The following is a 70429-nucleotide window of genomic DNA, read 5'->3' on the forward strand; positions in this document are numbered from 1 at the left end:
AAGGCCAACTATAATCTGCTGCTGGGGAGAGAATGGATCCATGGCGTGGGGGCAGTGCCTTCAACTTTGCATCAACGTATATCCATTTGGAAATCAGATGGGGTTGTCGAAAATGTACAAGCAGATCAAAGCTACTATTTGGCAGAAACAGGTTACGTTGGCAAAAAGAATTTCGAGAAGAGTTTAGCCACAATCGCTCATTTGGACACAGTGGCCAACCAATATTTCAATCCATACTCAGAGTATTCAGTGACATTGGATCTCATCCGGGGGCTAAACCTCAATGAAGCTTGCAAACCTGATGCCATGAGCGGATGGCACATCGATGAAGAGAAAGATGCCACTACTGAGTGGCAAAACAATGGTAAAGATGATTAATTCGAGCATAGCTCGAATTTCGGCTTACGCAGCCGAAAATAGAGTAAGAACGACCTTAGAGGCCGCAAGAGTGGCCAAAGAAATGGCTATTGATGAAGTTACTAATGTCTCAATTCTGCCCGTCGAGATGCCACTTCAGGATGAGGCAACAACAAAAAAGGATAACACACGCTTGGAAGAGGACGAGCAGGGCGTCGAAGAATTTGAAGATCTTCGCAACTTGAGGTTAGATTGCATCTATGATGATAGCCCATTGGGTTTCGAGAAACCGGTGATCGACGTTTCCAAGAAAATGGAAGCATAGGATCCTTTGGAAGAAATAGACTTGGGTGATGGCTCTGAGAAGAAGCCAACGTACATCAGCGCCCTTATTGATCCGGAGTTAAAGGATAGGATGGTGAAATTATTCAAAGAGTTTAAAGATTGTTTCGCTTGGGATTATGATGAAATGCCAGGACTTAGTCGCGAACTGGTGGAATTGCAGTTATCCATCAAGAAAGATAAAAAACCATTCAAGCAATTACCCAGGAGGTTTCATCCAGATGTGTTGGTAAAAATCAAGGGAGAAATCGAAAGGCTTCTTAAGTGCAAATTCATCAGAACAGCTCGATACGTGGATTGGTTAGCCAACGTGGTCCCAGTGATCAAGAAGAATGGAAAGATGAGAGTTTGCATTGACTTTCGAGATCTAAATGCTGCCACCCCAAAAGATGAATATCACATGCCCATTGCCGAGATGATGGTGGATGCAGCTGCTGGTCACGAATACTTAAGCTTGTTGGATGGTTATTCAGGCTACAACCAAATCTTCATAGCAGAAGAAGATGTATCGAAGACAGCTTTTCGATGTCCTGGTGCCTTAGGGACATATGAGTGGGTGGTCATGCCATTTGGGTTGAAAAACGCTGGCGCGACCTACCAAAGGGTAATGAATACCATTTTTCATGATTTTATTGAAACTTTCATGCAGGTTTACATCGATGATATCGTGGTGAAATCCCCATCAAGGGATGACCATTTGTTGCATCTGAGAAAATCCTTTGAGAGGATGAGAAAATATGGCCTGAAAATGAACCCCCTTAAATGTGCCTTTGGTGTTATTGCAGGTGATTTTTTGGGTTTTGTGGTGCATAAAAAGGGCATTGAGATCAACAAAAACAAAGCTAAAGCCATTCTCGATACAAGTCCACCAACCAGCAAGAAGCAACTGCAATCGTTACTGGGGAAGATTAACTTCTTGAGAAAATTCATTACCAACCTCAGCGAGAAGACCAAGTCATTTTCCTCACTTCTTCGACTTAAGAAAGAAGACGTGTTCCAATGGGAAGCAGAGCACCAAAAGGCTTTCGATGAACTTAAAAAGTACCTGTCCAACCCGCCAGTAATGGCACCACCCATAAGAGGGAGGCCGATGAAGCTTTATGTCTCTGCCACAGATGAAACCATTGGAAGCATGCTGGCTCAAGAAGATGAAGATGGCAACGAAAGAGCCATATTTTACTTAAGTAGGGTGTTGAATGATGCAGAAACTCGATACACCATGATCGAGAAATTGTGCTTATGCTTGTACTTCTCTTGTTTAAAGTTGAAATATTATATAAAGCCAATTGATGTAATGGTTTTTTCTCATTATGATATAATAAAGCACATGTTATCCAAGCCGATCTTGCATAGTCGAATCGGTAAATGGGCTTTGGCCCTAATCGAATATTCATTAACTTATGCCCCGTTGAAAGCAATTAAGGGGAAAAAAGTTGCCGATTTCTTGGCGGATCATACCCTGCCTAAAGAGATCATAACTTACGTAGGCATCCAGCCTTGGAAGCTCTTTTTCGACGGTTCCAGCCATAAAAATGGAACCGGAATTGGAATGTTCAAAGTATCCCCAGGGGGCATCCCCACTAAATTCAAATTTAGGATCAAGGATAATTGCTCAAATAATGAGGCTGAATATGAGGCGTTGATATCAGGCCTCGAGATCTTGATAGCTCTTGGGGCAAAGAACGTTGTCTTAAAAGGGGATTCTGAGTTGGTGATAAAGCAACTTACCAAAGAATACAAATGTGTTAGTGAGAATTTAGCTAGATATTACGTAAAAGCGAATAGTTTGTTGGCTAAATTCGACGAGGCTGGAATAGGTCACGTTCCCAGAATAGATAACCAAGAAGCCAATGAATTGGCGAAGATCGCATCAGGGTACATGGTTGATAGATTTAGACTGAAGGAACTCATTGAAGTAAAAGAAAAACTAAATCCCTCCGATCTCGACATCTTGGTCATTAACAATATGACACCTAGTGACTGGAGAAAGCCAATTGTTGAGTATTTACAAAACCCTGTGGGCACCACTGATAGAAAGACAAAGTACAGGGCTATGAATTATGTCATCATGGGAAATGAGCTATTCAAGAAAAATGTCGACGGAACACTACTGAAGTGTTTAAGCGAAGACGAAGCGTTCATAGCAATCTCAGCTGTTCACGATGGATTATGCGGATCCCATCAGGCAGGAATCAAGATGAAGTGGATTCTATTTCGACAAGGGATGTATTGGCCTACTATCATGAAGGATTGCATGGAATTTGCGAAGGGATGTCAAGATTGCCAGAGACATGCAGGGATACAGCATGTGCCAGCAAGTGAATTACATTCAATCATCAATCCATGGCCATTCAGGGGGTGGGCTTTGGATCTAATTGGTGAGATTAACCCATCTTCGTCTAGGCAGCATAAGTATATAATAGTGGCCATAGATTACTTTACTAAGTGGGTAGAGGCAATTCCTTTACAAAGTGTTACCCAAGACACGATGATCGATTTCATTCAGAATCACATAGTATACCGTTTTGGGTTGCCTGAATCACTCACTACAGACCAAGGCACAGTATTTGTAGGTCAAAAAGTAGCATCATTCGCGGAATCTTGGGGTATAAAGTTTCTAACCTCAACTCCTTATTATGCTCAGGCAAATGGCCAGGTAGAAGCGGCCAACAAAACGCTAATCACCTTAATTAAGAAACATGTTGGTCGAAAACCTAAGAGTTGGCATCAAACTTTGGGCCAAGTGCTTTGGGCTTACAGGAATTCACCTAAAGAAGCTACCGGGGCAACACCATTTCGACTAGCGTATGGCCAAGAAGCAGTGCTGCCAGCAGAAGTGTATTTGCAGTCATGTAGAATCCAAACGCAAGAGGAAATTCCAAGTGAAGACTATTGGAACATGATGCTTGATGAATTGGTCAACCTCGACGAAGAAAGATTATTGGCTTTGGATACCCTAACCAGGAAAAAGGACCGCATTGCTAGAGCTTACAATAAAAAGGTTATAATTAAATCTTTTATGCCCGGTGATTACGTGTGGAAGGTTATCCTACCAGTTGATAAAAAAGACAAACGTTATGGAAAATGGGCTCCAAACTAGGAAGGCCCTTTCAAAGTCGAGACAGTGCTTTCCGGCAACGCTTATTCGATTAAAGAGTTAGGGGATCAAACTCGACAACTGACAATAAATGGCAAGTACTTAAAAGCGTATAAGCCAACGTTGCATGAAATAAAAATCGAGTAAGGAAAATGAGAAAGATATTGCCAAAATCGAGGGTTTTATTAATTAAAGCGAAACATTACAAATATGGCAAAAAAAAACTCTAAAAGGGAGGGTTGGCCCTATAACTATTATATCTAGCCCTTAGAGGCTCCATGCGCCTCAGTACATCTTCTTGCTGGGCTTCCAGTCGCGATTTCTCTTGTCGAAGATCCAGTTCCTCGCGGGCAGTAGTGGAAAGCTTGTCAACCAAGACTTTCAGAGCTCCCACACTCTCCTCAGGGCCCACTTGATTCAAAGCAGCCCTCAACTCGTCGAACTCCTCCATCTTCTCATTGATTTGGTATTCAGCAAAGAACACTTGAGCGGAGAAGTCCTGGTGCTCTTCATACAGAGGCATTGCCTCATTCAGGAGCCCCCTGAAGAGGAGTTCTCACGGAAGCAATGATGTTCCGCTGCAGAAGTCGGTTAATGAGCCCTGCAAGCTCTTCAGCCAGGGAAAGAAAGGAACATAGTTCCCAGAACAAATCTTGATCAAAAGCCAAGCTCCGGATTTGGTTGAGAAGACGACGACTGGCCATGGTTAAAGGAGTTAGGAAAGGAAAGACCCTGGAAGACTTACAGTGATAAGGAGTTTGAAGAAGTTACTGAAGAAAAGTAATAAGAAACGCTCTATTTATAGTGCTCGTAACAAAGGGTTGCATTAATTGATGGCAATCAGTTGCCAACTCTTCACCTTATGGTTATAGGCCACGTAGGTTACCACTACCATCGTAAATACCACTACCATCGTAAATAGCTTTGGCCTTTCAAGAAAATGTGGTAAAAGACTGCAATAAATTGGCCTATTTCCCAGAAATCAAACGAAGACAGCATAAATAATGCGTTGAAATCAGGACGGTGCAACAATAATAGGCAGCCGTTGGAAAGTGAAGCATAAATGCATTGTAGAAAAACGAAGATACTTGGCAAATTAAAGGTTAGATTATATAGCCCAAAGGTCAAGTGCCAAAGGCGTTGTCGAAATAAGTACATGAAATTTGGCATCAAAAGCCATGATCAAAACAATGTCATCATTACAAACCGATAAATAAAAAGAGAAATCCTAGAGCTGAGATTTGAAAGAATTCAAGCGGTCAGCAAAAGTGGCGATTTTGGCTTCGAGATCCTTCTTGACAGCCTGATCAACCTCCAAATCCTTGATAACCTCCTTCGTCGAGAAGATCAGAGCCTTGGATTCCTTAGTGAGCACATCTAGTTGAGTCTTCACAGCAGGGCCTTCCTCGACCAAATCAGTCCGTTTCTTCTCCAACTTGGTAATCTCTCGACGCAGCTCCTCAAGTTTAGTGTCGACATCAGATATGTCATCTGCAATCAAAACCTTCCTAGCAGTGAATTTCTTGAAGTCCTCTTTCATCGCCGCAATCTGAGCTTTACCAGAAGAGACTTTGGGTTCCTTGAGGCTAACAGCTTGGCCCACGTCCTTGGCTTGATGGAAAGTGGCTAAGGCATCCATCAAAAAGGATTGAAGGTTGGCCAAAGCAGCAGTCTGGCGAGAATCAAGCTTTTGACCAAGTAGGAAGATGAGCAATTCCTTAGCAGTATGACTCGCTTGAGAATCAGCTCGAATCTGGTCGAGGAATCCACTGTCGAAGACAATAGCCTTCAGCCGACCCAGGCTCTCCTCAATTTGCTGAAGGTTGGCAATTCCACTAGATTGAGTAGTCTCAGCAGTAACATCAGCTTGACGAGGCGGAGAATCCCATTCTAAAGTGCCATCGAGAAAGCCATCCAAAGCCGCCAGTGGGTCTGTCTCAAATAAGGTGTCAAGCTTCTCGCTAGACACACGAGATGAAGAACCGCCCTTGGCTTGAGGTGAAGGCTGCACAGTAGCAGTTGTCGACTTTGGAGGAGGCAGGGCTAGCATCCTTGTCAGGTTGCATTCTCGAATGCGAGTCATCGGCTGACAGCAGGATCTCGATTTGAGGAGCCTCTTCTTCATGAATAGGAGAAGTTGCACCTTGAGTTTCCTACAGGAGAAAATCAGAAAAGTAAGCCTTGGCCTCTTTAGTGGCCTCTTTAGTAAAATAGGATGCACATCCAAGGCCCCGCCAAAACGTGGAAAAGTTATGGGGACGGATGATTACCTGGCGAGTAGACCCTTTGGAAGGACTGGAGTTGGTGGAGCTCTTGGAATGGTGAGGAGATTTGTGACCAGATTTGCTCCTAGTCTTCTTTTTCCCCTCAGTTGTCGAAGTCTTTTTGACCGAAGACGCAACCTTAGGGGGCTTCTCGACGCCCCCAGCTTTGGACTTTGCAAGGTTGGGAGCTGGAGAATTTTCACGGGATGGAGGATTGGAAGTGGAGTGTTCGTGAACATCAGCCTGAGAAAAGGGGCAAAACTCGATTTGATTGGGAAGTCACAAACTAAAATACCGCAAAGTATTCTTGAAAATAAGAAGCATACCTGAATGGTGGTGTTGCCACCACCTTCCTTGCCATCGATTTCAGGCTGAGCATCAGACACCAATGGAGAAGCCTTGCTTGTTGTGGAAGCACCAGTCCCTTTGGCCTTCTTTTGGCTAACTGAAGCAGTAGGCTTAGCTTTCCTTTTTCGACCCTACAAAAGAAAATATTAGTCAATATTTCAAAGAAGTTAAAAGGAAGGGAAAAAGCCGAAAGGAAAATACCTTGAGTTTGTCAGCAAGGCTAACATTATCGTCCTCATCATCATCATCCTCAATCTCGACCGGCTTATCCTTAGAAGAGTGGACCACCGGGGAAATAACTTGAGGAGCCGGTTGGGTAATGACTTCAGCTGCAAATGGAGAGGGAAGTTAAGAAGTAAAACGGAAAAATCAAGGCCAAGTCGAAATATTACCTTGACCAATACGCATGTTCAGCGATATGTGGTTGAAGATTTCGACGGGCACATGATACGGGAAGTCCCATAAGTGATATTTAGTCCAAGTCACTCGCTTTCGAGGAGGAAGAGCTTGATTGGCTAACACATTTAAATTTATGTGGTCAACCCATTTGGGCAAGACCGGTGGAAAAGCCAATGCAAACCTACTCGTAGGCAAAGATGGGAACCTAAAGCCAGTTTTTCGAATGACAAAAGATAGACCTTCCTCACCAGGAGGAATGACTAACTTGGACTTTTTAGCTTTAGATTCTTATTTTTGCCTTAATACTTGAGCTGCTTTCGCAACTGTATCTCGAAGGCGAAGAGTTGGATAATATACCACACCAAAGAACTCTTGAAAGGATCGTATTTCTGCCAGGTGCATACCTTTGGTCTTCTTGAAGTCCTGCTTCTGCAAAAGAAAAGCATCTGTCATGCATTGAAGACAATCTACGAGGGGCTTCGAAATCTAGGCCCAATACTCAGACCACCAGGTTTTGAAGGCATTAGTGGCATAGTACGAAGGAGCATAGTTGAAAGGGCTCAGGTTGAGAAGTTTCTTGTTATAGAAGTGAACAGTCGTGTCAAAAGTAGAAGCCTTCTTGATGGTCCCAGGATATAGGACAAGGCTCTTGTCAAACAAGGTGTTGGGCAAAGCTTGGCTAAGTCCAAATTGTCGAGACACCAATTGAGGATTATAGCCACACAAAGTGTAGTTGTTGCTAGCAAAGCCTACAGTCAAAACCCTAGGCGAAAGGATGGTCCTCCAGAGAGTAATGTGGTGTTCCTTGGGTGACGAGGGGTCACACGTGTTAGGGTAAGAGTTCTTCAGCCAGAAAGGGCCACGGCTAGCTTTGCTATAAGGAGAAAAACTAGATCGATAATGCTTCAGCTCAAGAAACATGGTAAAATATTTCCTGAAGTCAGCCTCAAAGCTCGACGAGTCATAGGCCGGGGTCAAGGGTTCAAGCCTATGAGCATCAATCCTAGTGCTAAAAACAGGTGGAGGATTGTCTTGCACCGGCAAGAGGGATTCGAAAACTGCATTCAACCAAAGTTGAAATAACCACAGAGGTCCAGTCGCATTCAAAGAAATGGTCTTGGTGCTCCGAACGTCCTCGACAGCTTCATTCAGCATTTGATAGAGGTTGCTGAGAACAAGCCTAGCCATAGCGAGTTGTCGGCAAGAGCTTAGCGGGTATACGCAAGGACTTGGTACAAAAAACATAAGCTGAAAGCCAATACAACAAGAACGCGACATGTTCAGCATCGGACACCTCACCATTCTCGAGATAATGGTCCTTAATAAACCGACCAAATGAGATGTTATCAGTAGGAATCGAGATGGGTTTAGCAGCTGCAGGCACGAAGTGATAATCATCACCAATAGGCCATAATCCAGTAATGGCAGCAACATCCAGGAGGGTTGGGGTAATCATGCCAAAGGGGACATGAAGGCAATTAGTAGACCTCTCCCAAAAGTAAAGCGCACTCAACAGCATGGCAGGGTTATACGAGATTTGAGATCTCGACAGTTGAATCAAATCGAGACTCCCAACATCTTTCCAGTGTTGCCTCTTGTGCTCTTCAATCCTATCTAACCATTTGAGATAGGCTTTGTCGTTAGCAGAGGGGTTAGGAGGGGCTGAACGAAAGGCCCTTTTTGGGTCATTGAGAAATGGCATGCGATAAGAGGGTTGGAAAGCCAGAATAAGCTCCTCTCCTTTAACACTAGGGTGAAATGATTCATGTTTCTCAGGGAGACTATTAGGCCTATCATGCTTCACTACTTTCAAAGGACCCAAAATGGCGCGTAAAGTACCATTAACAGAGAAAGGAATGAGTACATGGTATTTCCAGATAGCTCTCTTCTCCGCTTCGTTGGGGGGTTCTGGGATTGCCACGCGTTTGGATTCATCCAGCTTAAGCTCGGTGGCCAACGGAATGGTCTGCTCAGGGTTAGAAGCCATTGAAGAAAAAGATAGGTGTGCTGAGGAAAACGGAGGAAGACGGAGTAAGAACTCTAGAGAAGAAAGTTGAAAGCTTTTTGAAGAAAGTAAAGCTTGAAGAAGAACGGTAATGGGGTATTTATAAGCAGAAATGCAGACGGAACCAAGGCAGCATTGTGCTCCAGTTTATAAAATTTGGAGTCCAAGTGAGTATTTTATTAATTAAATCACGTCGTTGCCCAGCTTTTTGGTATAAATGAAATCATGGCCCTAAAAAGGCTATAACTGTCAGCTAGTGGAAAGTCATCAGACGTTATGACTATTGATTGGACCTAAGGATCGAACAGCCAAGGGTGTAAGGCATTTGAATTATTGAGATTGAACAGTCGCGATAAAAAATGCTTGGTATCTTCAAGCTAAAGCAGTCGACAACCAACATTTTTGGGGGGCAACTGTTGAACTAAGATTATTAACGCTACGTTTCTCGACACCGGTGTCGGAAAGATGGTTTCTCGACAGACGGGATCATGGTAAGACTTGAGACTCATCAGGTAACATTTCCCGAAGTCAAGGGAGTAAGGGAAATTTCGACAAACTCAGCGAAGGAAGCAGTTACCGAGTGATGGGTAGTTATCAGCACGTGCGTGTACCCACGATGCCACGAATGGCGACGGTTACCCACGACTCAAGACCGCCCACGTTGCAAGTAAACAATTAAAATCACGTGCTCAAAACCTCCGGCTGAACGTGGGGCTATGCTTTATCCCTAGTCAATGTGAGACTTCTAACACGCCCCGTCACGTCCAGGACTAAACAAACTGGAACGTGGAATCAACAACATGTGACCCAAATTTGAGAGGTCTCCACAACAAACAACAAATGGATCTAGGATAGACTCTGATACCATATTAGAAATTGGGAGACCTATACTCAACCACAAAAACTAGCTCATGAGAGTTGATGTTTGCACTATCCTTATAAAAGACTATCTATGCTCTATCTCTAGCCAATGTAGGACTTCTAACAAAAAGCCTGGTTGGTGGTCAAAGGAAAGGTTCTCAATCATCATCTCATACAATTTTGTTTTAGAGAATTGTTATTCTGACCCCCCCACAGCTATTCAGACCCCTCATTAATGTATGAAAAGTCCTAAATGCCCTTAATGAAAAAAAAATATAAAAAAATCCTCACTCTTTTCACATTCTTTCTCTCTCCTCTCTCCTTACCTCTTTCCTCTTTCTTCCACCCCCACCACCCAACACCACCCACCGCCACCACCGCCGCAGCTGCCACCACACCACCGCCGCTGCCACCACCACCACCACCACAACCTCCATCTTCTGTCGTTTTTGAAAATATCCAACTTTAGGGAGTTGTTTCTGTCGTTTTTTATTTTTTTTTTCTCCAAATAATCGCACTTTAGAAGTGCGTTACGCACGCACTTTAGAAGTGCGTAGTTAACGCACTGTTAACGTGCGAAGTAAACGCACTTTTAAAGTGTGTCTTGCTGCAAATTAATTTGTACATAACTAATATTAGATGATTTTTAAAAATTGTGAGACTACTAGAAGGTGTAGGAATTTGGAGATTTTAACTACATATTTGAGCTAAGAATGATCCTATTACCTTAACTAATAAGTGACAGTCCAAAATTCCTTCCGGAAATTAAACAGGAAAAAAAAGAAATATTTGTGTTGCGCTCGCACTTTGAAAGTGTGTGACTATCACACTTTGAAAGTGTGTGACTATCGCACTTTCAAAGTATCACACTTTCAAAGTGCTATAGTGATAGACTTTCAAAGTGCGAGCGAAAAAAATTTATAAAGGGCTTTTTTGGATTTTACAAATTTATCAGGGTCTGAATAGCTGTGAGGGGGGACGTCTGAATAACAATTCCTTTTTTTTTTATTTGGCTTAAATATGATATAGGTCGCTGACTTTGTAAGAATAATTAAATTGTTTCACTGGCTTTCAATTTTTTTTAAAATCAAATTGATTATATGCTATTAATTTTGACCGATCAATAGTCTACATGGTGAACCTAGTCAACTGGGGTGACCACGTGGACTTTTACATACCAAACTTAGTTCCTATAAAAAAATTTAATCACTTTTACTCATTTTCTCTTCCACCTTCATCTTCTTCGTCATCATCCTTTCATCTTGTTCAGATTCCTTCTCCCACCACCATCCTTTTCTTTAATCTCCTCCCACCCAAATACACCAAACCCCAAATTGAAACCTAGATCCAAACTCACCACCTGCATCAAACTCTCTTTACTCTCGCCTTCAAAAGTCAATCCCACAACCACCTCCCCTTCAAAAATCGGAACTTGAGAGTGATCATGAGAGAAAGAGACACTCATTGGAACATGGATTAATTTGGTGGTTGTTATGGTGCACCTAGCAAGAGTGGGTTGAGATACCAACCCACCCCACACCACTTAAGACGGGTTAGTTCATCAAAAAATTAAATTTTTAATAATATGGTATAAGAGCACATTTAAAATATGACCCACCAAAACAACCCAAATCACTAACAAAATATTATTACTTTTTTTTAAAGATGGCCCGGCGGGGTGGCCTACCCTAACCCACTGTTGGTTTTTTTGATTGGTGAGTTGAGTGGGGAGGTTTTGACAGGTTGGTGGGTTGAATCACCCGACCCATATCCACTCTGCATAGCGGGTTATTTTCCGGGTTGAATGCACATTATTGTTTCTCTCGCCTCACACCCTTTCATCGACCAATCACTTGAAGTTTCCATACCCCTAAATCAGCGACAACCCCTAAACGAAGTGTTGAGGGGAAGAAGGGTGGAAAAAAGTGCCGGTAAAAGATGAAGAGGTAAAAAGAGATGAGGAGGTGTTCAGGATGAAGAAGGGATTGATGGTGTCAGCGGATGAAGAAACGAGATATAAAAGATGAAATAAAAGATATATCTACTTAAGGGATGAGAAAATCTCAATAGAAAAAAAAAAGAAAAAAAAATTAATCGACGGGAGAGCTTTATTAGAATGGGGGAGGGGGGTTATTAATTATTTGTGGTGCTAAACTTCTAACAAAAAATTAAGTGAATTAGCGTAGTGGTTCAACACTTCGTTCCTTAAGTAAGTGGTTAGATGATTGATTCACAATTCTTACAAATAGAAAAAAAATATCATTGACCAAGCTCATATGCTTAGTGCACTGACAATGAGACAAAAAATTAGGCTCACGATTATCGATTTTAGAATACCTTAGTTAGCATTGAAAAAACTATCTAGGAAAAAAAATGCACAGGTGAAAAAATGTGAACTCGAAATAAAAATGAAAAGGCTTAATTCCACTTTGGGCCCCTGATGTTTCAGAAATGAGCGATCGGGGCCCCCCGTGTTTAAACGTAGCGGTCAGGCACCCCAACGTTTCAAAAACGTGCGATCCAGCCCCTTCTGTTAAACTCCGTTAGTTGACCAAACGGTCACTCTCATCTCTCTCTCTCCCTCACGCGTTCACTCACTCACGCTCTCCCTCAACCTCTCGACTCTTTCTCTCTTCCTCTCCCAGACCCATTTTCTTCTTCTTCTGATTATTTTCCCTAAGGTTGCAGCACTACCAACACCTTCTTCTCCTCCTGATGACAACCACCACCGCTTGGTCACTCTCCTTCCAGAGGCTACACCATCACCACCGTTCCTGTCCTGATCTTTCTCTTCTTCTCCTTCCATGTGCAAACCACTCTGGCATCACCCAAGCTAGCCACCACCGCCAGCAGCCACGATGACGCTGCCACCTCCTTCAGTCCCGCGAGCATCATCATCACCAACATGATGAGAAACAACCCTAATTTCAGCCACCACCTCCACCTTGCTCGATCCATCTTCTCTCTTGGAAAATCCCCAAATCAACAACCCTTTCGACCTATCTTCAGTACTTCTCCGGATTCGGGGTTTTAAATTGGAGTTTCAGTTTTCTCTGGATTTGGGGTTTTGGGGTTCAACGGTTAATGGGTTGATTTTTTGGGTTTGGGTTTCTAGGTTTGGGGCAGATCGATTTATGGGTTGAATGGTTTTTCTGGATCGGAAGAAGAAGAAGAAGAAAAGCGGAAGAAATCTGGAGAAGCTTGCATAGAAGAATAGAGAGGAAGAAGAAGATGGGGATCTGTGGGCTTTGATTTCTGGGTTCCTCACTAGATTATAATTGTTGCACAGAATCATCGTGTTTTTGTTCTGGGCTTTGATTTGTGCTTAATTGTTGTTATTGAGTAGAAGAATGAGAAATGAAGCTCCGTCTGGTCAACTAACGGAAACAGACGGAAGGGCTTGGATCGCACGTTTTAGAGATATCAAGGGGCCTGACCGCTACGTTTAAACACGGGGGGCCCCGATCGCTCATTTTTAAAAGATCAGGGGCCCAAAATGGAATTAAGCCAAATGAAAATTAAACGGAATTCGATGTAGTTTTGGGCTTGGTGAATTCAAAATTCACTAAGGTTGGTTTATGTTCCTTATTTGTTTCATTGTCATGTCCAACAACTCTGATAAAAAAAATGAATTTGTGCCCGATGCTCATAAGCCATAAGACTGGGTTGGCAACTTGGCATACATTTTTGCTTACTAACAAAATGGAGGGATGCGATTGAATGATGGTGTAAAACTTATTTACATCGTCGGTGCATAGAAATTAATCTCTTATTTAAAATACTTCTACATTGTTGAAAAATAAATACTAGTACGTTGACAAAATGAGAATTTTTTTTCAAATTGACAAAATGAGAATTACTAGTACGAATTTAGAAAACAAATTCCTGGTACTTCTTTTTTTTCAAGGCCCAGTTATGTTTATTTACAAGGTTGCGTGGCAGCCCAATAAGCTCTTACTAAATGGATTAATGGATTTGAGCATTTTTTTCGCATGGGCCCCTTCCGTTTCCTTTCATTTTTTAGTACTCATTATATACCGTTGACCAAAAACAAAATACATATTCCCTTTTCATAAAACATGACACTTGACTAACAAAATATTGAACCCGTAAAAAAACAAGTTAGATCCAATAAAGATGAGAGAAGAAGGTTGAATTTCGGAAAAAAACTGTTGTTGGGAAAGACATGCATGTGCATCTATTTCCCGAAAGAGTTATGATCATTAAAGACAAGAATAAATCATGACACTTGACTTTTATTGTAAATTATTCATAACTCTTTTCTTTCAAAAAGTTAGAAAATGAGGATAACTGGATTAAGTCACAAGAATATATATATATAGTCACGATCGTTGATTTAGTGATGAGCGGTGACATGGCCACTTAAAAATATCATGTGTCTTTTTTAAAATGTCACATAACTTCATGTTTTAATTTTGTCAAGTAATGATTAGATCTGACAATCGTGATTTAATTTTATTTTCTCATATAAAAACATATTTCTAATAAAATACATCATCATTCATGATTAGATCTGACGATCATGATTTATTCTTACTTTCTCATATAAAAACATTTTTCATATAAGATACATTCCTCTATATATTCCTCTATATATGTATATTTCATTTTTAAGGTTCATTGTTTTGTTCAACCATTTACATGCTAAATTTAACTATCTCAGACCCTATTTATTAAAAAACAAATGAGAGGTTTGCTTTGGTTATTTTTATAAAAATCAACTTAGAGTTTGTGATGCATTAATTACTTTTTGACAAGTTATTTAATTTAATTTTGGCTTAAAAACATTTCATGCCCTTGATGTATCATGATTGTGCAAAAGTCGCCCTTACTCTTTTTTCGTCTACATTTATACCCTTCATGTTTCTAAAAAGTGCACTGAATGCCCCTCCGGCACTCTGGAGATGGAAAAATATGGGTTTTAATGTAGTTGGGGATGAAGATGATGAAGAAAATGATGAGACAATGAAGATGATGATGAATGAGTATGATATAAATAAAACTTTGGTCATGATATAACAAATTGGTTGTGTAGCTTAACTGGTAAAGTGTGTGTTTTGTTAGTTCAAGGTCTTGGGTTCGAATCCCCGACCCCATTTTTTCAAGTTCTGATTTTAATTTAATGACATGTCACACCACGTAGGACGCTGACGTGGCCCATTTTTTAACGTCAGAGGGGCATTCGGTGCACTTTTTAGAAACATGAAGGGTATAAATGTAGACGGAAAAAGAGTAGGGGCGACTTTTGCACGATCATGATACATCAGGGGCATGAAATACTTTTAAGCCTTTAATTTTCTATCTCGTTTCACTCTTTTAAGCATTAGTAATATGAAGGAATCCTTTTGGAATGGCAACTAGGCGGCAGAATGTTAGATACTTCACATCAATTAGTGTGATTTAAATGTTCTCTTTCTTTCATTTCAGCTATACTTCTACTCGGGCTTATTTGATTTGATCTTTTAGCAAGTGTCTGAACTCTGCTCTACTAATTCTAGAACAAGTCTACTTGTGTTTTATATATTGAGAATGAGTATGGAGCAGAGAGCGGGGTACTAGTAGCTTCTGGTCTTGCGTACATAAATTGGGCTGCAAGGATGGTTGTTTGATTTGGCACAGGATTCCCATGGGTTATGTGCAAGCATAATGATGCCCCAAATCCTGTGGTGAGTTCTTTCATTCTCTTGATGAACTCATTTTCTTCATTTTCCACATTTCATGAATAGGTCATGAACTATGTAGGGATTAAGTTCATGAATCAGTTTTATCTAGTATGCACTCTGAAGCCCTTCAGGGTAACACAAAAAAATAGGTCTTTCTTTATGCTCACCATCATGATGCTACATTCATTGTGGAAAATAAAAATAGGAAAATGTAAAACCCGATTTGGTTCATTTAGCAATAACAGGCATTATTGTGGAATGTGGAAGCTTTGAGAGAATAGATAAATTTATTTTTTATGCACTTTCTTAATGGTTCAATTTCTTTGAGTAGGTTTGTACTTCATACATAGAGTGGTGGTGTGAGTATTTAGATAACTGCTGCCCTTTGTGAAGTAGCGCAGCATTTATTGTTTAAGAAGTCATAAGATATATAGAAATTACATTTTAAATAGATTTGCATTGGTAATGACATATTTATCTTCAAGAATGCTTATGGTTCTGGAAATTTATTCAGAGGCTTTTAGCTTGAAATTTATTCAGAGCAAGAAATCAGTGTAGATTTATATTATAGATTGTCAGATATATTAAACTTGATCAAGAAAACTGAATCTGGAAGAAAGGATAGTGAGTTTGTTACCGTCTTGAGGAGAAAGGAAATTGACACATAGCCAGAACAGAGTGACCTGCCGGTGGAGGAGTCTCTGCAAACGCGGACGGAGGCGAGGTTCTTGAATTCAGCGAAGGCGCCGTGGAGCTGGGCGTCGGAGATGTCAGGGTGGAGGTCGCCGACGTAAAGAGACGCCGGAGTGGTGGCAACCGATGGAGGAACCGCCATTGATTGAATCGCGCAAGATTGGAGAATGAAAGAAGAGGGAAAACGAGAGAGGGGAATCTTGAAGAGAAGGAAAATTTGGGAGAGAAAAAGAGAGAGTCTGTGAAATGGTTAGAGCGAGAGAGAGAAATGGCGGTGTGAGTGTGAGCGAGTGAGAGTTAATTAAGAAAGTTTTGCGGGGGTTATTAAAACCCCCTTAACTATTAAAAATTAACGACATTTGCGGGGGTTATCAAACCCCACTAAATAACGTTTTTTTTTGTAGTGTGAGCAGGGAAGTTGGCTGGTTTCTCTTGGTGAATTAACTTCTGCTTGGCTGGGCAGCCCGGTTTGGGGTGAGTTTTTAGATTTCTTTGTAAACTTCCTTGAAAATTTACTCTTGATTTTTCAAAACTGGTACTCTTTTTCCTTGCTAGGTTTTTCTAAGGGGGTTTTATCATAGTAAGGTTTTAATGAGGCTTGTTTTGTTAAGTCTATTTTCATGGAGGTATTAGGTGGGTAGTTTCAACGTTATTAGGGTCTTTGTTTTTGTACATGTAAGTTTTTTAGCTTGTCTCTTTCTCTCTTCTTCTTTCTCTTTGTATTGAGTTGAAGTACCCTTTGTAATTCTATTCAACATATTTCTTATTGCCTATAAAAAAAATTAGTAGAGAGGAAACTACTCCAAATTATCATCAGAAATAACTGGATTTCAAACATCTGTTCAAGGGGTAAGTTTCTTTGGACAAAGCCATTGAGTTATCAAATTAAACTTGAGGTGGTGCCTATTTTCCCATCCAATACTTGAAGCTCCATATTTTATAAAGGATTAATGACTTGAACACTTATCATTACGAGTTACTCATTTTTTTTTTCTTGGCTAACAGAAGTGACTTAGTGCCTTCAAGCTTGCATGTTCTTCTACTTGCAAGCTACAAGTGGTTTTATGATAGCTAGCCAATAAGTCGAGGATGCTAGTATGATATAACTCCAATCTCTAAGCTCTACTCATACCCATTTGCTCAGGCAGTGTGAGTATCTTCTCTTTATCTATTGCAGAAGATTGTATCTGACTCTTTTAATTGACAGGTTTGCTTCATACCCTCTTGAACTCTTACCACTCACATCACACATCCCTCTTTCAACAGCACACCGCCAGTTATATCTACAAAGAGGCATAATTGTGGCTTTATGGTACTATATTTCATTCCTCAGGCATTGAGAAGAACAAATTGTCCTCATAAATAAGTTAGATAAAGCTTGTGAAGTGTACTTATGTGTTTTTGTTGTTTATCAACTCCTATGTTGATTTAACTTTGTGTTAGATGAGACTTACTTGATGGGAGAGTCTTTCGATATATTTTGCTTGTTTTTAGTGTTGGGCCAAAGAAAGGACCAAACAAAGGATATGGTTAAAACTCGAGGGATAAAACTCCACATTAGGCTTTAAAGAGAAAACCATAAGTAGACCAGACACCACATCTTTCACCCAAAACCTTAAGGCAATGGGTGTATGGGTCCTCACACTTATAAACCACTCAAACTTATCATTAACTTCCAATGTGAGACTTACTCACACTTGATACACAACAATCTCCCCCTCAAGTGTGAGTCAATCTCAAACGAAAGTTGGGCTTGTACTTAAACGGAACCTCAATGGCCGTCATTCTGGGCTTGTGCTCCTGAGTCTCAGGGGCCCATGACCCATGGTCAAACAACCATCGGCTCTGATACCACTGTTGGGCTAAAGAAAGAGCCTCAAACAAAGGAGATGGTTATAACTCGGGGGATAAAACTCCACATTGGACTTTAAAGAGCAAACCATAAGTGGACCAGACACCATATCTTTCACCCAAAACTTTAAGGCAATGAGTGTATGGGTCCTCACACTTATAAACCACTCAAACTTATTATTAACTTCTGTAAGATCAAGTTTTGATCTAGTAGTACAACTCTATGTTTTGATGATTACAAGTTAACCTTTTGATATGAACAATTGTGGTACTCTAACGTGTTTTTCTGAGTGTGCTATTTACAGGCTCTGACCTCAACTCAATCTCACACAAATCAGAAGCACTGTGTATAAAGAGTGACCCAAGCAACGCTTTCGCATTCACCATGTTCAGTATGAACAGTGGAAAAGCTTCAGAAGTTCTGAAGTTATACAAACTCTGATGTGGACTCAGTCACTAGAAGTTCTGAAGATCTAGAAAGTCTGATAACCAAGAAACACTGAAGGCTCAGATGTTCTGATGGTGTAGAAGACTCTGAAGATCCAGAAGCTGAATAGTTGAAACTCTGAAGTCCAGAAGCAAGAAACTCTGAAGGCCATGTTCTTCCCTCTGAGTTCAGAATCAGAAGATACAATGGTCAGAGGATCTGTGCTTTCCCTCTGACTCTGATCAACCGGCTTCACAAGTTCCAATATGAAGCATTCCCCTGATCAGAAGTCTCCTAGGTTTAAAGGTCGCGTCGCTATCCAAGTACAAAAGCTACTGTACCTTCCTGACGACCTACCTAACGTTCTCAGCCACAGCAGAAGCTGGATTTTCCAGAACTGCCCTCCAACGGTAGCATTTCCCATGCATCGCTCAACCCTAATCCTTGGAGTATATAAAGAGGCTGAAGACTGAAAGAAACGGCTAGAAGCATTCACATACGCAAGACAATCTTAAATTCTTCTAAGTTTTCTTTCATCTGAAATTCATTGAGTTTACTATTAGCTTTTTAGAAGCAAATCTCTTGTAAACAATTCTTTGATAAACAGTTTGTTTAGTTCCTTTAGGAGATCAAGGTTGATCGGATCCTAGAGAAGACTAAGAGAGTGAATCTTAGTGTGAGCTAAGTCAGTGTAATTGTTAGTCACTTGTAGGTTTCAAGTGCAGTTGTAACTCTTACCTGATTAGTGGATTGCCTTCATTCTAAGAAGGAAGAAATCACCTTAACGGGTGGACTGGAGTAGCTTGAGTGATTTATCAAGTGAACCAGGATAAAATCCTTGTGTGCTTTTCTATCTCTTATCTTTAGCACTTAAGTTCTCGAAAGATTTGTCAAAATCTTTAAGGTGGAAGTTTTATACTGAAAACGTTATTCAAACCCCCCCTTTCTACCGTTTTTCATACCTTCAATTGGTATCAGAGCGCAAGTTCTGATTACCACACCTAACAGTGTTCAGTGATCCGGGCCGGTGTGAAAAACAATGGCTGCCACCACCAGTGAAACTCAAAGAGATGGTTACAATGCAAAGCCTCCTATGTTCGACGGTCAAAGGTTCGAATATTGGAAAGATAGACTGGAAAGTTTCTTTCTGGGTTTCGATGCAGATCTCTGGGATATTATTGTGGATGGCTACGAGCGTCCAGTTGATGCAGATGGCAAGAAGATCCCAAGGTCAGAGATGACTGCAGATCAAAAGAAGCTGTACTCACAACATCACAAAGCAAGAGCAATTCTTCTAAGTGCTATTTCCTATGAAGAGTACCAGAAGATTACAGATCGTGAGTTTGCAAAAGGCATTTTCGAATCTCTGAAGATGTCTCATGAAGGAAACAAGAAAGTCAAAGAATCAAAGGCATTGTCTTTGATCCAAAAGTATGAATCCTTCATCATGGAGCCAAATGAGTCCATTGAAGAAATGTTCTCCAGATTTCAGTTGCTTGTAGCTGGCATACGACCTCTCAACAAGAGCTACACAACAAAAGATCATGTCATAAGGGTCATCAGGTGTCTTCCTGAAAGTTGGATGCCTTTGGTGACTTCAATAGAGCTCACGAGAGACGTTGAGAATATGAGTTTAGAAGAACTCATCAGCATTTTGAAATGCCATGAGCTGAAGCGCTCAGAGATGCAAGATCTGAGGAAAAAGTCCATAGCCTTGAAATCCAAATCTGAAAAGGCTAAGGTTGAGAAGTCAAAAGCTCTTCAAGCTGAAGAAGAGGAATCTGAAGAAGCATCAAAAGATTCTGATGAAGATGAGCTGACTCTGATCTCCAAGAGACTCAATCGCATCTGGAAGCACAGGCAGAGCAAATACAAAGGCTCTGGAAAGGCAAGAGGAAAGTCTGAATCCTCAGGTCAGAAGAAGTCCTCGCTTAAGGAAGTCACATGCTTTGAGTGCAAAGAATCAGGGCACTACAAAAGTGACTGTCCAAGATTGAAGAAGGACAAGAAGCCAAAGAAGCACTTCAAGACGAAGAAGAGTCTGATGGTGACATTTGATGAATCAGAGTCAGAGGATGTTGACTCTGATGGTGAAGTCCAAGGACTCATGGCCATTGTCAAAGACAAAGGAGCAGAGTCAAAGGAAGCTGTTGACTCTGACTCAGAATCAGAAGGAGATCCTAACTCAGACGATGAAAATGAGGTATTCGCTTCTTTCTCTACCTCTGAACTGAAACATGCATTGTCTGATATCATGGATAAGTATAACTCCTTATTGTCTAAGTATAAGAAGCTGAAAAAGAACTTATCTGCTGTTTCCAAAACTCCTTCTGAACATGAGAAAATTATTTCTGATTTGAAAAATGATAATCATGCTTTGATCAATTCTAACTCTGTGCTTAAGAACCAGATTGCTAAGTTAGAAGAAATTGTTGCCTGTGATGCCTCTGATTGTAGAAATGAATCTAAGTATGAAAAGTCTTTTCAAAGATTCCTAGCTAAAAGCGTGGATAGAAGCTTAATGGCTTCAATGATCTATGGCGTAAGCAGAAATGGAATGCATGGCATTGGCTATTCTAAACCAATTAGAAATGAGCCCTCTGTGTCTAAAGCTAAATCCTTGTATGAATGCTTTGTTCCCTCTGGTACCATATTGCCTGATCCTGTACCTGCTAAAGTCGCTAAAAACCCTCTTAAAAAGGGATCCTTCTCTATGACTAAATATCATGCAAATATTCCTTTAAAATATCATGTTGAGACACCCAAGGTGATCAGAACCTCTGGGGTAACTAACAAGAAAGGACCCAGAAAGTGGGTACCTAAGGACAAGATTATCTATGTTGCAGATATCCTTGATAGCTCCACTGAAACACCAATCATGGTATCTGGACAGTGGATGCTCGCGTCACATGACGGGAGAAAGGCGTATGTTCCGAGAGCTGAAACTTAAGCCTGGAGGCGAAGTTGGCTTTGGAGGAAATGAAAAGGGTAAAATTGTTGGTACTGGTACTATTTGTGTAGATAGTAGTCCATGCATTGATAATGTGTTATTGGTAGACGACTTAACACATAACTTATTGTCTATAAGTCAATTAGCTGACAAGGGTTATGATGTTATATTCAATCAAAAGTCTTGCCGGGCTGTAAGTCAGATCGATGGCTCTGTTCTGTTTAACAGCAAGAGGAAGAACAACATCTATAAGATCAGATTATCTGAGTTGGAGGCTCAGAATGTGAAGTGCCTTCTGTCTGTTAATGAAGAGCAGTGGGTATGGCATAGACGGTTAGGGCATGCCAGTATGAGAAAGATTTCTCAGCTGAGCAAGCTAAACCTTGTCAGGGGCTTACCCAATCTGAAGTTCGCTTCAGACGCTCTTTGTGAAGCATGTCAGAAAGGCAAATTCACAAGAGTCCCTTTCAAGGCAAAGAATGTTGTCTCAACCTCAAGGCCGTTGGAACTTCTGCATATCGACCTTTTTGGACCAGTGAAAACTGAGTCTATAGGTGGCAAGAGATATGGGATGGTTATCGTTGATGATTATAGCCGCTGGACATGGGTAAAGTTTCTAACCCGCAAGGATGAGTCTCATGCTGTGTTCTCTACCTTCATTGCTCAAGTGCAAAACGAGAAGGCTTGTAGGATTGTGCGTGTCAGAAGTGACCATGGTGGAGAGTTTGAGAATGACAAGTTTGAGAGTCTGTTTGATTCCTATGGAATTGCACATGATTTCTCCTGTCCCAGAACTCCTCAACAAAATGGTGTTGTTGAGAGGAAGAACAGAACTCTTCAGGAGATGGCTAGAACCATGCTCCAAGAAACTGGCATGGCTAAGCACTTTTGGGCAGAGGCAGTAAATACAGCATGTTACATTCAGAACAGAATCTCTGTGAGACCAATTCTGAATAAGACTCCTTATGAATTGTGGAAGAACATAAAACCCAACATTTCTTATTTTCATCCTTTTGGCTGTGTTTGTTATGTTCTCAATACTAATGATAGATTGCATAAATTTGATGCTAAGTCTTCTAAGTGTCTATTACTCAGTTACTCTGAGAGATCTAAAGGTTTTAGATTTTATAATACTGATGCTAAGACTATTGAAGAATCTATTCATGTTAGATTTGACGATAAGCTTGACTCTGACCAGTCAAAGCTAGTTGAAAAGTTTGCAGATTTAAGCATTAATGTTTCTGACAAAGGCAAAGCTCCAGAGGAAGATGAGCCAGAGGAAGATGAACCAGAGGAAGAAGCTGGTCCCTCTAACTCACAAACTCTGAAGAAGAGCAGAATCACTGCAGCTCACCCTAAGGAATTGATTCTGGGCAACAAAGACGAACCAGTCAGAACCAGATCTGCCTTCAGACCATCTGAAGAGACCTTGCTCAGTCTGAAAGGATTGGTGTCCTTAATTGAACCCAAGTCCATAGATGAAGCTCTTCAGGACAAGGATTGGATTCTGGCCATGGAAGAAGAACTGAATCAATTTTCCAAGAACGATGTTTGGAGCTTAGTGAAGAAGCCTGAGAGTGTCCATGTTATTGGAGCGAAGTGGGTATTCAGAAACAAGCTGAATGAGAAAGGAGATGTAGTCCGAAACAAGGCAAGGCTAGCTGCTCAAGGCTACAGCCAGCAGGAAGGAATAGACTACACTGAAACATTTGCTCCAGTAGCAAGACTGGAGGCAATCAGACTGTTGATCTCTTTCTCAGTAAATCACAACATAGTTCTACATCAGATGGACGTAAAGAGTGCCTTCCTAAATGGTTATATCTCAGAGGAAGTCTATGTTCATCAACCCCCAGGTTTTGAAGATGAGAAGAAACCAGACCATGTGTTCAAATTGAAGAAATCACTCTACGGTCTGAAGCAAGCTCCCAGAGCATGGTATGAGAGACTTAGCTCATTCCTTCTGGAGAATGAGTTTGTAAGGGGTAAAGTAGATACAACTCTTTTTTGCAAGACTTATAAAGATGATATCTTAATTGTGCAAATTTATGTTGATGATATTATATTTGGTTCTGCTAATCAATCTCTATGCAAAGAATTTTCTGAGATGATGCAGGCTGAATTTGAGATGTGTATGATGGGAGAATTAAAGTACTTTCTGGGAATACAAGTTGATCAAACACCAGAAGGAACATATATCCATCAGAGCAAGTACACTAAAGAACTTCTGAAGAAGTTCAATATGCTGGAATCTACAGTGGCCAAGACTCCAATGCATCCTACATGCATTCTGGAGAAAGAAGATAAAAGTGGTAAAGTATGTCAGAAGCTCTATCGTGGCATGATAGGTTCGCTTCTATACTTAACTGCATCTAGGCCAGACATATTATTTAGTGTTCACTTATGTGCTCGTTTCCAATCAGATCCAAGGGAAACCCACTTAACTGCTGTTAAGAGGATCCTAAGGTATCTGAAAGGCACCACTAACCTTGGCTTGATGTATAAGAAAACATCAGAGTATAAGCTTTCAGGTTACTGTGATGCTGATTATGTTGGAGATAGAACAGAGAGAAAAAGTACTTCTGGAAATTGTCAATTTCTGGGAAGCAATCTAGTCTCATGGGCAAGCAAGAGGCAATCAACCATTGCACTATCAACTGCAGAGGCAGAATATATCTCAGCAGCAATATGCAGCACTCAGATGCTCTGGATGAAACATCAGCTGGAGGATTATCAGATCCTTGAGAGCAATATCCCAATCTATTGTGATAACACTGTTGCAATCTCATTAAGTAAGAATCCTATCCTGCATTCAAGGGCAAAGCACATTGAGGTAAAGTATCACTTTATTAGAGATTATGTACAGAAGGGCGTACTTCTTCTGAAGTTTGTTGATACTGACCATCAATGGGCAGATATCTTTACAAAGCCCTTAGCAGAGGATAGATTTAATTTTATTCTGAAAAATCTGAACATGGACTTTTGTCCAGAGTGAAGATGGATCAGAACCTCTGACTATGATACTTCTTGATCAGAAGATGTCTAGTCCAGAAGGTAACTCAATCAGAGTGTGTGTACCCACTGGTATTGACTCTGAAGCTGAGACAACAACACGTGTGTCAGTATTTCTGATGCATAGTTCCTTGTGCCCGTGTGACAGTCTGTTATGATTGCGTGTAGATATGCTTCTCTCCTGTGTGTGATTTGTGTATTTTACTGTTACTATCTATCTTTAATTTTCAACCGTTGATCTTAAAGTGCTTTTTGAATCAACAACGGTTATTTGTTAAAACCCACTATACACACACGATCTCTTTCACTTCCGGTTTTTACTCTCGCTCTCTCTGCTTTTTCGAAACCGCTTTTCTCGATTTCTCTCTCGATCTCTCTTCATCTTCCAACCTTCATCTTCTACCTCAAACCTTCAACCACTTCAAAAATGGTGAGACAAACCAGAAGAGCTACTGCAGATGCAACCCAGTTCCCTCACATGGTAGTTGGTCTAGCAACGGGTCAAAGGGGTCCTGAGAATCCGACACAAGATCAAGGTCAAGCTCAAGAGCAGATTGTTCCAATTGCAGAACGGGGCTGTGCCGTTCACTGCGTATATCCTCCTGAGGAACTCCAAGTCCTGGCAGAATGAAGATTCGACCTCGACAACTTGGCTACAAATGGGTATGATCTTCGTCCTGAAGTCCAAGCTCAAGGTTGGGGAAATTACTTCAACAGACTTCGAGGACCGGTGTATGATAGATTGGTCAAGGAATTCTGAAAGCACGCCGACTGCGATGATACTCAGGTGGTATCTTACATTCTCGGAAGAAAGATCATCATCACCGAGAAGTCTTTCGTGAATTTGCTGGGTGCAGACACTGCTTATGGGTATCGTTTCCAACTCACGGAATCGAAGCTGAAACCCAGCACCAAGGATACAATCAACCAGGCCCTGTACACCAATTTCAAACCGGGCAAGACGAATTACAAGGTGATGGACCTTCATCCCAAGCTCAGGATCTGGCACAAAATTTTGCTCCACTGCATAAACCAGAGACCAAAGGGCAGTTCTCCTGACTACATCAACTTCAACCAGAAGGTGATGTTGTTCTTCATCCAAGACCAGAAGAAGATCTGCCTTCCCTACTTCCTGTTCTCCTACTTGAAGGAATGCATCCGGAAGTCTCGCACCACTGCCTCCATCAAGTCAGCAATCAAATATATCCCCTTTGGGAGACTGCTCTCAGACTTTCTCATTGAAAGCAACCTGGTGCAAGATCTGGTCAATGCTGGATGTGTAGAGGATCTGAGCACCATGGTCAGTGATGTCTTCACTGCAAATTCTCTGAAGAAGATGGGTTTGGTCCAGAAGAAGATTGCTCCTGCTCGTGAAGACACATCTTCTGAGATCAGAAGCAGAAGGATGCCTCTGAATGACTACCCTCTGTGGACACAGGCAGACAATCCTGACGCCATCAGGTGCTATGTTGATGACCTAAGGGCTCAAGGATTCGAAATTGATCTTGATGATTTCGTCAGCAGACTGCCGCCAGCTCCAGAGTTTCCTTCTCCTCCCAAGAAGAAAGCTCAGAGGAAGATGATACTGGACGAATCTTCTGAGGAATCCGATGTCCCTCTGGTCAAAAAGAAGAAGAGAAAGCCTGATGATGGTGATGATAGTGATAATGAGGATGGTCCTCCTAAGAAGAAGAAGAAGCAGGTCAGAATCGTGGTGAAACCTACTCGGGTGGAACCAGCTGCTGAAGTGGTCAGAAGGACTGAACCTCCTGCCAGAGTGACTAGATCATCAGCACATTCAAGTAAGCCTGCACTTGCTTCTGATGATGATTTGAATTTATTTGATGCACTCCCTATATCTGCCATGCTCAAACACTCCTCAAATCCCCTCACTCCTATTCCTGAATCCCAACCAGCCGCACAAACCACCTCTCCACCACATTCCCCAAGATCTTCATTCTTTCACCCTTCCCCTACTGAAGCACCTCTCTGGAATTTGCTTCAGAACCAACCCTCTAGGTCAGCAGAACCTACCTCTCCCATCACCATTCCATACAACCCACTCGAACAACCAGAGCCTACCCACACAGAACATGAACCCAGAACCTCTGATCACTCTGTCCCAAGAGCATCAGAACGTCTGGCTCTCAAACCCACGGATACAGACTCTTCCACAGCCTATACACCCGTATCCTTCCCAACCAATGTTGTTGATTCTTCTCCCTCCAATAACTCTGAATCCATTAGAAAATTCATGGAGGTCAGAAAAGAAAAGGTGTCTACCTTAGAGGAATATTACCTCACTTGTCCAAGCCCTAGGAGATATCCTGGCCCTAGACCTGAACGTCTAGTTGACCCAGATGAACCTATCTTGGCCAATCCTTTACAAGAGGCAGACCCTTTGGCTCAACAAGCTCACCCTGCCCCTGACCAACAAGAGCCTATTCAACCAGAACCTGAACCCGAACAATCAGTGTCTAACCAATCCTCGGTTAGATCACCCCATCCTCTGGTTGAAACTTCAGACCCTCACCTTGGAACCTCTGAACCCAATACTCAAATGATTGACATTGGTTCTCCACAAGGTGCCTCTGAAGCTCATAGCAGCAATCACCCAGCCTCTCCTGAAACCAACCTCTCCATAATTCCTTATACTCACCTCCAGCCCACATCTCTCTCTGAGTGCATCAATATTTTCTATCATGAAGCCTCTTTGAGGCTCCGCAATGTGCACGGTCAGACTGACCTCAGTGAGAATGCTGAACGTGTGGCTGATGAGTGGAACAATCTGGGCACTTGGCTAGTGGCTCAAGTTCCAATTATGATGCAGCTCCTGCATACAGAGGGAAGTCAGAGGATTGAGGCTGCCAAGCAAAGGTTTGCTCGAAGGGTGGCTCTTCATGAACAAGAACAGAGACACAAGCTTCTTGAAGCTATTGAAGAAGCCCAGAGAAAGAAAGCTCAAGCAGAAGAAGCTGCACGTCAAGCAGCAGCTCAAGCTGAACAAGCCAGACTAGAGGCAGAGCGACTTGAAGCTGAGGCTGAAGCTCTTCGATGCCAAGCACTTGCACCAGTTGTGTTTACTCCTGCTGCTTCTGCTTCCATTCCAGATTCTCAAGCTGCTCAGAATGTTCCTTCCGGTTCTGCTCAGTCAAGCTCATCCAGACTCGACATCATGGAACAACGTCTTGACATTCATGAATCCATGCTCATTGAGATGAAGCACATGATGATGGAACTTCTGCGACGAACTGACAAACCTTAGTTTTAGGATCTCTTCATTTTCTTTCCTTTTCTTTAACGTTGTTTTATTTAAACTCTGTTTCTTTTTATTTATTTATTCTACTTTATTCGTTTGTGATTCTATATGCATATCTATATATATTTGTGTCACATATGTTTGCAAAAATATTTTTATTCATCATATTTTTATGTTTACATCATACATTCTTTCCCTAAAATCTAGAATGGAGGATCCCTCCTCATTCTTCTACACTCCTGGCGCTGCTCTGACCTATCCTTCTCCAGACGCTCCAGTACATGCTGGATGATGTTGAGCCTGTCCTTTAGCTCATCCCTCTCCAGAATCTCTTCTGCAGTCTTGAGCTTCTCTTCCAAACTTTCTTTTTCTTCCAGCAGCTTGAGTTCAAGCCGGCTGAGTTCTTGCACCTCCTCCACGAAGGCAAGAAATTCCCTCAGGTCTCTCTTCACCTCCGGACGCAGGTCCTCTTCCAGCAGTGTCCGTGTCAGCTCCGCGATGGTCGTTGTACCCTCTGGATGCCTGATGTTCAGGAACAAGTCCTCCTCAAAGGCCTTCTTCCTCAGCTCTTCTAGTGCTACGATGTATGATGCCATTTTTTTTCCTTACTGAAAATTGTTCGAGGTGTGAAGCTTACCTTTCTCTCCAACGCTTTATATAGGCTTCACTTTCTCTCTGAAAGTTAATGCTCCTACGGTTTCTCGAGGTTAAGTTCTTGGTAACTGACCCTTCTCTTTACTCACTTGACCGGTGGTAAACGTTCTTCTCTTGCATTAACTCTTCTATTTATTTCGCCTAACTATGATTCTTGCATCGTTTTCATTTCCTTTAAACTTAGACCTTCTCTAAGGGGGAGTACCTTGTACTTCAAGCTAAGTTTTTCACACCCCAAGCTTTTTGCTTATGACAAAAAGGGGGAGTAAACCCAGTTTTTGATGTGTAAGATGTGTTAGTGTGATTTATTTTTCTTTTGGAGATTTTAAGAGTTCCACCTTCATGACCATAGATGTGTCACTGGGCAAATACAAGGAATACATTTCACTTCTTCTGAAGTGATTATAAGTTGACTCTGATACCCAAGACTCTGATACCTTGTCCATGACTCTGATTACTTATGCGCTCTGATTACTCGATTTTCATCTATGTCATAAGTTTTTCACTCTGAACTCTTATATTATTTAGCTCAGAATCTAGACTTTACTAACGTTTTCATCAAGTATTAGATTCAGGGGGAGCTAAGCTCAGAATCAAGCAGTGACTTGAATTCAGAATGAGCAAGATAAACTATTCACATCAGGATAAGTCTTATTCTATATCTCTAAACTCTGAGTGAATTCAGTTTAATGTTTAAGAATTGTTCATCAAAAATCTTAGTTTTGTCATCATCAAAAAGGGGGAGATTGTAAGATCAAGTTTTGATCTAGTAGTACAACTCTATGTTTTGATGATTACAAGTTAACCTTTTGATATGAACAATTGTGGTACTCTAACGTGTTTTTCTGAGTGTGCTATTTACAGGCTCTGACCTCAACTCAATCTCACACAAATCAGAAGCACTGTGTATAAAGAGTGACCCAAGCAACGCTTTCGCATTCACCATGTTCAGTATGAACAGTGGAAAAGCTTCAGAAGTTCTGAAGTTATACAAACTCTGATGTGGACTCAGTCACTAGAAGTTCTGAAGATCCAGAAAGTCTGATAACCAAGAAACACTGAAGGCTCAGATGTTCTGATGGTGTAGAAGACTCTGAAGATCCAGAAGCTGAATAGTGGAAACTCTGAAGGCCATGTTCTTCCCTCTGAGTTCAGAATCAGAAGATACAATGGTCAGAGGATCTGTGCTTTCCCTCTGACTCTGATCAACCGGCTTCACAAGTTCCAATATGAAGCATTCCCCTGATCAGAAGTCTCCTAGGTTTAAAGGTCGCGTCGCTATCCAAGTACAAAAGCTACTGTACCTTCCTGACGACCTACCTAACGTTCTCAGCCACAGCAGAAGCTGGATTTTCCAGAACTGCCCTCCAACGGTAGCATTTCCCATGCATCGCTCAACCCTAATCCTTGGAGTATATAAAGAGGCTGAAGACTGAAAGAAACGGCTAGAAGCATTCACATACGCAAGACAATCTTAAATTCTTCTAAGTTTTCTTTCATCTGAAATTCATTGAGTTTACTATTAGCTTTTTAGAAGCAAATCTCTTGTAAACAATTCTTTGATAAACAGTTTGTTTAGTTCCTTTAGGAGATCAAGGTTGATCGGATCCTAGAGAAGACTAAGAGAGTGAATCTTAGTGTGAGCTAATTCAGTGTAATTGTTAGTCACTTGTAGGTTTCAAGTGCAGTTGTAACTCTTACCTGATTAGTGGATTGCCTTCATTCTAAGAAGGAAGAAATCACCTTAACGGGTGGACTGGAGTAGCTTGAGTGATTTATCAAGTGAACCAGGATAAAATCCTTGTGTGCTTTTCTATCTCTTATCTTTAGCACTTAAGTTCTCGAAAGATTCGTCAAAATCTTTAAGGTGGAAGTTTTATACTGAAAACGTTATTCAAACCCCCCCTTTCTACCGTTTTTCATACCTTCAACTTCCAATGTGGGACTTACTCACACTTGATACACAACATTTAGTTGATTATGAACTTTCATAGAATTATCTTTGTGTTGGGTACTTGGATTGAGTTAATTGTATTACAAGTAGTGTGTTGAACTTAGTTTTGGATGAAAATGATTTGTTAAACTGGCACATTAGATGACCATTTGATATTTATTTTTGTTAGTTTAAATAAATGCAAAAGTATTTCGATTTTAAATAAATATAAACAAAAAATTGCCCAGAAAAAGATGAAAATTTGTGACGGAACATTCCATCATAAAATTTATGACGAGATAGTTAATTTGTAATGGAAAGTCTGCCGTAACAAAATTAGTGACGAACACGACGTCACTTTTTATTGACGATATTTATTCGTTACTAATTAGTTACAGATAGTTCCAACTGCACTTCAAGATTTTTAGCAATGAAATTTTATAAGTAGTTACGGATAATTTTTGTCACCAATTTTGTTACGAATCATAAATTCCGTCACAAGTGATAAGCAACGAGACTTTCTGTTACGGTTGATTTTCTGTCACTAATTTGTGATGGAATATTTAGCACTCTGTGACAGAATTTGTCCGTCAATGATTCCATTTTTTTAGCAGCGACTTAACACAGTTAAAGGATTCTTTTTTTAGAAAAACTTAGCAATAACTAGTTAAAACTAAAAGGAAACGAAATAAAGTACGATTTGGTCGAAAGAAAAGCTGGAAAAAAAAAAGATGAAATTGTTGGAGAATCAACCTATAATTCTAGCACACATTCAATGTGTCTTGATCAAGCTCAGAGTTACTGCTAGGGTTAGCATTAATCACTCACAATCAAGAAGACAGAGGAAAGATACTAAATAGAATTAACAGAAAAACCGAATGAGAGAGAATGATTAGTTCGTTGTATTCAACACTCAAATTGAGTGCTTATTTAATGTTGATTACATGAGGGTTACAAATCATATTACTAACAAATTGAGGGGCCTAACTGTAAACATAAAATTCTCAATTATATCACATAGCTATCCCTGAATTAACTTCTATTTCTAATACTCTCTCCTAATTCAGAATGGTAGCTATCGAGATAATACTCAGCTTCTTGCATAACACACTAAACCTTTCAGCTCTCAATGGTTTAGTGAACAGATCTGCAAGCTGTTCTTCAGTAGGGCAGTGAACAAGCTCAAGTTTTCCTTTAGTCACCTCATCCCTCAAGAAATGAAAACGAGTCTCTATATGTTTACTTCTACCATGAGCCACAAAAAGCTTAGCCAAATCAATAGCTGACTTGTTGTCAATCATCAGCTGCATAACTCCTAAACCTTTCAATCCAATCTCTTCCATTAACATGTTCAACCATGCAACTTGACAAGCACTGAAAGAAGTAGCTACATATTCAGCTTCACAAGAGGAAAGAGCTACAATGGGCTGCTTCTTGGAACACCAACTAATTGGTGCATCTCCACACAAGAATACATAGCCAGTAGTACTCTTCCTATCATCCTTATCACCACTCCAATCTAAATCCACATAACCAGCTACTGCATTTCTCACATTGTAAGCTTTCTTAGGAAACAAAATACCATGATCCAGGGTTCCTTTTATATACCTCAGTATTCTTTTAGCTGCTAAAAAGTGTGACTCTTTAGTAGCCTCCATGAATTTACTGACCAGACCTACTCCATAGCTTATCTCAGGCCTGCTACAACAAAGATATCTCAAGGAACCCACCATCTGCTTAAACAATGTGGCATCCACTGATTTTCCAGGATTTGACTTAGTCAAGATCACTCCACGTTCAACTGGAGTTGTCACTGCATTACAATCAGTCAAGTGAAACCTCTTCAAAACATCACTAGCATACTTTCTTTGGCTCATGAACACTCCCTTCTCAGTCTTGAGAAATTCTATTCCCAGGAAATATGACAATTCCCCCATATCACTCATCTCAAACTCCAACTACATTCTCTCTTTAAATCTTCTAATCTCAGCTTCATCACTGCTAGTTACTAGAAGATCATCAACATACAAGCATACAATGAACATTCCTGTTCTCTTAGTCTTGTGTACATACACACCATGCTCAGAGGTACATTTCAGGAAACCAAGCTCATGTAGGAATGAATCAATCCTCTTATTCCATGCTCGAAGAGCCTGCTTAAGACCATACAAAGCCTTGTGAAGCCTATACACCTTATGCTCACTTCCCTCAACTTCAAAACCAGAAGGTTGACTAACATAGACCTCCTCATCAAGAGGCCCATTAAGAAAAGCTGACTTCACATCCAACTGGTGAAGCTTCCAGTCCTTCAAGCTTGCTGCTCCCACAATCAACCACACAGTCTCCATCCTAGCCACTGGAGCAAAAACCTCAGTATAATCCAACCCTTCTTTCTATTGAAATCCTCTAGCAACCACCTTGCTTTGTACATAGAAATTGTCCCATCAGGCTTCATCTTAGTCTTATAGTCCCATTTTACTGAGATTGGTTTCTTACCCTTAGGTAATTCAACTATGCTCCAGGTCTCATTTTTCTCAATGGACCTGAGCTCTTCCTTCATAGCACTAATCCGATTATCATTTTTCAGTGCTTCCTCTATTCTTACTGGCTCAACATCAGCATGAAATGCCAAGTGCACATGATCACCCTCCTGTGTTACTTCATTGTCAGGAAACAACACATAATCATTCAACCTAGAGGGCAGCTGCCTTTTTCTTTGACCTCTGGGAACATTATCTTCAGGAAAACCATCATTCACTTGCTCAACAGTGGGAGGTACCCTCCCATTAGCTTCACTTGTAAAATCATCATCCAATTCAGAGAACACAAACTTAGTTCTTAAACTAGAAGCCTCTGATTGATCACTTTCCCAGTCCCATAAAGCATTCTCATCTACTACTATATCTCTACTTATCACTATAACATTAGTCACAGGATCCACAACCTGTAAGCACTAGTCTAATGAAAGCCTACTAACAACAGCTTCTCACCCTTATCATCAAGTTTCTTCCTCCTTTGATCTGGAACATGTCTATAGCATACTGATCCAAACACTCTCAGATGCTTCACATCAGGCTTGACACCAGTCCAAGCTTCCTCAGGAGTTAATGACTTCAATCTCTTGGTAGGGTATCTGTTGAGTATGTATGTAGCAGTAGACACATCTTCTCCCCATAATTGAGTAAGGAGCTTCTTGCATTTGATCATGCTTCTCACCATGTTGTTGATTGCCCTATTTCTCCTCTCAGCCACACCATTGTGCTGAGGAGTTTAGGGAACTATCACCTCATGATAGATACCAACTTCTTCAAAAAATCTTTCATGATTCCAGTCCTCAAAGTTTTTATGCTTTGACCACTTTGCTTTTCAACTAGGGCTTTGAATTTTCTGAAAACTTCATACACTTCTGATTTCTTGGCAAGCAAGTAAGTCCACATCTTCCTAGTATGATCATCAATAAAGGACACAAAATACTTGTTTCCTCCTGAAGATGTAACCTCAAGGGACCACACACAACTGAGTAAATGACATCAAGCCTACCCTTAGAGACAACTTTCTTGCTCTCAGCAAAAGAGTTTCTAGGTTGCTTGCTCAGCACACATTCTTCACACAACTGACCAAAGACCTTGACCAGTGGAAGACCTCTAACCATACCCTCATGATGCAACTGATAGAGCCCCTTAAAGTGCAAATGTCCATATCTCAAATGCCATAACCATTCAGAACTCACACTTTTAGCTGACAAACACTGAGAACTAATAGTGTTTAAGTCCACACGAAATGTCTTGTTAGCTGACAATCTTGACTGAAGTATCAACCTTCTCTTTGGATCTAGAACTAACAGCTTCTTCCCTCTAGTCTTCAGAGAATAACCTTTCTCAATCAATTGTCCCAAGCTAATCAAATTGTGTCCACACTTGGCACATACTATACATCAGGAATCACTACTTGCATTCCATTTCTCTTTTTTCACAAGAATCTTTCCAACACCAGCAGATACTATAGTGCTATTATCAGCAAATCTAACACTATGAGTTCTCTTCTCATCAAGATCAACAAACCAATATTTATGGCCTATCATATGAGAGGAACATCCTGAATCTAGATACCAAGTGTGTTCATCAACACTGTGGGAACTACTAGGTGAATTCACTACTGAGTTACTCACCTCACCACTAAGAATTCTAGGATTACTAGGAGATTCAACATTACTATCTGAAACACAATCATCAGGCACAGAAAATAATACATGTTCAGGTTCAGAATCATCATCCTGAGCAAAATATGCTTGGTCCTCAGCACCTTGCTTGTTCCCTTTCTTCTTGTTCTTGCACTCATAGGAGTAATGGCCATATTTCTTGCAGAAGAAGCACTGCACATTTTGCTTCTTGAACTTCCCTTTCTTCACTTTCTCCTTATCCTGTCCCTTCTCCTCAGAATCCCACTTCTTCTTTGAGACACCCTCCTCTTCATGATTTGAAGATTTCGCTGACTCTTTACCCTTCCAAGCCTTTGATTTGGAAGATTTCCCTTTGTCATTCCAGCTCCTCTTACTGGAATTACCACGAGCATACATGGCTTGCTCACCATCTCTCTTAGAATCTCTCAGATTCAACCTCATCTCATGCGCTTCAAGCGACCCTTGCAGCTCATCTATCATGATACTCTCAAGATCCTTTGACTCCTCTATGGTTGTGACAATGTGATCAAATTTTGAAAGTGATCGAAGTACCTTTTCCACCAAGATTTGATCAGTCATCACCTCACCATTCGTCCTCATCTGATATGCTAGAGTTTGAAGACGAGTGAAAAACTTGGAAATCGACTCTGATTTCTCCATGCGAAGATCTTCATACTGTCTTCGCAGAGTCTGCAACTTCACCTTCTTGAGCTTAGCCACGCCGTCATAGCTCTTGTTCAGTATATCCAACGCTTCCTTTGACGTCTTCGCTGTTGCAATCTTCATGAAATTCGCTGGGTTTACACACTGATGAATGATGAACAATGCTCGAAGATCCTTCTTCTTCACTTCACGATGAGCTGTGGTTTGCTCAGTCGTAGGGTTCTCTGGCAGCGCTTCATACCCAGAAGTGACGAGTTCAAGCACATCTTGAAATCCAAAAATCACCTCCATCTGGGTATGCCACCAATCCCAATCGCTCTTGCCATCAAGAACTGGCAAAGATGCGGGGAAATTTCCATTTGCTCCCGCCATGATCTTAAACGAAGCGTCCACCTTCACCAAATCTCCAACACCCCAAATCACCTCCGTCGTGAATGCCAGAACGCCGCCGCAGCTCACCGCCAGTGCACGGTGGTCATTGTCGCCGGAAAGAACGAGCTCTGATATCACTGTTGGAGAATCAACCTATGATTCTAGCACACATTCAATGTGTCTTGATCAAACTCTGAGTTAATGCTAGGGTTAGCATTAATCACTCACAATCAAGAAGAGAGAGGAAAGATACTAAACAGAATTAACAGAAAAACTGAATGAGAGAGAATGATTAGTTCGTTGTATTCAACACTCAAATTGAGTGCTTATTTAATGCTGATTACATGACGGTTACAAATCATATTACTTTCAAACTGAGGGACCTAACTGTAAACATAAAACTCTCAATTATATCACATAGCTATCCCTGAATTAACTTCTATTTCTAATAGAAATAAGATCTTTTTACACGAACTCTTTGCAGTTATGTGTCATATATGGTAGACGTAAGGTTTTAGAGTGTTAGTAGCTAGAATGTCCAACCCTTTTCAAGTGTACAAAGTTCTATTTATATATTATTCACTTAATAACTAGTAGTCTTATTGTACGTTTGAGAATAAAAAGTTAAAGGAAATTGCCTAATTTAAACTGTTAACTCGGCATAACTATATATGAAATTCTGATCTTATGTCTAACTCCTCAGTTCTGCCTCGGTTGGTCTCCCTTGTGTGTCTAAGGTAGTGTTTGGTGACAGATCGAACGGAACAGGACATAACAGAACGGAACAGGATAGAACAGGATGGAACAGGACAATAATGTTTTGTGTTGTGTTTGGTAACTCCAAATCAATAGAACAAAACCATGATTTTAATTACATATATAACCCTGCATGTTTAATATTTGTTTGAGGAAAACAAATTGAACTCAATTGAACATTTTGCATATATAGAAACCGTTTGTTATTGCTTACTTCATGAATAATCACTTATTTCTTTAAAATAATCACTTATATATTGTTGAAGTTGTTTTAGTATGTTATTGAAATCACTTTTTTATTTCATGATAAGCTAAAATAACTGTTTCAAATAATCTGTTTTCAGCTTCACCTGAAACAAACACAAAAAGTGAGATTTTGAATAAAAAAGTGATTTTTTTTTATTAAAACGTGATTTTTCCAAAATAAGTTGAATCAAACGCACTGTAATTGACTCGTTTATCATGGCTTACTAAAACAGATTTTACTTTTGAAGAAATAATTGATTATATTTTAATTAAGTTGATTCGTGTTTGACTACTCTATTTAAAATCACTTTTTTTTATCTCCTCTCATCTATCATCGTAGATTTTCATGATAAGGTAAAGTAACTGTTTCAAATAATCTGTTTTCAGCTTCACCGGAAACAAACACAAAAAGTGAGATTTTGATTAAAAAAGTGATTTTTTTTTATTTTAAAAATGATTTTTTGATTAAAAACTAATTTTTTTTAAAATAAGTTGAATCAAACGCACTCTAATTAGCTCGTTTATCATTGCTTACAACAAGTGATTTTACGTTTAAAAAAATAATTGATTTTATTTTAAGTATTTTTTTGAAAAAGTAGATTTTCATTTAACTTTGTCTACAAATATAATAAGTGCTTTCAATTTTAGAAGTGATTTTAAACTGTTTAGATACATAAAATTTCAAATATAAATTAAGGGTATTTTTGAACTTGCAAAAGTTTTAAGAGAGTGTTCCGTTCCGTTCCCTTCTGTTCCACCCATTTCCAGGGAACCAAAGTGTCCAGTTCCTAGAGTCTTTTGTCCGGTTCCGTTCCATCTTAAAAACATGACAAACACAGAACGGAACTCATGTGTCCGGTTCCGTTCTCTTCCCACCTGTCTACCAAACGCTACCTAAATTTTTAACTGATAGGAACGGGACCAAGTGCTCCTAGAACATAACATGTCTTAAATGCATCCCAAATCTTTAACCGCTAGGAATAGGAACAAGTTCTCCTAGAACATAACATGTCTTAGATGCATCTCATCTCAACACGGATGATTTTTTGAACACTTTGTAGTGCTCCACATCTTAATAATATATAAAGCCCATCCACCAAAGTGGGCCACATTGCTACATAATTTCAACATGTTTACATTCTATTGGTTGTTGTCATTGAATTTCCAAATGTCTAATTTTGATTGGTCTATATTGTTCACTCAATAAATTAGGAAATGAAAATATTAAGAGAAATGATTAATCATCCAAATCAATCCTCCAAAACGATGTTCCGAAATCTTTGTTTGACATGTGGCCGCTATTGATTTTTTAAGTTGTTAATTAATTGTGACGGCTTTTAGTTTTTAAAGTTTTTCAAATCTACCATTTTTAAGTTTTACAACCCAGTACCTTTATTTTCACGGTAATTTACATTTCTTTTTTAAGTTTTATGATTAAAATAAATTATTAACATAAATAGAATAAAAAACATTAATTTTTGTGAAATTATTTCTAACGTTATACTAGCATTACTTATTTATAGACATTATTTGAAATTATTTAATTGATTTTTCCACATGAATAACTATACTTTTATTTTAATTAAAATTAAAATGTAAGGTAATCATTGGTAGTATAATTGAGTGTTAGTGTTCAAACAAAATCTAGCACAACTGATAGATAGCTGAACTACTTAAGTATTTAGTTCAGAATTTGATCCTTAAACGATGCGTATGAAAAATAATTTAGTGAATGAGCTCCACTCATTTAACGTAATCACAGAACCTTAGAGATGCCTTAAGAAATAAATTGAGTGTTAGTGTGAAATATTCTTACACTATAAAAATTAAACTATTTAATCAATTATTCATTTAAAAAAATTAGTATTCAAATATTTTTAGTATTTTTACGTTATAATTACTTAAATTACTAAAAAGAAATAGCACTGAGAAATAAAGAAAGTGACATTTGATTTTTTTTTAACTTAAACATTCAAGGCGTATATTTGGTAAAAGAAAAAAAGTCAAAAGCAAATTAGTTGATATTAGTTTGTATCTTGAACCAAGAATTCTACAAGGCTCATTAATGCTTTTTCGGAGATAATTCGGCTCATTGTTTCGGAGGATATAACAATCCTCAAATATTAAATTATGGAGATGACGCCTAATAATGTGTTGGGCTTTAGCATTAGCATATAATATACTAAACAATATACTTTCGTATTATAGTTAATATACATTTTGAAAACATAGTTAGTTTTTTTCAAATATATTGGGGGAAATACCATATTAATTTTCTTTTAAGATTCAAATTTAAGTCAAATAAGTTATTGTTTCAAATCAGCATCAATATACTTTTCCCCTGTAGCAAAAAAAAAATCAGCATCAATATTTTTGAATTTTGAATTTTTCAACAATATTCAAAACAAATAAGAATTTCCTATTTTAGATATCCAAAATTAATTAATAGACTTAATTAAAATTTTCAAATTCAAAATCAGAATTCGATATTTACTTTGAATTTTAATATTTTCAAATCAAATCTTAATCTTAATAATATATAAAGCACATCCACCAAAGTGGGTCATATAGTCACTTAAATGACACATGTTTTTATTCTATTGGTTGTCACTCATGAATTTCCAAATGTCTTATTATGATTGGTCCAAATTGATGAATTCTCATTGGTCTAAAATGATGACTCAATAAATCAATAAAGTCAACATTTAATTCATTCAATTAATACATTTTGAAATTTAAAATGTGAATAATTATTAAATAGGAATTCGACAATCTTTAATGGCACTTGTGAAACAAAACGAAATCACATCTTTAACTTTATACCAAGTTTTTTTAAATGAAAAAATCATAAATTTTTTAATAGTGGATTTTTAGAAACAAAGTGAAATCAGAGATATATTCTTTTAAAAAAAATATAATTTAATAATTGAAAAAATTGAAAAAATATAAAAATCCCGTTTCCAAAATTTTAAAATTTAAAATTGAGGTTTTTAGAAAAAAAAAACGTAATCATTATGCAAATATTGCAAGATATATGTGATTTTCTTCTATTTTTTTGTTGTAATTAACCGTTACAAATTAAAAAAAGTCAAAAGAAAACATCATTAAGCAGTACTTTTATGGATAGTATTTATTTTTATCACGTAAATGGTACCATAAGATATATGTTTTTAATCTTAATTTTAATCTTAATAATATATAAAGCCCATCCACCAAAGTGGGCTATAATGCTTTCTAATTTCCACATGTCACGTTTTTATTAATTTAGACTGCGAACGAGATGTTGTTGTAAATGACACTACAGGCACATTCATAAGGTTGCACGAGAATCATGTTTCTTACATCCCCTGCAGTATCCTTTGTTATTTTCATATGGAGAAGATGACTATCAAGAAGACATCCCATACAGGGAACCTGTCGTGGAGGATCAATGTAACAAAAGGGACTCAGTTACTCTTAAAGACTTTGTTGCTTTTCGTATTCAGGATAGACGCATTGAATACGGCAATGTAATTCGTGTTGGACGACTATTTCAACAATTTATCGTTGATGCATATACCATGATAGAATCTCAATGGTTAAATTGGGTGAGATTTAATCAAAATAAGATCAGAGCTGAGGTTTATTCTGGATTACATGACGCAGTAGCTAGGGGCGACACCGAAGCTACAACAACTGGAAAGCGCATCATATTGCCAGCTTCATACATGGGAAGCACACGATACATGTTCAATAATTGTCAAGACGCTATGGCAATTTGCAAGATATTTGGATATCCAGATTTGTTCATAACTATGACATGCAACGCCAATTGGCCAGAAATCAAGTCGTTTGTTGAGTCGAGGCGATCCCGCCCAGATGAGCGTCCAGATATTTTAGTTCGCATTTTTAAGATGAAGGTGAACCAACTGATGAAAGATTTCAAAAATGGTCATTTATTTGGAAAAGTGGATGCAAGTGCGTAATACATTCTCCATGCATTACTATGCCTCACTTGTGTTGTGAAATTTATTGCTAAGTTATCATGTTTCACGTCTCTAATCAATTAAATTTTTTGAATTATTCTACTTTTTTGTTTTCTTTTTAGAAGAATAATATGTTTGTAATTTAGAATAAGCTAAAGATGATGTCAAGCTGTTACATAAACTTTTTTAATCATTAATATGTTTGTTTTTAGGTATGTATACAATTGAATTTCAGAAAAGATGACTTCCTCACGCGCATACTGATTTGGTTGGAAGGAGAAAATAAGCTGAAGACTGGGGACGACATTGACAAAGTCATCTCTGCCGAGCTTCCTGATCCAATGTTATATCCCAAATTGCACGCTGTAGTTTCTAACTTCATGATACATGGACTGTGTGGTAGTGCAAACAAAAAATCACCATGCATGGAGAAGGGTAGGTGCACTAAATTCTTTCCAAAAAAAATTTCAAAACACCACAACGATTGACGAAGAAGGCTATCCGCAGTATAGAAGAATGCAAACAGGGATTGTAATCAAGAAAAAAGACATTGAAATTGATAACAGGTATGTAATTTTTTACAAATGTAATATGCATTCCAAGTAAACTAAATTGATACCAATTTGAAAAAACATAACTTCGTGAAAAAATGAAGGATACCTCAGATATGTTATTTATTACAATTGTAATCTATATTCGCCATAACCTACATTGCAGGTATGTTGTGCCTTACAATCCCACGCTCCTTATGAGGTATCAAGCTCACATAAATGTCGAGTATTGTAACAAGTCCAATGCTATAAAATATTTGTTCAAATATATCAACAAAGGCGCATACCGAGCAATGCTTGAAATTTCACATAAGGACAACGATGATCAAGCGAAAGAGCCAGTGGATGAGGTAAAGCAATATTATGATTGTCGTTATCTTTCTCCGTGTGAGGCAGCTTGGAGAACATTTGGCTTTACCATACACAAACGATGGCCGTCTGTGCAAAAACTAAATTTTCATCTTCCAAATGAATATTTGGTATACTATAATGATGACGAAGACGTTGGAGATGTTCTAGAAAAGAGTGGTACAAAATCCACAATGTTTATGGCTTGGTTTGCAGCTAATGAAAAATACTGAGAAGGGCAGGATTTAACATATGCTGAATTTCCCAGTAGATTTGTTTATCATAAAAAAGATAGAATCTGGAAACCAAGAAAGAGGGGTTTTAAAATTGGCAGACTACAGTATATCCCTCCAGGCATCGGTGAGTTATATTACATGAGAATCCTACTAACTATGCAAAATGGTTGTACATCATATAGAAGTATTAGAACAGTGAAGGGAATACCATATGATACTTTTAAGGAAGCATGCGATCAATTGGGATTGCTAACAGATGACAAAGAATATATTGATGCAATTAAAGAAGTCTCTGATTTAGCTTCCGGAGAACAAATGAGAAAACTCTTTGTAAGAATGTTGATGATGAATTCAATCTCAAAACCTATTGATGTTTGGGAAGCATGCTGGCTACTCTTATCAGAAGACATTCTACACCATAGAAGAAAATAATTGCATAATCCCAGTACGGAATTTTACAAGTGATATTATTAAGATTTGAAATGCTATTATAATAATTTAATTATTGCTTGGATTTAATTTAATTAAAATTCAATACTTTAAAAAATCACATTGTGCAATATAATTAATGAATTATCTGTGAACAACATAAGTTATATTTGATACAGTTAAAAATAATTTGTTAATCACTATTCTCGACTGTAGGCCTACGAATTGCAGATGCTGATTTGAAAAATTTATGTATCATTGAAATTGAGAAGTTGCTCCAAAGAAATGGTAGGTCATTAAATGATTACCCATGTTTGCCAACTCCAGAATATGATGAAGTCCTGCAATTTGACAATAGATTTATTGTTGATGAACTAAACTATGACAAAGATGCATTAAAGGTACAATATGAAGAGTTGCTTAGTATGCTTACACCTGAGCAAAAGTCTGTATATGAGAGGGTTGTCACATCTGTGTTGTCAAATTCAGGAGGCTTCTACTTTTTACATGGATATGGTGGAACTGGAAAGACTTTTGTGTGGAACGCTTTATCGGCGTCACTTAGATCCAAAGGACTAATTGTTCTTACCGTTGCTTCCATGGAATAGCATCATTACTCTTGCCTGGAGGCAGAATAACACATACTAAATTCTGCATTCCATTAGATGCTACAGAGACCTCGACATGTAATATAAAGCAGGGAAGTCTACGAGCAAAGCTTCTACTTGAAACAAGTCTTATTATATGAGATGAAGCTCCAATGTTGAAAAAGTATTGTTTCGAAGCTTTAGACGTTACACTCCGAGATTTAATGAGGTCGAAAAATGAAGATAACGCTCATAAGCCTTTTGGAGGAAAATTAGTAATACTTGGAGGTGATTTTAGACAAATACTACCTGTAATAACTAGAGGAAGCAGACAGGAAATCGTCGAATCTACTGTAAACTCTTCCTCATTGTGGAAACACTGCAAAGTTATGAAATTGACTAAGAACATGCGCCTAACCGCAACTGAGACGGCTGATGAAGCAAAAGAAATCAAAGACTTTGTAGATTGGATTCTTAAAATTGGAAATGGCGATCATCCAGATTCCGGAGCAGGAGAGTACGATGTCCAAATCCCGCCAGATCTGCTTATCTCAATTAGTCCTGACCCATTAGTGGAATTGATTAGATATACATATCCTGACCTTGCGCACAAAATGAAAGACCCTCAATTCTTTCAAGATAAGGCAATATTGGCACCTACACTAGAGGCTGTTGAAATGATAAACACTTACATGCTTGAGATGATAGCTGCACCAGAGCATGAATATTTGAGCTGCGACTCTGCCTTGCGATCTGATGAGGATTCTGAAATCCAAGGTGAGTGGTTCACCACCAAATTTTTGAACGACACTAAAAGTTCAGGAATGCCTAACCACAAACTTTTGTTGAAAGTTGGTACTCCAATAATGCTTTTGAGAAATATAGACCAAGCAGCAGGTTTATGCAATGGAACTAGGTTAATTGTGGACGAACTTGGTGAACGTTGTATTGGTGCAACTGTTATCACGGGAACAAATGTCAATGACAAAGTGCACATTTTAAGAATGGACTTAGTTCCTTTTGATTCCAAATTTCCAATTAAATTTAGAAGAAGACAGTTTCCAATTCAATATGCTTTGCTATGACCATAAACAAGAGTCAAGGACAAACACTATCTCAGGTTGGACTCTTCCTTCCAAGGCCCGTCTTCACTCATGGTCAGTTATATGTAGCTCTTTCTAGAGTACGCTCAAGAAAATGTCTTAAACTTTGTATACTCGATGAGGCGGGCAAACAACAGACCAGTACTGTAAATGTAGTGTTTAAGGAAGTTTTTGAAAATGTTTGATGTACACAACACAATTACAATTAAAATTATTTATTTCATTTTTTTCCTCATCTATCTTTACAGGGTTGCCTTATACAAGAATAGCTTATTTATTTATTAAAATATTATAACATAAAATTTCCGTGCAACGCACGGGTTACAGAACTAGTTAAAATAGATAATTTAGTTTTTTCTTTTATGATTATCCTCATATTCCAGCTAAGACATTTTAAGTCTCGAATCAAATATTACAAAAAGTGTGAATTCAAACTAATTCAATTTCTCGACCCGGCTTTTCAACTTCTACTCTTTGGTGCTACTTAAAGTTTTCGAAATAACTCTTTAATTTCTAAAGAGTTTTTCCTAATTAGAAATTTTGATATTAAAACCAAGGGAATTTGCCCCCATTGTGGTTCAGACTTCAGATCCATTAGCTTTGCCCTGTGAAGAAAGTCCTTAAACCTCTTGATTCGGAATTAATTAGGCTGGGACCTCAATCTTTCTTTCTCATATGCATGTGGGAAGGGAATCTCATCAAAATCTCCACCACAACACCACAATTCTATGAAGACTTGCTATTTTTGGCCACAACTCCCTCCTTTTTTTAGTTCACCGTCTAAAATATCCCCAATGTCAGATCCAGATATGATTTAATATAGTACATTGACATGCACAATTCATTTAATGCTTGCTTCAAGTTGTGGTCTATAATTAATTAATTGGGGTCATATGTATGTGGCTGAGGGTTATACATGAAAAACATTTATATGTTGTGATTTCTGTCTATATATAATAAGCTATCAGAGTAAACGAAGAGTAGTAAATTATTTTTAAACATAGTTTCTGTTCATAGATATTACAATTAACACGAAAACGAACAAGTACTACTAAACTAAAAAAAAAAACAAAGAAGTCAAAACTTCCAATTTCACACACTGCAACTTTGTTCCTTGGTAATTGATACACTAGTACGGATCACTGTCACTGCTCATTTGGGACTTCAAGAGCAATTGCCTGAGGCTATTCACGAGATCATTCATTGTCATTCCATACGCGTCACCCATCTGCAAAATGTAAACAGTGATAATTAATTGAAGATTTCAGTATGCCATTAATATATCGACAATCATAGGGTACACAACATTAATTATATGTGCACAGCACACACTTAACAGTGAAACAAGACTGACATTACAACCAAGATCCGTTTGTTATACTATATTTTTATAATAAAAATAATTTTTTAATTTTTTAGTTGTTTGAGTAAGATTTTTAATAATCTTGTTTTAAACAATAATGAGATCCTATTTATCAGGCAACTAGTAGGTCATTTTTTATTAAACAAATTAGTAGGTCACACCGTCTAGAAAACGGAACCTTAAAATATGGCTTACGACATGAACATGCCGATCTTCAGCCTTGAAATTAGAATAAAAAAATTGTGCTGATGCATATATGTAATATGTGTGTTTACCTGAGCAATAACAGTAACGGAAAGAGCGGAATTCCCAAACGGCAAGACGCTGCTACCATTGACAGAGAGGTGAAGATTTTCAAGGTGGTCCAGTATTTTGAGCTCTGTGCCATTTTCTTTCTCGCAGTGGATCTCAATGAGCACCTCTTTCCCCAATGCTCTTGCAGCAATCTCAGGGAGGATTGTACTACAGTCATCATGATCAGAACTTGTAGTAATTATATCACCCGAGTTTGTGGTGTCTTCATTTCCACGTAGATCGGGTTTCTTGATCACAATCACTTTTTCAACACCATTTTTCTTCTCTTGTTTCTCTAGTTCTTGTACACGTTCTTTGAGTTGTTTCACGTAATCGATCGCTGCTCTGAGTACAGACGCCTTATCTGTCTATTAAATTAAATGGAGATAACTATAAGGGGATTCACAATCACAACAAACTGCATTATTTATTGCCACCATACAGTAGTGAGATAGAGATTAGAGAATACTGTTTTTGTCAATTTGTGATTATGATTACCACATGTTTTGTGCAGTGCGCGGTATCTTAGAAAGTCATGTAATAAGACACAGATAAACCGACACGGTGTAATCCCTGCATTGATTTCTACACCATATATATGATTGATTCTGATTTATGATCAAGATTTGTGAATTAATGAATAATAATGTACCCCTCACCACCCCCTATCTTCCCTACAAAGATTGTACTGTATTCATCAAGACTAGTGCATGCATATACCCCTTTAGTGAAATCACGTTTTATATTGAATGTTTTTGGTGTTAGAGTTAACGTAAACATTTCACGTTTTATAAAACACTTATAAAAAAATAAATTTTTTGACATTAAATTTAACATGAATATGAGAAACAAGATTTTGATACGTTACTTTAAAATAGATTTATATTGAATTAACAAAAATCCAAACGCATACATATTTAATTAATTATTAATGAAAAAAAGGATTATGCACCGACGGTGTAAAGTTCTTTTACACCGTCAACCAATCAGATTTTAAGGATGTGTCACGTCAATTAATGAAATTGAATAAAAAGAGAGATTTTCTCACATCCTTAAAATCCGATTGGTTGACGGTGTAAAAAAACTTTACACCGTCGGTGCATAGAAATTGAACTCATTATTAATTGTTTTGGACACTTATTGCCAATTTATTAATAGAAAATATAATTAGGTATTCCAAAATTGAAAATTGTTATAAAAATAAAGTAATAAACACTGTATTTCACTTCCTAAATAAGACTATCATAAAAAACAAATTATTTGATTCACATCTTCATATTTTTTTATTCAAGAAAAAAACAAACATCTACATCCTAGTTAGTAAGGCTAGTTCTTCTAACAATTTTTTCACATATAAAATTAGAATTCAAGATATTACTTAAAAAAAATAAACATGTATCACTTAAATATTAATCACATATGTATTAATGACATCATGCATTTAAGACTAGAATTTAAACATGTATTACTATTAACATGAGACTATGGTATGGTATTCAAAACTAGAATCTAAAATTTCTTGTCGAAGGCATCGATCTCACTGTTGAACTTAAATTTATTGTCAAAAGACATCCGTTCCTACATGGACTTCAACTAGTACTTTTCAATTATTATTTTGGTATATGATTGCGGATAGTTACTAATTTTTTTAAAACTTAAAATTATATTAAATGAGTAGACCTCCCCATTTTAAATTTTTTTATACAAGTATTTTCTATAGAAAATCATTTTGTTCAAATTAGAAATTAAACATGTAATACATCCCCAGTAGTTATGCTTTCCTAACAACTTTTGACCAGAAAATTATTTTAGGAAAATGAAACATCTACTCTTCAATATCGGTGACATGTATTATTAATATGAGACAATGGTATTCAAGAGAGCAATTTAAATTTTGTTGTCAAAAGCCATCGACCCCACAAATTGATGAGCACTTAAAAGTTTGTTGTAAATTACTAATATAGATACGTAACAAGGGTAGGTACAAATAAACAATTCATGGTGGGTTACGCATACAAAATGATTGAACGATCCACATAAATACTTTTTACTTTAATGATTGTCAAAATTAATATGTAAATATTACTTTCCCTAGATCATCATGCCTTTCTCTTATTCCTTTCTGTATCTTTTTATTTGTTTTAAAGGTTGGTATACCTCTTATACTACTATCTTTTAATGCAATACTTTAGCTTATTATAAAAAATCCATCATGCCTAAATTATAAAATTACTGATTAATAGTTTATTAGAATTTAGAAATCTAACTCCACCTTAAAAACTAGCATGCGAGATGATGAGGATTGACTTCCCAGTGCTATTTTAGTCATATGTGTGATCAATGTAATACTTCTAAACATAATCTAATCCAACTCTGGAAAAAACAAAATTAGCTATAGTAATTAATTACCTTGCTGAGGCCTGGAATGGTTGCTGAAAGTGCGATGAATCTCTCAGTCAATTCCTGCCTCCTTTTCCTCTCTGCCAATATGTGATCGATAGTCTGAGAAGTGGTTCTGGCCCTCTTCGTGCCTTGATTGTTGGCCCTTGTTTTCTCAGATTCAGTGTTCTGAACTTGCTGTAATTTATTGGGCAGAGCAGAAGAAGAATCAGAACAACGCTTAGTACCTCGAGTACTTCCCTTATTGCTACCCAATAATTTCCCCTCAGGGTTCGCTGGAATAATGGTTGAGTTATCAAACGACAAAATGTAAGCCTTCGGAGAAGACGAGCCACGTGGCTTTTTAGGACCCTGTTGAGATGACACTATGGAGTTTGAACTGTGGCTTTTCACCATGTTCCCAATAATCTCTTCAGATGCGACGGTGGAAGAAGCGTGGAGCGAGTTATTGCTCTCACTTTCAGAAGAAAAAGCCGGTGCCTGAAGTAGGATCTGTCTCAGAAACTCCTCATCCTCCTCCATGTTTGACTTGTTTGCAAAATAATCATCATCGCAATCCATTTCCTACAAGAATTAAACGAAAAAATTAATAGATTGTATAAATGTTATAAAATTATGCAGAGGATTGTGAGAGAGTGTGATGATGATTATACCGGATGAAGGTGCCAATTTTCCCATGACTCCTCCATCAGAATCAATGTAGCTAGCAGCTAAGTCAAATTGTTAGCTAGGCAATGTGTGAATGCGTGCAGTGTATGATTATTTTTTCAGGATTTCCAAAGAAGGGGTATAAATTTATAGTTAATAGCCCCTATGGGGAATGGTTGCCACAAGTGTAGGATGGCGATGGAGACAAGATATTGCTCGTTTTTCATGCAACTTTAATTTGAGCCGTTTGATCTAACTTTGATCAACAGTGCAGGAGTGGGACCATTAGCACTTAGGAATGGACGGTGTAAGGCCTCACAGAGCCTCAGTCCCACGACAGCAAGGGGGAGTAAAGAAAGCTGATTGACATGTGACTTCCCACTACTAATTGACTTTTTGGACTGTCTCTCGTACCATCTAAGTTTTTACTAGGGATGACAATGGGTCGGGTAGGGTGCGGGTTTTGCCAAATCCAAACCCAAACCCGAAATCAAAAACCCACACCCGTACCCGAATCCGAAATGGGTGGTGAACTTAAATCCACACCCGAATCCATTGGGTTTCGGGTTCACCCGACCCGTACCCACACCCGCACACAACCTCAAACAAACAGCTGAACCCGGAAACCCGACCCGAAAAAGACTGTGAAGAGAGCTATATTATGTAATGTAACATTGTAATTGCCATGTTACTGTTAAATTAATATGCAAGATGCTGCATATATTGTACTGCACAAGCAGAATACTTAGGTTGTTCATATTACATCTACAAATATTCTTTCCTGATAACCACTTCATAAAAAGAGCCCAGGACTCCAAAAACCAGCAAAACGAGAATGAAACAGTACCAAAAGAAAACAGAAAAAACGCAAGATAGCAAGGAACAAGGAAAACAGAATAAACAAAACAAGAGAACATAAAAAAAACACAGCAAAAGCAACAACACCACCGCTCGAACTGTTACCTGTCCCTCCTTGCCCTTTACTTCTTTATCAGAATGAATTTTGACAGGAAATCAGGATCTGGGTCTGATCCACAAAAGCTCAGATGAAATCTTCCCTGAAAAGAAGTGTTGAGGAACAATGAAACACAATTACAGTGAGAAAGAGAGAAAGAGAGAATACAATGAGAAAGAGAGAAAGAGAGAATACAGTGAGAAAATTGCAACTACTCCACCTTGGACGGTGGCTCCGTGGACAGAAGAAGGAGAACGGCGTGGAGGTGGAGGAGCATGACTTGAAGAGGAGAACGGCGTGGAGGAGCAGTATTGGAAGAGGAGAACTGGAGAACGACGTGGACGGAAGAAGGATTCGGCGTGAAGGAGCAGGACTTGAAGAGGAGAACGGCGTGGACTGGATTCTGGAACCTCAAACCTACTCAAAGTGTCAAACCCTAATTCTATTCTAATAACATATATATACCTAAGGATATATCTGGAATTTCACTTATACAGAGCCGGGTTCGGGTAGGGTTCGGGTGCGGGTTTGGTCAAACCCAAACCCGAACCCGAAAGTGATCGGGTAAAACCCGAACCCGAACCCAAACCCATTTAACTCGGGTTTTCACCCAAGAAATCGGGTCGGGTCGGGTCGGGTGCCCATGGGTTCGAGCTTCTCTGCCATCCCTAGTTTTTACCACGTTACCCTAAATACCGGCATATTCGGGGGGTTTAAGTGATCGATCGAGTTTTCTGCTTTAACTGATTGGAAACATTGTGTTATTATCATTCTATAGAGTTGATTGTTATGTAGTGTAGTGTTTGATAGTTGTTTCGGTATCCGATAAACGGTCCTCGCTTTGATGAAGTTGTTCCTGATTACATACCAAAATAGCTGAGCGACTGGCCATCATACGTTAGTAGACCGAAATCATTCGCTGAACCAATTGCGTCCCACATCCGATTATCTATATATCTACTTGAATCGATTGCGTCTCACATCTGACTACCTAGATCTACCTCAAACCGATTGTACCGCAAATCCAACTACCTACATCTACCTCAAACTGATTGCACCTAACACCTGACTATTCATGTAAATCCAAAACGAATTGCCTCCCAGTAGTCATGTGCCATGACCGAGGGCACATCGTGACATGTATCCATTAATATTTCACCACGCACGTCCCATTCTAAGACAACGACTCTTTGATCCAGAACCGAGCGAGGAGCTCAAGTTACCTACGATAGTACGCAAACGTGCCCTTACCCGTTCGATTAAACAATGTACCCGAAGATTCAACTATTCTCCTCCTTGGTTGTACCTCATACTCATCGTGACACTCAACCTCAGTGCCGTCAAAACCTAGCCCTATAAAAAGTGGGTATCACATCAAATAAGGTATAGATACATCCTCCATCACTTACTCCTTGCTTCTTCCCCATCTTCTTACTTGAGAAATGGAGTGCCAATGTAGGTCCCCCCACTAGCGTGACTTGACGACAGAGGAGTTCATACTCCCCCAAAGAAGCATCCTGTTAGTAGAAAGTCAACACTCTTATGAGTGATTTGGACAGACTAACCCGATAAATTTGTGTCGTTTGTAGGGACGGTAAAGTTACCCCTTCACTGCAACATGGCCAGAACTCGCTAGAAAATTCGCTCCCAGCCTTTCAGAGTTCAGCGATGAATAAAAAAATGTTCAAAGTTAAAAATGGTTTTTGAAACAAGTTCAACTTCCTCTTTGGTTAGTTCAACAGAATAACAAGATATGAAAGTAAACAATATAAACACACAAGACTTATTCTGGATCACCCAAACCTTGGACTACTTCCGTTCCTTTACTCCTTAAGGGGTTTACCATTACTCAAAATTATAAGTATGTGACTCTACCTCTTTAGGCTCACATGAGTAGTACTTGACTTAGCTTGTCTAAGCTAACAATGAGTATCCTTCGAATAACTTCTCCAAGATATCTTCTTATCAATAAGAAGGGTGTGGATACAAAATTCTACAAATTCTAAACTGACTTAAGCTTTCTACTTAAATAATGGGAATTTCTTTAGAGCTTAGCGCTATCAGCAGTTTTACAAAGGTTCACTACAAGAAAAAAGGTTATTATCGATGACAAAAAACCATTAACAAAAAAGAGTCATCAGTAATGTGAAATTACAAATGACGAAAAATGTGTGGCTAGCTATTGACCTCGTCGGAAATTATTTTTTGACTGTAATCTACCTACGACTTTTTTCTGTCGTTAGTTTTCGACGGCCAAGGTCGTTGATAATTGACTTTTGTCTCACGAAAAAACATCTTTTGCTGTGATTAAAAATGTTGCTTTTATGAAAGTTTGAACCATAAAAGTAACATCCTTATCCGAAGCAAAATGAGTATTTTTCAAATGCATATATATAGGTTACCAACGGTATTTTCATGATACTTATAGGTTACCGACGATTGTTCATGGTACCCATAGGTTACCAACAAAAAGAAATTATTGGTGGCCTTGGCCGTCGGTAATTGACAACCAATTTTTTTAAGCTCGCCAAATTATTGCGAGCAAAAATTCCAATTCTTGAAATTATTGGCAGCTTTGACCAATTGATATTCATTTTTTAAGCTCACCTAGTTATCAACGGGGGACAATTTCAAGTCTTTGAATTACCAACTGCCCATGCCATCGATAGCCTGACAGTAACTAATCCCGCAAAAAGAAAACTTACCGCCAAATTGTTGCTGACCTAAGTCGTCTGTAACTTTTTATTTTATTTTATTTACAAAAAATGTTACCGACGGTTTGACCATTTATAACTATGATATTTAGCAGCAATTTTTATGTTGTTGATAAAATGTTGTTTCTTATATTGGTTCCTATAAGAATATGAACTATGAACTCTGGAAAAGTCTTTGCAATAAATGAAAAATCAGAGATTTGAATGGTGAAATCAATATATATTAGAAAAGAAGAACTTCCATGAGGCCAGTTTGATGAGGTGTCACTCCCAGATTAATTCTTTGGTTTGAGAGAATTATCTATGCGAGGCATCGATAGGTAGTTTGAAGGTGCGAAAAACACTAGAAGGGGGGGGGGTTTGAATAGAGTTTTTAAATAAAAGATATACTTTTGAACTTTTTCAAAACTCAAAGATAAGAACTAGGTGCTGAAGGGTATGAAGTAAAGCACGCAAGTATTTTATCCTGGTTCACTTGAGATAAAAGCTCAAGTTAATCCAGTCCACCCGTGAAGGTGATTTCTTCCTTCTTCTGATGAAGGCAATTCACTAAAATCAATGAGTGTTACAACTGCACTTGCAACCTGCTAAGTGACTAACAATACACTGATTTTCTCACTAGTATTCTCTCAAGAAGCTGATCTACCGATCCTCTCAAGACTAGCTAAACACTGAATCAACCTTGATTCAGTCCTCTCAAGATCCGACCAACCTTGGTCTCTTAAGGAACTTTACAAAGTGTTTGTAAAAGGTTTCGGGTTTACAAGAAATGCTTCTGAAAAGCTAATGGTAAACTCAGATGTTTAAGAACAGTGAAGAAATAATTCTAAGAGATTGGTTCGAACGGATTCAAGAATATCAGCAAAGTTTCTTAGCTTCTTTCTTCTATCTTCAGCCCTTATATACTCCAAGGCATATGGTGTAGCCGTTGTTAGGGTTTTGCCCGTTGGAGTGACAATCTTGTAATATCAGACTGCTAGGCTGAACGAGGTAGGTGGCGGACAGACTGAGACTGTACGATGTGTACTATGACAGCGACCTGTCCTTTCACCAGCTGACTTAAGATCTGGAGTGCTTCAGATGGACGTTGGTGAAGCTTCTGATCAGAGTCAGACGGAAGCTTGGATCCTCTGACCTTGCAACTTCTGCTTCTGAACAAGTTCCTCAGAACTTCTGAACGTCAGAGCTAGAATAGCTTGGGTCTTCAGAGCCAACTTCTTACAGGTCTTCAGAACTTGAGTCTTCTACTTTCAGGACCGTTCCTTCTGGAACATCTGGTCTTCAGAGCTTCTGACTCCGGTTCTTTAGTACCTCTTGAGAGCTTCTATCTTCAGAACTTCTGAAGGATTTGTCACTGTTCTGAACGAACATGGTAAGCTTTAGAGCTCTCTCTTTAGTAACCCTTGGTTCTTCTTCTTCTGAATGAATCGGCTTGGCTCAGAATCAGAACCTGTTTGTCACAACTAAAAGATACAAACGTTAGGGTACCACAATTGTTCATCATCACAAACCTTAATTGTAATCATCAAAATATAGAGATGCAACCACTGATCAAACCTTGATCTTATATAGTTGCTTAGGCTTTAGCATCAAGGAGAGACTCATGAATTCATATGTGTAGGATAAGTTTACTAAAACAGACTAGTTAAACGAAAATCCAAGGCATATTTATCATTGAGTTTTACACATTTTCAACATTGCTACATCGACATCTTTTTGTCAAAATCAAACAACTCTAAAACTGAATTTTATTTGCTTTAGGCTTAAAAGCACTTTTAGTCCCCCACGAATGTGATGTGTGCAAATATGGTCCCTAAAGTTTAAAAATTGCATTTTTCATCCCACACATTTATCTCCGTTAACACTTTTGATCTTCCGTCCAATTCCATCCATTTTTTAACGGTTTCTGGATTAAAAAAAAAAATAATAATAGCCCAGCCATCTGAACCATCTTCATCTCCTTTCTCCAGAAAATACAAACAAAACCTTTACCCTTCTCAATTCTCCACACCACCATCAATAATAGAAACTAAACCTAGATTCTCCATATCCATTCTCCATACCACTATCATCAACTTACTCTTTTCACTGTCGATGACCCCTTCCTCTCTCAACACTGGTGCTAAGAATCTGGGTGTAGTCAGATCTGGATTAGGAGAGACTGTGGGACGAGATCGAGGGGTAAACGAAGGGCGCGAAGCGACTCAGCATGCAATGGTGATGGACGAGATCGGGACTGGTGACGGTGGTGGAAACCTCTCTCGCGACCGCACCTGTTCTCCCAATTTCTTGCTGCTCCGTCTCTCTTACCCTCGCTCTATTTCTACGCTGGTCAGAACCTGGGTTTGTTTCTCGGCTAGGAACGAGGTTGAGGCAGGATAAAAAACAATGAAATTTAGGTTTTCCAAATTGGGGTTTGTGGGTTGGGATTTTTGGGTGAGGTTTGTTAATTTGCTGGCTCTGAACTACCGAATCCATGTTGAAAGAGTGTGAAGAAGAAAATTGAAGTAGCGAAGATGAAGCAAAAATCTGGTTCAAATGTAAATGTCTTGTTTTGTAATATGATCTTTCTCGTGTTCTGTTTATTGTCCCTTTGTACAAATTGTTTTTTTTAATTCCCTTCAAGTTGGATTTGGCATGGTTTCGTTTGATGAGCTACATGGTTGAGTAATGGAGGTTGTAAAGGATATGACCTTCAATTGTTTTTTATCTTCATTGTAATTTCTTCAGATCTATTTATTTTGCTGGGTTTTGGTGAAGATGATGTAGAAGGGGGAAGAAATTTGGGGAAGATGATGATGAGGGGGGAAGAATATGCACATGGTGGAAGAAATTTGATAAAGAATGTGGAAGAGAGAAATTGTGGTTCTTTTGAAAAAAATTTTTTGAAGAATATGATGAAGATGATAAAAGGATGTATGAAGAAGTGAAGAATTTTCTGGAAAATCCATAAAACGTTAGTTTTTTGATGGAAAAGTGATGAGGGACCAAAAGTGTTGACGGAAAGTAACGTCGGGGACGTATTATGCTATTTTTAAAGTTTAGGGACCATGTTTGCACATATTGCATTCGTAGGGGACTAAAAGTGCTTTTACTTTAGACTTAAAACTAAGGTTTTTCACCCACAGTCCTTGTGGATTCGATATTTAAAACCGGGCGGAATCTATGCACTTGCATAAATTGTCCATCAAGTTTTTAACGCCGTTGTCGGGGACTGTTTGTGATTTTCGGTTTAAGTCAAGAGTTTGTGGTTTTTACTTTTTAGTTGTTCTGAACATTGCATGGAATTGGTGTTACTAACCTTTTCTTTGTGTTTTGTGTTACAGTTTATGCAAGGTATAGGCTCAACCCGGATTCATTGCTATCTGATCTGGAGCCTGAGCGCAATGTCCGTCGATGTTTAGCGGAGCGAAGACTCGCAGGAACGTCGCAATGGCTGTACAAATGATGGAGGAGGAATTGCAAGCCCACATTGAGGCTAGAGTGCAAGAGGGAATTTCCCAAAGGATTCAGGATCAAGAGGTTGAGAATGCCAACTAGTCTCTTCAGGACCTCACCTCGGCCGCCATGAGCTATGATTATCCTGCAATCATAGTTTCTTCCCATGGTGTGGGGAACTTTGAGCTGAGGCCGGCATTGATCAACTTGGTGAGTCAAAACCAATATGGTAAAGGTGCTCTTGAGGACCCGCATGCTCACATGGAGCGGTTAATTCGAAATTGCAACACTTACCAGGTGAACAATGTTCAGTGGACACAACCCGTTTGAGCCATTTCCCGTTTTCGTTGAGGGACACAACTGAGGGGTGGCTGAATTCACAACCCCAAGGGAGCATAGCATCTTAGGAAGACCTAGCAGAAAAATTAACAACAAGGTTTGTCCCAAGAGCCCTTCTGAGAAAATTGAAGAATGACATCATGACCCAAGCCGAGCTAGTTGCAAAGTTCTATGATGGTTTGCTCAAACTGTGGATGGGAACCTCTATGAAGCTTGGGAGCATTTCAAAAAGCTCTTGAGGAAATATCCTCAACACAACTTAACCCAAGCCGAGCTAGTTGCAAAGTTCTATGATGGTCTACAATACTCCCCAAGGTTTGGTTTTGATGCAGCATCAAGTGGTGAGTTCGATGCCCTTCTTCCACAAGTTGGGTATGATTTGATTGCAAAGATGGATGTGAGGGCCATGAACTCTAATAATGACTGCCAAGCCCAAAGAGGAGTACTCGAAGTTGAAGCCTATGATCAACTCATGGCCTTCAACAAGCAACTCTCCAAGCAAATGGCTGAGATTCAAAACCAAAGGAAGGGGACCAAGGTGGTCGGTGCTAGAGTAACCAAGGTGGAATGTGTGAATTATGGAGGGCCTCATGATAATGAATCTTGTACCGAGACTAGAGGTGAGGAAGAAGTCAAGGCTTCAGGTCAGATGAGGAATGACCCGTTTTCCAATGCTTACAATCCAGGATGGAGAGACCACCCAAACTTCTCTTGGAGGGGGAAAGGAAACAATGGACATGGAGGTACCTTTCAAAGGCAATTCCCCAATCAAGGTTTCCAGGGCAAAACCTATAGACAATCGCAACAAGGCCAAGAGCAAGTTGGTGGTGAAGGTAGGAGCAAGAGAAGCTTGGAGGAGATAGTGGAGAGCTTCATCAAACGTTTAGAGAACAACTTCAAGAACCAAGATGCGGCTATCAAGAACCTAGAGAATCAATTTGGCCAGCTGGCCAAGCAAGTAGGTGAGAGACCTCAAGGTAAGTTTCCTTCCGATTCTATTCCTAATCCTAAACAAGAAAATGCTTCTGCTATTTCCACTAGAAGTGGTAGAGTGTTAAGTGAGGTAGAGAGGAAAATTGAGGAAGAAAAGAGTGAGGAAATTATGGAGGAGGAAGTAAGTGATCCTGAGAAAACAAGAGTGGTGAGTGACTTCTTCTGAACCTAGAAAAGTTCCATTTCCTAAAGCATTGGCTAATAAGAATATGGATAAAAAGTTTTCAAAGTTTTTGGATGTTTTTAAGAAACTCCACATTAATATTCCATTTTCTGATGCTTTGGAGCAAATGCCAACTTATACTAAGTTCATGAGGGTGAGTAAAAAAAGGAAGCTAAGGGAGGTTGATGAGACTGTGACGTTGACTAAGGAGTGTAGTGCAATTTTGCAAAGGAAGATGCCTTTGAAGATGATAGATCCTGGAGTTTCACTATCCCAGTGGAGATTGAGGGGTTGTCGGAAGTTGATGATTTGTGTGACTTGGGAGCGAGCATTAACTTGATGCCACTTAGCATGTTCAAGAGGTTGAATCTAGGTGAGGTCACCCTGACCATGATCTCTTTGCGAATGGCGAATAGATCCCTGAAAACACCGTATGGGATCATTGAGGATGTGAAGGTGAAGGTGGATAAGTATGTGTTTCCGGTGGATTTTGTGGTGCTGAACATGGAGGACGATTCTAAGATTCCTCTCATTCTAGGCCGACCCTTCTTAGCCACTGGTAGGGCTAAGATTGATGTTGATAAGGGTCAGCTCATTCTGAAAGTTGGTAAGGACAAGGTAAGGTTTTCGGTTTTTAATTCTATGTTGCAACCTAACCCTAAAGATGATTTTGTTTGTGATGTTGTTAAGGACTTGTCCAACATTTCAGGAGAGACCCTCGAAATTAGTGAAAAAGATGATGAGCTTATCCAAGCTTTCATCAAACTTGTTGGTGGGAACACATATGAGGGGTCTAAATATGAGAATCTCCATGCCCACATGTCCGATTTACCTAAGTTAGTTACCTTATAGAAATTAAATGTATGACTAGTGATGAGCTCAATATTAAGCTCTTCCCTCATTCTTTAAAGAGGGAAGCAAGGATTTGGTATGATGGTCTTGACAACATCCTTTCTTGGAGGACTTTTTTGTACCTAACACCCTAGGAAGGAAAGTCTACCTAAGACTACATCTTAGGGCTGAATGGGAGACAACCTATGTTTTTTTAGTTTTATCTTTGTTCTTTATTTTAAGAAAAAAATGCAAAAAAGAAGAAGAAAGAAAGCCATAAAACAAAAAAAGAGGTTTCTGGCGGTCGAGCGCTATGTGGCTAATATAGCGCTCGAGCGGGCTAACATAGCGCTCAAGCGCCATAGCTACAATAGGTTTGGTTTGTTTGGCGCTCGAGCGGTGCTCTAGTAATTTTCACTGGGTTCCTTGCCTAGTGGCGCTCAAGCGCACAAGTCCAACGTTCGAGTTCCAGCACCTCGTAACTGGTGCGTTTTCATTAAGTCCCTACTAACCTTTCATATTTCCCACTTCTTAACTTCCCTTTTTCTCTTAAAAACCGTCCTACCCCCTTTTCTACCCCATTTCTACTTCCCTTTTCTCACTTACACATTGTAACTTCTCTTTAGCTCTCAAAGCTTTGCATTCTCAAGTTCATTTTCATCTTCACCCACTTCCACTCACTTTAAAGGTAAGTTCTTGGTTTATTTCATCCATCTTTGTTCTTGAGTTTCATAATGCATGCTTCAATGCGGATTTGAGTGAGCTTTGATTTTACATTGTGAAAGTGGGTATTGGGTTAGATTTACATTTCCTAGGTAGTTTTGTACATGCTTACTGAGTTTGGGTTGAAGTTTTGGTTTGGGTAGTGTAGATTAGTGTGAATTTTGGTAGTTTTGTTCTTGCCTACCATGTGTTTGTTGGAATGCCACAACAGTTTTGTTGGTCAATTTTGTGCAAATTTCTTTGTCGTTGTTTCTCTGATTTTCCAAAGTCACGAAGAAGATTGTTGAGTGTTCCTTTGTTGGTAGTCTTAGGTTGTAAATAGTTAGCGTATGGAGGTTTTCCTTCGAGGATTTTTTTTTTCATTTTTGTTGATAACTAACATTACTCATGTTTGGATTTGGCTATGTGGTTGTTCTATTTTGCAGATGCCTGCTAAGAGACAAAGAACCACAAGAGCACAACTTCTTCTTCCGCTGCCCGGAACTATGATAATACCAACTTCATTTCTGCGCTGAAGGAAGAGTTTTACCGCACTGTTCTAGTACACAAGGAGTGTGTAAAGGAGCGGGGGTCTTTTACCGGGAGGGAAGAAGAGATGCCCACGGGATACAAGAAGCTATGGAGACCAGAAAATTGGAAGATTGGGTTAACCCAATTCATGAGGCATATGAGGTGATGGTCAGGGAGTTTTATGCTAACACCCGCTGCGATGACAAGGAGAACAAGCCAAATCCCCCAACCTACACTTCTTGGTTTGGAGGGAATGAGATTAAGTAGCGTGCCTGTGATATCAGGACTTTTCTGGGTCTCCTCACTGAAGATGAGGAAAATGCACTCTTTCCCAACAGGCCCGCATTCCCTTAGTTGCTTGATGTCCAGTCACCTGAGCTCTTGGAGGATATGAAACAAGTGTTGGTCATGTCTGGACATATTTAGGAGTTGGATGCAAAAGAGGAGGTTATGTTTTTGCTGAGATCCTCTATGACGCCCTTGGCTAGAGTTCAGGCGCAGTTTGTGCAAGATTCTTTGATTCCGAGCTCTCACAAGTCTGAAGTGAGATGGGATACGTTGGTGGCAATTTATTTCATCATCAGGGGCCACCCAATTGATGTGGCAAGGATCATATTCTTCAGGATCTACATGCACTACAACATGGGTGGAGATAAGTTGCGCCCCATTTACCCTCACTTGATCACATCCACAAGTGTGAGAGAGAGCTGGGAAACCAGCTTATGTTATTGAGAAAAGGTTGATCATTGCACCTCTCCTTTCAAAGACAACGATGAAGAGATTGTATGACAGCTGGAAGGCTAGAATGCCTCATTATGATGATGAAGAGCAAGGTGAGCCTGAACCACCCCAGGAGCCAGAGGTTGAGGTAGATATGCATGTGGGAGTTGAAGAGGTTATGACTCCACCTCAGCCTAACCCTCAACCAGCTTCGACAGAGGCGACCTTGAGGCACATGTTTATGAGGCAGGATCGCTTGCACAGGGACCTGGACCTCTATTGGCGAGGTGAGAGCACTTCGCATCCCGATTATCATGGCCCGCTTGATTTTAATATTCTGGAGCAGGGGATGGTGGACTTGAGCATTGCTCATGATGCTGGATTTGCATCGAGTTATGGTGGTGATGGGGATGGCAATGACCCCATGGAGTGACTGTTGTTGAGCTTCCTTTCTTGCTCTTAGTGTAGCTCATGCATTTTTGGCATATATTTCTTTTGTAGATTTTTATTTTTCTTAAGTTCATGCATTGTTGTAAATAGTGTCTTTATGCCTTGGTCTTTACTTCCTTATACTCAATTAACATGTTCTCCAGTCTTGCTCTCTCACATGTTGCCTGTTTTGTAAATTGTTTTGTGGGCACTTTGTTCTGTTTTGGGGGAGTGATTGTATATTTGGGAAAGAGAGGAGGAGACTTCGGTTTTATGAGTGTTTCTGAAGGATTAGAGTTGATGTGAGTCCACAAGGGTCTCTCTTTGACCCTTCACTATATTATTTCCCTAAAGGATCCTGACTCACTTGCACTTCTTGGTTTTGTGTTGAATTCACTCTTTGCATGCTTAGGGAGACTTGCATTTTTGAGACTGGTAGGTTTTCTTGGACTTCAGAGTTTTTGCTACATTTTGTCCCTAGTTGACCCCTTTGAGCCTTATGGAGATTTCCTTGTTACCTTTGTTTATTGGGCTGGTTGTTCGGTGGGTTCAATGGGGAGTTGTGGTCTTGTTTCATAATGGAGCTAATGTTAAAAAGTTTCAATTGTCTCTTGCCTTAAGTGTAAAGAAAAAGTTGGAAAGAAAAAAAAATTGAACTCCTTGTCAAAATGGGAGCTCCCAAAGAAAAGCAAAACAAAAAAAACAATGTGTTGAAATAAATGGGGTTAAGAGACTTGTTTGCTAAGTAACAATAGCTTGGAAGCTCCGAATTTTCAAGTAGAATAACACTCAATTTTTGTCCAGCCTTAGTCTTCTTTAGGGACCACCTTACCTTGTGCTTTACCTAGTCAACATTACAACCTTTTTTGAAGTCTCATTAAATAATGCATTGTCAACCATAGTTGCTTTTGCGTGAATGATTCCAAGAACTTATGAACTGCCTGTGTGCTCAGTGCACTAAATATTTGTCTCATGCTAGGATGATAGTTCTAAATGTTTCTCATAGTGGACTCTAACTCTTCTTTGTCTGAGAGTGGATGAAGTTGATTGTTGAATCTTTCTCTTGGAACCTATTGCAATAATGTGATCCCTCGGTCTTTCTGAAAATGTTTTCCTTTTTGGCATGTGTGTTGGGAGCAATTCTTTGTGTTTGAGGACAAGCTTTTTTGAGTTACGCTCGAGGGCGAGCTGTCTTTGAGTATAGTGGTGTGATGACCCGATTTTTGTCCTAGTTTTTTGGATCATTTCTTTGTTTCTTTTTAGTGTTTTTCTTTGTCTCATGTAGTGTTTAATTCTTTTTCATGCAATTTTTCATTTATTTCTGCATTTGCTTTGGTTTGGTAATTTAGTGAGTCTTTAGGGACCTCTTTTCATATTTTATTATAGTTTTGGGTCTTTTAGCATTTGTCACTTGTCTTGGGACTCTTGTGTAAATAAATGATTGGTATTCTTGAAGTTTTCCATAGTGCTTTGATGAAGGTTGGTAGCTTAAAACTGAAGGGAATGTGGAAGATCAAGAGGCTTGGAGCGTTGATTGTTGAATTGAAGGCTGGATTGAAAGTTTTGGTCAAACTTCTAGTGCTCGAGCTCCCACAATTAGAGCTCTAGCGCCATTGCAGCAGATACTTTTCTTGGTGGAGAATTGGCTTTGGCGCTCGAGCGGCATGACCTAGTGCTCGAGCACATTCACTCCAGTAGCTCTGGAAGTTTTGTTTTGGTAGCTGGCGCTCGAGCGCCCATGTTTAGCGCTCGAGCACTCAGTCTCGTTTTGTTCAGCTATAAATAGTTGTTTTGGTATTTTGTTTAAGGGACTTGCTTTTTCTTTGGGTTTTTGTAAGACTATGATGTTTTAGTTCTAATTCCTATTTCTATGCATGTGTTCTTGAGTAAACCCTTGAATCCCTTTTCTGCTTTTCATTATAAGCTTGAGTGCACGCTTGCTTTTTGCTAAACTATAATCAAAACGGAAGTTGCATTGTGGTTTAGGGACTTGTTTTGGGATTACCCCTTCTATGCTTGCTTCTAGGAATAGAGTAAGGTTTGGGGTTTGTTGGCCTGAATATACATGCTTAATGCTTCAAACAAATGTTTAAGTTGGCAAGGAATTGTACTTATCTTTTGCTTTGTGAGTTATCTATGCGAGGCATTGATAGGTAGTTGCTTAGGCTTTAGCATCAAGGAGAGACTCAGGAATTTGTAACATCCCGCATTTTAACCTACTTTGAAGATATGCACGTCAAGTGCGTACTTAGGTAATCGACGAGCGAATAAGCCCAACCGATAGCTATCGAACTCGACACGAACGAAATACCTTGTTCTCTGATCGCTTAAATTGATCTTAAGCAATCCAATATCCTTTCCAACTACCTCATCGTTAAAGTAATCACTACGACGATATCGTATACTCGTAGTAACCGTGGTATCGATCGAGCGAGTAGAATTCTCTATTGACGAAACTAGCGTCTATACTGAATTTTGCTTAGAATTCTCATTTAGTGTAGCCCATGCACGAAATTATCTCTCCCATAATTCACTATTATAGACTCATTCTACCTTAGAACACAATGGAAAGCACATATGGCCAAAAATGTTGCTACTTTGGTGATAACCTATCACTTTCACCACTTTTCCATGTCATATTTATCAAATTCTTCTCATCAACTCACGTGATCAGCCTATACATGTATCCCCATGACATGTAAATGGCATCCAAAGACCATGACAACACTATCCAACCTCATAAGTACACTCTTGGAACTTGGTATCACATGTGTGTACTTTAATACCCCAAAATACTCATTCAAGCTTTCCTTCAAGCCTTATAACACGTTCAGCTCTATCTCACCATAAACATATGAACTATCATTTAATTTCTCACATCATTGTCTTCACAAACCAACAAAAGATGACATTTCAACATTCATGCATTATGATGCATAGTACATGTCCATACATCATGAAAATCATTGAAATTCTCTTCTGGAACTTGATGCCACGCATGTCACCTCTTCACCATCTGATTTCATCATTCCATGACATTTAATTCCCCACATTATTCCCTCCACAAAGCAACAAAATAGTCATCATGACAAATAGGAATGAATAGTAAAATAACTATTCACCATTATCATTATGTCAAGCAAAACCAAGACAACTTCTGCAACTTATTCCTGTGCATCTCCAGCTCATGAATGATCATCACGACGGTCCAGAAGATTAATGCTAATCACCTTGCATGAAACTCCATTGGTGAAGCAACATGCTTAAGGAGATAACCATGATTATTTGCTTAATCACTTCTAGGTCTATAAATACGTGAATTCTGAAGCTCTTGAGGTTCAAGGACACTAGTGTTAGGTTCAGAAACAAGAGAGAAAGAGGGAGAAGCTCTCAGCTCTCTCTAATTCAAGATTAAAGCTTCTCCTCTTTGAATTTCCATTTTCCTTCTCTAAATCCTCTCCAAACCTGTTCCATTACGTTTCTGGAAGTCCCTAGATTAATTCTGGGCAAAATTTGACAAGTTTTGGGCAAGAAATCGTGTGGAAGAAGAAGCTTCAAGCTCTCCGGCGGCAAATTATGACATGTAATCGCCCGATTCTTCCAGCTCTGATCGACCCACACCACGAGACCACCACCATTCTCTTCCTAGAAACGAGACACACCTGGCCCTGGTCCCTGATTCCTCATCCGCCGTGAACGCTGCAGCTCTGATCGTTTTCTCCAGCACCGGAAAATCGTGAAACTTAATTCTGGTTCGTTCTAGCCTCCCCTGACGTATTTTTAACCCCTGTTTTAGTATTTAGGACATGAAAAACATGGTTTTGGATTCTGGGTAAGCTAATTTCGAATTAGATTAAGTAAAATTCAAGCTTGCACATTTTGAGAACTCTAAGGCATTAAGACTGTATAAGCTTGGTTCTGAACTATTAGAATCCTTCCTGGGTAGCTTTTGAAGATTTCTAGGTACAGAAATGAAGGAAAAGATCACTGGAATGACCGAATGAAAACTCGATTCTCCTCTTCCTCACCTTCATGGTGATGCTCGTGAAGTTGATGATCACCAGGGGCAGTAGGGCTGAAATCACTAGGAACTTGTTGCATGTAATTCCAGAGTGATATAGGTCTGAAAGTAGGGAAGAATAGTCTAAGTATAGTCATGAAATTTACATTCTTAAGTCATAAGAAACACCATTTATGGTAAATTCATGAAGAAAATAGGTTATTTAATAAGTCAAAGTAATATTGATGTTGCTAAGGTTGTGATCAGATTGAGAATGAGGAAGAAAAGCACTAATTGTTTCTAATCATAATTTATTAGGGTTAATATGGCTAATTAGTGACTAATTAGACTTAATTAAGTTAATAATAATAATGATAATAATTAGTAAATTACCATAATCAAGTAAGGCTAAATTAGATTAGTACGAGATAATTAGATGATAGTAGAAAAAGAATTAAGTAAAGAATTAGTTAAGGTTATTAATTAAGTAAAATGGCTAATGTTAACATAAGATTAATCAAATGGCTAAGTTAAGTGTTAATGAAGTTAGATAATGAAGAATTAATGGAAATAGAATAGTTTAGTACATAAGACAAATGAACTAGGATATAATAACTAGTTTAATGATAGTGTAACCTAAATGTAGTTAACTATGCTAATTGGAAGTTTACTAAAGTCTTTAAGAACATAATTTCACCTAGATGACCCAGAGTAATAAGGTGTCTATATGAAGAAGTTAAAGGAACCTAAGGATAATCAACTAAAGTAGATAATTAACGAGAAGTCACTTAATAAGTGTATGTGCATGTAGAAGAAGTAATAACGATATTTAGGGACATAACTCAAGTAACATATGTGACACTTTAGGAATAATGCTATAACAATTAAAATTGTTGGAGAATAAATGATTGTACGAGTACACTTATATATCATTGGGATTTAAGGGTATCTAGAGAGAGAAAACGCTATACCCTCTCTCCTCCTAAAACTCGTTTCTTGATCTGATTCCTTTGGGGTGGTCGCCGCGCCGCCCCTGTGCGCGGCGACAACCCCCTTCATCCCCTCTTTCTCTGACCGTTTCGTTCTCCTGGCGTCTTTGGCCTCCGCAGTGGTGGAGGTTTGGATCGGCCCTTTCGCTTCCAATAAGGTTGTTGAGGCCACCCTTTGCTGGCCTCTTCTCCTCCCTTCATGGCGTCGGAGCTCTAGATCTGTCGCTCCGGGACGTGCTCGCATCCTTTGTCTCGTCATCCTCCCTTGGGTTGATGCTGCGTTACCTTGCTTTCGTGGATGTGATGCGATGAACATTGCTATCAGCGGTGCGACTGGTGATGGCGTGTCAGCGCAACTTTCTAGCCTCTAATGTTTGTTGTGGTGAAACAGAGGCTCTCTTCCCCTATTTCTGGTGCCAGCGGTGGTAGCTTGCCCGGTGACGACGACTTTGCTCTCCCTCTCGGCTGCCGCTCTTTGCTCTGCTTGATGCACCTTTTTCATCATCCTACTGTTTCGAGGGTGTCCTCGCCTTCAGTTGCATCGTCACAGGCTTCTCCTTTCTTTGTCTGACGTTGTTTACTCGCCTCTTCTCTTAAGTGATGTGGATCTGGTGGTTTTGGGTTTTTGTTTGGGTTTCAGGTTTTTTGTCACGACGATGTTGATGCTGCGGTGTGTGCCTTTGTTGTGGCAGAGCTTGCGGATTGAGGTTGACGGTGATGATTGTTGGGGGCAGGTTGGTTCATCCGATCAAGGTTGTCGGTGATGGCTTTGGTGGGTTCTTTTGCCGGACGCGACGGTGGTGTATCTTGGAGCGGAGCTTTGGATTGGCCACTTCCTGTGTAGTGTGGGTTAAGGCATAGGTTTGATGCTACGGTTCCCTTTCGCTCTCAATGCTCTTCTTGACCAATGCTGTTGTGGAGGTGGTATGGTAACTGGTTTTGGGTTGCTTGCTGCTGCTTGTTGTTCTATGTTTTTAGTTTCAATCTTTTACTGCTGGTTGGTATTGTTAGGTTTTGGGTCCCTGCTCCTGGAGGGTTTTACTCCCGGAGGCCGGCCTGATATGAACGTTTCAAGAACTGGGAAAAGTCTTGCAATCTGTCTGAGAGCTACTGAGCGATCATGTCCAGTAAAGAGTGGACTGTCAGGAATGTCCATGTTCCCGAGACGACCTTCCGAAGAGTGTGAAGCTAAAAGCTTCGGGCCCTAAAACACACATATGCATCCTAAATGACTTTAAAAAGGTCAGGCGAGGGGCCCTCTTCTTCAATGAAGCAATGAGGGAGAAGTCTGACTGAAGGAAAGGAGTGGCAAGGTGGTAAACACTCACGATGCATCATATTGCATGTGCTTGATGATTTGTTTGTGATGATATTATGATATAATAGTATTGATATATCTGGAATATGAATTGTGTTTGGCCGACCGACATGTGACTCGGGTCGGTGCTACTGACACATCCATGTACTTATACTGTTGGTATCTCACTCCCTCCAGTGGTTAACATTTTCAGGTGAAGGCTAGAAATGGGCTTAGACCGAGTTGGTTGCTGTTTGCCGAAGCTATTAAGCCATGGTAGCTGTCAGTGGTTAGGAGAATAAGACTCAGGGAAGATGTATAGTACAATGTAAGGATGTATAATTACGTTTTAGATGGTTTCAGGATAGACGTTGTCTACTTTGGTTTTGAAGTTTAAAAGGGGATTATGATATTCCGTCTTAATCCCAAGAACAATTAATATGAGGTTTGATAGTTTGATGTAGTTAAAAAAAAGTTAGTCAAAAAAAACTGTGTCGTCTTCTTTACACTCTTTGCGTTGACGTCGCACAGGAAGGGGGAAGGGGGATGCCACAGAATTCGGATGTGTAGGATAGGTTTACTAAAACGGACTATTTGAACGAAAATCGAAGACATGTTTATCATTGAGTTTTACACATTTCACCATTGCTACATCGACATCTTTTTGTCAAAATCAAACAATTCTAAAACTGAATTTTATTTGTTTTCTGAACTCGCAAACTTTTGACTTAAACCAAGGTTTTTTCACTCACAGTGCATGTGGATTTGATATTTAAAATCGGGTAAAATCTGCGCACTTGTAGATTGTCCATCACTTCTCTCATATTATTCAAGTTAAATGTTCAGTCAAGTTAACTTTAATAATATACTGTCAATTTTTTTTAATAATATATATATAAAACATAGGTGGTTTGATATGTAATTAAAACATATATTTTTGACGAATTAATGCTTATGACTTTATCTAATTGAGTGCATATAAAACCGGATATCCTCTCCTCCACATATTAGATATAATATACGTTTGTTGCACGGTTTTATTTAAAATATTTTTAACATATATAAATATTGCAATTTTTTAGTTTTAACGATAAAATGTTATTAATAATTAATTAAATTTTATTTTACTTATTACAATTATATTATTACTTAGAATATTTTCTCAATTTGGGATTAATATCAGAAATTAAAAAAGTTTACCGTTAGTAATTAAAAAATGAATAACATAAAAGTTCATCAATAATCAACTAATATTATTGTTAATGTGAAGGTCAAGTCAATTTTACTTTTAATTTTTTTTTCTAAAGTTGTCATTAAAAATAAGAAATGGAAACGTTGTACAATTAGTAATTAACATAATAACTAATAAAAAAGGGTATTAATAACTAATTAGTTTTTTTACTAATGTGAAGGTCAAGTCAATTTTACTATTACTTATTATTATCATTATTATTTTTAATTTCTTTTCACACATTGTCATGAATAATGAGAAACTCATTAAAATGTTTACAATTAGTATTTAATAAAAAGGATAATATTAAAGTTTAGATAATGTCAAAATAATATTTTTATTTATTGGAAGGACATGTCAATTTTACTTTTAGTTATAATCATTATTTTTTATAAATTGGTTTCTTAAGTTGTCATTAATAATTAAAATTTAAGTCTTGATTATTATTACTGTTTTTAAATATGAGAAACTAAAATTTTATACAATCGGTAATTTATATAATGATTGATATAAAATTTTGTAATTAACGAATTAACATTGTTATTAATTGATTTTAGTAGGTGGTTGACTAGATTATGACTTAAAAGTATTTATTCATTTTTTAATTTTATTATTTAAGGTTTTAATAAAATGACATTTTCAATTATTTAATGCAAAGATTAAGTCTCTTTCACTAACACACATATATATATATATAGGAGAAAACTGAACGATGTTATTAAAATTCATAGAAGACAATGAAGATTCTATTTTATTTTTCCGTACTCCTTTTGATTCTTTCTATTGATCTTGGTATTCACTGATTTTTCACGAGTTTTAATTCTTTTAATATTGATGTACATATTAACCAAATTTATTGATTTATGCAGGAAAACAAGTGCGAATGGCAGATGCGAATACGCCGAAGATATGTTATAAAATGCCATCTTATCCTTGTAATCCTGGGGCACAAGATTGTGGAGACACTTGCAAAGATTTATACGGAGAGAGTGTTGATAACAAATGTGATATAAAAACGCATCGATGCATTTGTGGTTTCTATTGTTAGATTATTATCTATTCTGGTATGAGGGTTCATGTTTTGGATTTTTATCCAGTAGTGAAGGTCTTTTGTTTTCACCTATCTCATGAGAAGGTTGTTCTCATGGTTTTTTATAATTTTCAATAAATTGTTCTTTTTTCTAAAAAAAAAAAGTAGTAGTATTATCACACAATAACATAATTTCTCTATTTTCCCTACTTTTTCAGTTTCAGTTATATTTCTATACCGTCGCAGGTTCCATATTACTAGTTATTTTCTATATCTTAAGTATTATGCAGTGAGATTTTGGGTAAACAGTCTTACACAAGAATCCAATTAGAATTCATTAATTAAATTTGAATTTAAAAATTATAATGGGGAGATGTGATTGGACGTATGTGTAAGACTTTTTACATTGTCTGTGCATTTAAATTAAATCATCTTTTAACAACAAAATTAATTAATTTATTGAAATTTTGAGATCCAGCATCTATATCTTTTATCTATTTTCCATGGTCTGGTGATAGTCTGGGAGCATGACTTTCGTGTTGTGGAGTATCTAATTGACTCTTGACTGTATGAATGCTTTTAGGTTGGTCAATAGTGAATCGTATCATGGCCTTTGCTATGCCTCTCTCATTTCGGATATTAAGGTTCTAACTAATCTTTTTTGGACGGTGGAGCTAAATCATAATTTGCGGGAGACAATACTTGAGTTGATTTGATTTTCATACTTTGCGCTGGGATAGGCCTTTGGTTTTCATTTCGACCCCAATTGAGGGAATGAACATTTTGATGATTGCTGATATGATGGGTACCTCATATGTGATTTCTTATCTTCGGACTCTTTGCCCGCATTTTTGTTTGTTTGTTTGTTGCTTTACTTCGTCTCGTTATTTACCACAAAAAAAAAGAATTGATAAGCATATAATCATTATCCCACCAAAACCCAAACAATAAAGCACAAACACATACCAACTACCTAGATATGGCAAAAGTGAACAACAAAACAACTTAGCTAAGCCCAACACCATGAAGCCATCCAAATTATAACGACTTGAAGAATAGATTTGACCAAAAAAAAAAGAATAGATGTGACAATGATCCTCTTAAGAAAAACAACACAGTAGTTGGCCCATCCATATTACTAGTTAGGCTTATTAGCACTTTTGGTCCCCCAGGTTTCTAAATTGTGCAAACAAGGTCCCTCAACTTTAAATATAGCATTTCGCTACCTCCACGTTAGACTCCGTTAGCACTTTTGGTCCCTCACCAGTTTTCCGTCCAAAAACTCACGGTTCTAAGGGTAAATAGGTAATTATGCAAACAAAATTAATTAAAATATTAAAAAAAATTAAAAACCTAGAAAATGCCCCGCTCTTCATCTTCCTCATCACCTTGCCCAGAAAACCCAGGAAAAAAAAATAAAACTTCCTCTCCTAAACATCTTTATCTTCTGCAACTTTTTCCTAGAAAATCAATTAAAACTCAAAAAATCAATCAAAGAAGAATACCCACCATCTCTCCCTTTTCTCTTCCCTATCCCCTCAAACTCTCATCAATCAATGGCTTCGTTTGTGGCGAGAGTAGAGATATAAAAATGGCAGAAGAAAAATTAGAGTTCAGCGACAAGCAGAAAGTTGAAATCGCCAAATGGTTCCTCCTCAACTCTCCCCTAATTAAATCCAATACATTTTCCTCTCTTTCCCATGAATCTGAACCAATTATTTTTTGCAATTCAATGTTTCTGCAAATGTGAAATTCATTCTCAACAACAAATTATGTTCTGCAATTCAATTATA

At 38.7% G+C, this 70429-nt stretch overlaps 2 protein-coding genes and 1 pseudogene across 2 annotated transcripts; 1 reads left to right on the top strand and 2 right to left on the bottom strand.

The window, feature by feature from the left end:
- Window positions 1-34067: 34067 nt before the first annotated feature.
- LOC130744689 (uncharacterized) lies at window positions 34068-35348 on the bottom strand. Its single transcript, XM_057596854.1, has one exon. The coding sequence runs from the start codon at window positions 35346-35348 to the stop codon at window positions 34068-34070; it is 1281 nt and encodes a 426-aa protein (XP_057452837.1).
- Window positions 35349-42690: 7342 nt separating this feature from the next.
- LOC130744690 (uncharacterized) lies at window positions 42691-43956 on the top strand (annotated as a pseudogene).
- A 583-nt stretch (window positions 43957-44539) lies between these two features.
- On the bottom strand, window positions 44540-48437 carry LOC130745768 (transcription factor bHLH18-like). The gene is made up of 4 exons (XM_057598140.1): window positions 48280-48437; window positions 47636-48190; window positions 45208-45594; window positions 44540-44797 (listed from the first exon to the last, which is right to left on the bottom strand). Exons 1-4 carry the CDS (start codon window positions 48313-48315, stop codon window positions 44699-44701), a joined length of 1077 nt encoding a protein of 358 aa, XP_057454123.1. The 5' UTR covers window positions 48316-48437; the 3' UTR covers window positions 44540-44698.
- Between the last annotated feature and the right edge of the window lie 21992 nt (window positions 48438-70429).

The sequence above is a fragment of the Lotus japonicus genome, chromosome 3 (genome assembly GCF_012489685.1).
Source record: "Lotus japonicus ecotype B-129 chromosome 3, LjGifu_v1.2".
Taxonomy (NCBI): Eukaryota; Viridiplantae; Streptophyta; class Magnoliopsida; order Fabales; family Fabaceae; genus Lotus; species Lotus japonicus.

Excerpts from the sequence above, each read along its gene's own strand:
- LOC130744689 (XM_057596854.1), bottom strand. The coding sequence starts at position 35,348 with ATGGCGGGAGCAAATGGAAATTTCCCCGCATCTTTGCCAGTTCTTGAT.
- LOC130745768 (XM_057598140.1), bottom strand. The coding sequence starts at position 48,315 with ATGGAGGAGTCATGGGAAAATTGGCACCTTCATCCG. Across the intron at positions 48,191-48,279 it reads AAAATTGGCACCTTCATCCG|GAAATGGATTGCGATGATGA; the intron begins GTATAATCATCA and ends TAATTCTTGTAG. Across the intron at positions 45,595-47,635 it reads CCATTCCAGGCCTCAGCAAG|ACAGATAAGGCGTCTGTACT; the intron begins GTAATTAATTAC and ends TTAATTTAATAG.